This window comes from Saccopteryx leptura, chromosome 12 (assembly GCF_036850995.1).
Source record: "Saccopteryx leptura isolate mSacLep1 chromosome 12, mSacLep1_pri_phased_curated, whole genome shotgun sequence".
Lineage (NCBI taxonomy): Eukaryota > Metazoa > Chordata > Mammalia > Chiroptera > Emballonuridae > Saccopteryx > Saccopteryx leptura.
This window is the reverse complement of record NC_089514.1, coordinates 825,377-896,071: the sequence shown is the minus strand read 5'-3', so window position 1 is coordinate 896,071 and position 70,695 is coordinate 825,377.

Sequence of the window (70,695 nt, the reverse complement as noted above, 5' to 3'; positions counted from 1 at the left end):
CCTCGGCCTCTGAGCCTTCAAGCACCAGCGTCCAGGCTGAGGCGCCCCTGGTGCAGCTGAGCGGACAAGCCCACTGAGCCCGAGGCCGGTCCAGGTGCCTACTGGCTGCTGCCATGGAAACGTCCCACGCCCCCAGCACTGGGCTCCTTCTCCGCCAGCAGCGGCGGGAACACTCCGCTCACTGCACGGGGTCCAGTTCTGTCCCTGAAACACAGACAGACGTCAGGAACCCTTCCGGCTCCGAGAACCTAGGGAACTCACCTACCTCGGTGCTGCTGAGAACCTCCGGTGGCCCGCCCGGCGTCTGCCCGAGATTTAGGGAGAAACAGGCACGGGTCCCTTCTCAGGCCACTGGTCACCCTCCCGTGAGGGGCCGTGCCCCGGGCGTCCTCTGTTCTCACGTGGAGGGGAGACACCCTGGGAAGGGGTCAGCTGAGGTGTCCGACGTGGACGGCCAGGCACCGTTCTCCAAGCACCTGCGTGTGGACCTGGTGGCCGTGTCTCGGGGTGGGTGGGGGGGACACTCGGGCTCCCTCCCTCTAGGGCCCTGTCGCAAGCCCTCCCTACAGTTCTTATCAGCGACTTTCACGAGGGCACGGCGGCTAGATGCTGAAGGAACAGCAGATACAGAAAGAGATGGTGTGCAGTGTGTCAGTCCGTCGGGGCTGCCGTCACGAGGGCCACAGACCGGCCGCGTGACCAGCAGAAGTTCATCGTCTGTGGTCCTGGAGGCTGCAAGTCCCAAGATCCAGGTGCTGACACAGTGGTTCCTCCTAGGCCTCTCTCCTGGGCGCGTCGGCGGCTGTCTGCTCCCTGCGTCCTCACGAGGTCGTCCCTCTGCGGGCGTCTCTGTCCTTATCTCCTCTTTTTAGGAAGACCCCGGTCCTATTAGGACCTTGTTTAACTTGATTACCACCTGAACGACCCTATATCCAAATAAGGTCACATTCTGCGGTGCTGAAGGTTAAGACTCGGATGTATGACTTTCGGGGGGGGGGGCACCACTCAACCCATGACGCCCGGTGTGACAAGAAATGAAGTCCAGCCCTGCCGGTTGGCTCAGTGGTAGAGCGTCAGCCTGGCGTGCAGGAGTCCCGGGTTTGATTTCAGGCCAGGGCACACAGGAGAAGCGCCCATCTGCTTCTCCACCCCTCCCCCCCTACTTCCTCTCTGTCTCTCTCTTCCCCTCCTGCAGGCAGGGTCCATTGGAGCAAAGTTGGCCCAGGCACTGAGGATGGCTCTGTGGCCTCTGTCTCAGGCGCTAGAATGGCTCTGGTTGTAACAGAGCATCGCCCCCTGGTGGGCGTGCCAGGTGGATCCCGGTTGGGCACATGTGGGAGTCTGTCTGACTGCCTCCCTGTTTCCAGCTTCGGAAAAATGCAAAAAAAAAAAAAAGAAATGCAGTCCCACCTGTTCATAGCGAATGCAGTCACGACCCTGTGAGCAGCGAGGTTGAGTAAGTAATCCCACCTGGATGCAGACTCCCCCCCCCCCCAGCTCCCCACACATCCGCCGTGTGCCCCGTGACCCTGCCGGGATTAGGGACCGTCGGTTCACTCATCTGTAAAGCGTGAGTGAGCGTCTCAGACTAGGCGGCTGTGGACTCTGAATTCAACCTCTGAGATAGCACCGGGCATAAAATACTCACGTCGATTATAACACAAACTCTGCCATCGGAAAGCGCTAAGCAACCCTCGTCTGTCACGAAGCGGAGAATGACTCAAGTCAGACAGGACAAAGTCACTGAGGAAGAAACGGGGACAATAGGAACGTTTTTTTCTTGCTGTAATGATTAATTGAGACCTCATAAGAACTTAATTTTCCTAGATCTTTTGTGGACATTTCATGCAAAAAGTATTTACCACCCGCAATGACTCAACACATACCGACGGAGGTGGGAGGGGGACACATGAAATTCTTTAGAATTCTCACAGCATTGTGTGTGTGTGGCTGGTTCTTAAGGAAACAAACAGGATTTGATTTGGAAAAAAAAAAAAAAACACCCAGAGATTGTGAAAACATGCATGCGTTTATTTTATTTCTCTTTGCGTTGTTTCCATGAGCAATCATTAGGTGCTTTAGACCATTATTAACTTTGGCCATTGTTTTTTGTTTGTTTGGTTGGTTGGTTGGTTTTATTTTTTGAAAACTGCGGTTTTCATGGAGACATTAAGATTCTGTTGTTCAAGTGCTTCGTGGCAAATTTTTCTATTAATATCACTCTGAATTAGCCTTTTCTCTAGCATAGAGGCTAAACTCTGTACACTGAAAAGCAGCATCTCATCTCATTTGAATACATTCTGAAACAAACTATTATAAATGTTGCAATGCACAAGGAGAGTAGGCATCGGTCTTCATTCACAATCCTGGCCTCTGTTCATGGGTTCCCTCCCCCACTGTGCACCAGGCAAGGCTGAGGGGCAGGTGTGGTGTCCATCAAGGAAGGGAACCAGAAGTCCAGCCGGTCAGGTCGCCTGCACCAGTCCCCCAGCCGAGAAGGTGGTGACGACGAGGTGAGGACCCAGTTTGCTAACCGTGCAGCCGAGCATCAAGCCTGAGACCCACTTTCTGTTCTGACGACACCGTGGCGGGGGGGGCTCTAAGCACCTCTAGAAGGAAGACGCCATCTCCGTCCCCGTCCCCGTGAGCTCCACGCTGCAGCAGAGGGGTGGGGCTGACCGAGCCCGAGACCACCAGAGGAGACCCTAGACCAGCTGTAAGACACTCACATCCGGGTTCTGTGACGCACAGGGTGGCCGCAACATGAAGGGACCGGTGGAACTATTTAACTGAAATATCTGTACTGTGTTCAGAGCTAGCAGCACGCCTAGAGGACACCTTTCTCTCAGGAGGAGTTTCCGGGAGGGCGAGGGGTCCCTTTGTCACCGTTCATCACGGCACCAGCCCCTCGGCAGTGACCCGAGCCTGGTCTAGCAATGACTGTCCTGTTCCTCTTGGCCGGAGTCTTGATGTTGCAGCTTTCCTGACACTGGGCACTAGCGGTGTCCACAGGATTTCCAGTTCTTCCCATTCTGGGCCCGGGGTCAGCTGCCAGTCCGTCTCCTCACTGGATGTGGACGTGGGTGGGATTTGCTTCAGCCAATGACAGGGAGCAGAAATGAGGGGTGCTGTCGTGCTGTTGCTGGGGGGGCGCTGAGGGCGGGAGTGGGGTCCCTGGTCCTCGGCCCGTTCGCTGGGGCGGCTGTGTGATCCTCGGTAATGCTAGGTTTTGTAGATTGTGGGAACGTTCTGGAAAGCCAGCTGGCATTACCTCCCAGGCAGGGCCAGCACATGTGATGCTGGAGAGAAAACCCGTCCTGGGTGTGAGAGCGTCCACAGCGGCCTGGTGGGAGCAGGGAAAGGCGGCCAGTCGTCGGAGGGGCCGTTTATTTGAGGACGGATGGGTACACTGTACGCTCGCACGTGGGGTTCTGCGTGCGAGCTAGCGAGTGAGCCAAACTGTACACAGCGTGAACGCACCACTTCCGTTCAAAGAGCTCCAGGGAGGACAGAACTCTGCAGAGTTTTCATGAGTTTTCATGAGTTTTCATGAGTGAAGAAGGACAGTGTATGTACCTCTGTGACAGCCGGGATGGGCCAGGAGAGCGCCCTGCTCAGTGACACTAGCCAGTCACAGAGGGACAGGGACCCTATGGATCTCCCTTATAGACGGAATCTCGTGAACGAAATGAACTAACGAGCAAAGTAGAGGCAGACTCGTCCACGCAGAGCAGCTGACTGCTGGGGGCTGGGGGGGGGAGGCCGGCGCTTGGCTCCGTCCATCCGGGGCGGCTGCTTTCTGTGGCCACCCCCTAGCTGGACAGACGGACCTTCAGATGGCCGTCGGTCCTCTGTCCTCGTGCACGTCCAGCCGTTCCTGAGGCTCCTCACTGAGGCGGGCGCGGCCCCAGTGCTGGACCCCTGGACGGAAACCTGGCCCGGGGTTTGTTGACTGCACGCCTGAGTTTAAAAGAGTTCAGAATAATTATTCAGATTTAACTCTCGTACAAGCATTAATAATCAAAGGATTCTTTTTTTTTTTTTTTTTTAATGTCACTGAATTCATCGTTGAAAACGAGGCTTAGAGCCGGTTCATCTCTGTGACCTTCTCACAGATGAAATGGAAAACAGAAAACAAGAAACCCACATCCAGCCAGAATAAAACTGTAACACAACTATATTGCTGGGCGGGGGGAGACAGAATTAAAACGGCAATCGCAGTAGAATAAGGACTAAAGGGAAACCTTCCCGTGTGCCTGTTGACCCCTGAGTCATGGCTTTGTCATTTCTGGAACGGAGAGTGTGCGTAAATCCTGCCGTTTCTGGCAAATAACAACAACAAGACCAGCACAACATCAGTGGCAATGGCTTCTCCCTGCTTGTGGGAAGCGTGGACACAACATTACCAACTGCAGGTTTCCAGGGAGGGGGGGGTTCCTTGTATCAGACGAGCCCGGGTCAGGGAGCTCGCCCACGGAGCAGCCCAGATGGTTCTGTTGACAGAATGGAGGACAGAGTCCCCGTGAAATAAAGGTGGTGCCGGACGCCACCATGGGGCACCTGGCAGAGGCCTGCTGGGCACGATCGTGTGGACTTGGAAAGAAGTCATGAAGCAGAAGTGACCTCTTGGACTGGAATTTCTTGTTCGGTCACTGTCCAGATGAGAACATTTCAGTTCCAAAGGTGAGCCCTGCCCACGGGGGAGTCACTCACCAGAAGGCAGGCTGCCATGGCGACGTAAACGTTATTTACGAGGATGGCAACTGAACAAAAACCGCTTGCTTCCAAACGAACCGATACGTGTCTCTGGCCTGTCCCCGGTCGATCCACTCACGCCTATTCCAGCCGCGGGCGGGGGACGGGGGGGGGGGGATCACAGAAAGGCTTGCTGTGGGACGTGTGATTTCGCTTCAAATCTGTGCGTTCATCCGTGTAAGCTCTGAGGTCCGGCCAAGCCCGTTTGGACCGGGCTGCTGCTCCCCGTCAAGACTCACCCCTGCACGAGGCTCGCGCTGGACGTGCTGGACGCCGTCCACATCCCGTCTGAGCCAGTGCAGGGTCCTTGCAGGGGCTGGGCAGGGCAGCGGGCTGCAGTGCTCTGACCAGGACCTCTGGTTTCTTCCACGCCTGACGCCCTCACACACGGGACAGTCGCCATGGGCAAGGCAGTGGTTTTATTTTTATTATTGATTTTATTTTCGTTTACAATTACAGTTTGCACTCGCTATTGTTTTGTGTTGGTTTCAGGTGTACAGTGTTGTGGTCAGACAGGCATGGGCCTCACCGTGTGACACCCCCCCCCCGACATTTCCAGGGCCCACCTGGCACCGTAGACCGTCCTTACGCTGTTGCTGACCACATTCCCTGAGCCGGGCTTTGCGTCCTGGGACTGCTCTGTGGCCCCCGGTCTGGCCTCCGTCCCCCACCCCCGGCCCCCACCCCCGGCCCCTCTGTTCTCTGGGCCTGTGAGTCTCTCTCTGCTTTGTCTGTTTATTTGTTCTTTCACTTCCGCACGCACAGGCGAGGCCGCACGGGAGGAGGAGACGCCGTGGGCTCATCGGACGCCCTCCGCGTCCCTGGGGGCTGGAGTCTCGGGGTCAGGCTCTTTCTTCCTCCCGTCGTGAGTAATCAGCTGCACAGGAGACAAGGGCCAGGCGTGGGCCGAGCCGGTCAGCACAGGTGATGCGTCCACACAGGGCAGGACCGGCCAGCCCGGGAAAGACGCCCTCGCCCCCCACTCTGCACCGCCCGCCCCTCCCGCCCACAGCTCTGTCCTGCCGGGGTGTCGGTGGGACGGTCGGCCCCACCCCGGTGCCCGACAAGGAGCCTGTCCCGGACGGCGGCGCGGAGGAGACGGTGCTGAGTGAGCCAGGGAGGCCCGGCTCGCGGTACTGAGAGCTGGCGGCTGGTCCGGAACCGCACCTGCTTCTGCGGGGTCCCCTTCCGGCCGTGTGTTCGAGGACAGGGTTGTAGACACCTCTAGCCTAATCCCTCTGTCACCATCGACGATCTGAGAGGGGTGGAGAGGGGAGGGGAGGGACAGATCATTGACTTTCTCCACAAAAGGGAGCTGAGCCACCCTGGCACACGGGCCTCCCCCGTTGCTGTCACCGGGCAGCTGGCTGGCAGGCCCCCCTGGCTGGAGAACACAGAGGTGAGCGGTCAGAGGCCCAGGGAGGCGCTGACCGTCTGCCCAGCCAGCCCGGGAGGTCAGCGCGGCTCCTTCCTCCATGAACCTGCCGGCAGGAGTTTGGAAGATGGAGGAGTTGGCCCCAAACCCAGTTTTCTGGCCCTAAACGTGGGCCTGTGCACGGACGGAGCTGGACCTGCTGGGGTCCAGTCGCCGGGCAGGGAGTTCTCTCTCCCCCTGCGGGTGCCCAGGCCTGACCCCCAGGGGCCGCCGGCCCTTCCCCCGTGCCTGTCCAGCCGCCCTTTCCAGCAGCTCCTGCTCAGCTTTTGGGAAAGGAAGTCGTCAGATGAGGTTGATAAGTGGTTGAATGAGTTTGGGACAAAGGAGCAAGATTAGAGGCCAGAGTCTGAATGCAGGGAGCACAGAGCAAAGCCACCAGCGGGTCCTTTGTCCTCAGAGTCCTGGCCTCTCGGGAGCCTTCAGCTGCCCGGCCTCTGGCTGGAGCTGAAGCCGGTGTGATGGGCGCTGCCTGCGGCCAGGAACTGGGTGAGAACAGGGCCCACGGTGCAGGGACCTGTGTGGAAACTCGGCTGGTGACAAACTCAAGTGTCCTCAGCACAGTGAGCCGTGGCGGATGGACGAGCTCTTTCCTCAAGGTCACGACGGTGCCCTTGTCAGCGTGACCGGTGCGGTGACCTGGGTCCTTCCCACAGCCTCTCAGCAGCCCGAGAGCCGACGCCCGGTGCTCTAGGCCGGGGATCACCACTCCTCCTGCGGGCGCCGGGCGCCAGGTCAGCCCCGGAGAGCAGCCCCCACCTCCCTACCCTGGTCACACGTCTCCGTCACGGGTCACACGTCTCCGTCACGGATCACACGACTCCGTCACGGGTCACACGTCTCCGTCACGGGTCACACGTCTCCGTCACGGATCACACGACTCCGTCACGGGTCACACGTCTCCGTCACGGGTCACACGTCTCCGTCACGGATCACACGACTCCATCACGGGTCACACGTCTCCGTCACGAGTCACACGTCTCGGTCACGGGTCACACGTCTCCGTCACGGGTCACACGTCTCCGTCACGAGTCACACGTCTCCATCACGGGTCACACGTCTCCGTCACGGGTCACACGTCTCAGTCACGGAGGCTTCCGTGGGCTCCTCACGTGGCCAGCGCTGGGCCCCACTCACCGCCGTCTTTCCGGGGGCGGCCCCCACCCCGTGGTTCCCTTGTGCCCGATGACACATCGTGTCCCTGGAGGGACCTCACCCTGCCGTTACGTTGTCAGTCTCACAACGGCTGGGGCCCAGGACGCTGTGTCTGATTCTTGAGGTGCGTGCGGGCCGTGCGTGCGTGTGTCTGACAGGAGGGCGGGGAGGTCCGGGGGGGGGGAGGAAGTCCGTGCTCGCAGCTGGGGCGCTGCGGCCTCCTTGCGGACCCTGAGCCCGGCCGTGGGGGGGGGGGCGGGCAGGAGCTGGGGAGGGGGGCAGGAGCTGGGCGGGGGCCCCAGCCTTCACCAGCACAGGGTGAGTGGCCAGGTGCCAGGAGCTCCCAAGGGCTCCCTTTCCTGCCGACAGAGGAGCAAAGACATTTCACGGTTTACGTTCTCCTTAAACGCAAAGAGGAAAAGCAGCAAATTTGCTGGCAATTTGCACTTTAATTGGCTTGTAGGGTTCACAGTGTGTATAAATGCTGGTGGTTCTGTCCCTTCGGATTTTGGGTTAGAAATGCAATTTATTTCTTTTATGGACTTTTAGGGGTTTTCCAAGGCCAAAGCCACATAGGAGCCAACAATACAGCAACCTGCTCTTCTTATTATTTCATTTATTATTTATTTATTTATTTTGAGAGAGAGAGAGAGGAAGGAAGGAGTTAGAAAAAGGGAGAAGCATCAACTCATTGTTCCACTAAGCTGTGCACCCACTGATGGCTTCTCCCCTGACTGGGGCTTGAACTGGCGACCTCAGGGTTAAGCCAGTGCCCTCAGGTAGAACCACCAGGCCCGGGGGGGTGTCTCCAGGGGGATGTGATTGGCACAGCCCCCCCCCCCAGGCAAACGAGGCAACCTCCCAAATACATACGTCTTTACCTTTGACCTGGCAGTCCCACTTCTGGAAACTCACCCTAAAAATGCACCTCTGATGATACAGACACACACACACAGACACACAGATACACACACACGCACAGACACACACACAGATGCGCACACACACGCACACACAGACACACACACACGCACAGACACACACACAGACGCGCACACACACGCACACACAGACACACACATGCACAGACACACACACAGACGCGCACACACACGCACAGACACACAGACACACACACAGATGCACACACACGCACACACAGACACACACACGCACAGACACACACACAGACGCGCACACACACGCACAGACACACAGACACACACACAGACACACACACGCACAGACACACACAGACGCGCACACAGACACACACACACGCACAGACACACACACACAGATGCACACACAGACAGACACACAGACACACAGACGCACACACAGACACACAGACACACAGACAGACACACACACACAGACGCACACACAGACACACACGCACAGACACACACACACAGATGCACACACAGACACACACACAGACGCACACACACGCACAGACACACACGCACAGACACACACACGCACAGACACACACACACGCACACACAGACACACACACATGCACAGACACACGCACAGACACACACACAGATGCATACACACAGACGCACGCACAGACACACACACGCACACACGCATAAGATTATTCAGTGCAGCATTGTTTGCGATTGCAAAATGTTGGAAATTACCGAAATGTCCAAGCATCGGGAGAGCGGGTTTTTAACCCTGTGGTCCTGACACAGAAGGAGAAGTCGGCAGCCGCATAAAAAACAAGGGGGACACTCGGTCTGAGTGCTTTCGGGGTGCGTTCTGAGAGGGGACGCTCGGTCTGAGTGCTTTCGGGGTGCGTTCTGAGAGGCACCGCTAACGGGGGGGGGGGTTGGGGGGACGTGTCAGGACCATGTAACATGTTCCACTTCCCGTGAAGGAGAAAGGGGAGTGCTGACGTGCGCGCCTGCCTCACACACACGTCTGTTGTTCTGTTTGTTTGTTTTTTAAACGAGGAGCTTGATTCTGAGACGTGGGTTTGTGTGGGTGGCAGGGCCCCGAGACGACAGAATGACGGTGACGAGGAACAGACAGACACAGGCAGGGGACCCCTCCCGCCTGCTCCCCGGCCCGTCGCTGACGCCATTGGTCCTCACGACCACGCACGGGCAAGAAGCCATGCCAGAGCCAGAGACGCCGAGGGGCAGAGGGTGCTGAGACCCGGCAAGGTCGCCTTACGCCCCTTAAAGCCAACGGGGCAAACTCGGGCTCCATTTTATTCTGCACAACTTGAGACGCTGGCACTAAACAGCACGTTCATCTTTACCGCACCTTCCCTCCTCGGCAGGGGACACAGAGCTGGCGCCTGAGCCGCCAGGAACTTGGCTGCTTCTGGCTCTCTCTCACCCTGACCCCTGACCCCTGGCCCCTGACCCCGGCCCCTGGCCCCTGGCCCCTGACCCCTGACCCCTGGCCCCTGGCCCCTGGCCCCTCCACCACATTTGGACTGCACTCCCTGCTCTCTGCTTCAGCCATGTCCGTGCCCTCACCGCAGCCTGGGTCGTGGGCGCGCGGCGGGTTAGGGTGAGGGCCGCTTACGTTCCTCTGAAATCTAAGTGGAAATGTCAGTGTCCGTCCTCCCAGACCCGCTACGTCTGCGGGATTGGGGGCTGGGGGACGGGGGGTCACGCTGGGACGGACAGGACTGAGCAGAAAAGAAGACCGTCCCAGGCCAGGTGGCCCCACTGTCTGCAGCCTGGCCAGTGACCTAGGGCGAGTTACTCCCACATGCCGCGCCCCCCACGGTGACTTCCTGTCTGTACAGAGTGGGGGTCACTGTCAGGGGAGCTCAGGGCACCAGGCAGCTGGGCGCACCTAGCTCGGGTCTGGCGGGATGTGCACGTGCAATTTAAAAAGTCACCCCAGAGCCGTGCAGCCTTCAGACGCCCCTGGCCATCAGTCTGTGTGGCCGTGAGCTCTTCTCCGGGGAGGACCCCCTCCCTCGCTGACCCACGGACCCCCCCCCCCGGGCCCGCCTGAGGGTGAGATGCAGCAACGCACGTGGCCTGCCCTGGGCGCCGTGCCCACCGCCGGTGCCGGACCGCGTGCGAGCCGTCTTCTTCTCCGCGAGTCCCACCGAGCCTCAGAGCACAAGTGGGGCGCTGTGCCCCCAGCCCCCCCCCCCGGGAGGACAGCCGCGGCCGGACGTGGCTCCAAGCTGGGCCGTGCGTGAGCCGGCCCGTCCCGGCTGAAGAGTCCCCGGGAGCCGTCCAGCCTGTCCGCAGACCAAACAGATTAGGGGGAACGTAAGCAGAGCTAAGGCCGGGCCACCAAGTTCAGGCGAGGTCAGGCCGCTGGACAGATTCGGCTCCGGCCGTGTTTATTTAGTTTGACAACATTGGCGGCAGTCGCGGGGGGGCGGGGGGGGGGCGAGCGAGGGGCGGGGACTGTTCCCGTCCTCTCCTCCGTCCTCCGTCCTCGTCACGACACCCACTCTTCCCAGCTCACTGTAAGGGGAAGCGACATTTTCTAACAACAACAAAATCTCCTTCAACACATCACAACTAAGAGTAGACACATTCTTAGACAGGGGTCCCCAAACTACGGCCTGTGGGCCACATGCGGCCCCCTGAGGCCATTTATCCGGCCCCCACCGCACTTCTGGAAGGGGCACCTGTTTCATTGGTGGTCAGTGAGAGGAGCATAGTTCCCATTGAAATACTGGTCAGTTTGTTGATTTAAATTTACTTGTTCTTTATTTTAAATATTGTATTTGTTCCCGTTTCATTTTTTTACTTAAAAATAAGATCTGTGCAGTGTGCATAGGGATTTGTTCATAGTTTTTTTTATACTCCGGCCCTCCAATGGTCTGAGGGACAGAGAACTGACCCCCTGTGTAAAAAGTTTGGGGACCCCTGTTCTTAGGAGCTCTTATTTAGTTCGGTAACGTAAACTCGTATAATGTCACGTACCTTCAGGACTTTGATTTCGAAAGCCCTCTCGTCGGACTTGTTGGCCAGTCGGTCAGCAGACCGTCCCTGTGTGACCCCCTCGTTCCAGACGCCGGGCCACCTGCAGGGGAGACAGACACAGCCCGCGATGTTGTGTGTGTTTCAGAGAGAGGGGTGCGTTTAGGAGCCGACCGACCATATCCCAGGTTTGGGCAGGATGCGTCTCGGAGAACAGCAGGGATGAGAAAAGCGGAAAAGAGGAGGAGGTGAGCATAGTGGAGGCGAGAGCGTGTGCAAAGGCCCGGGGGTTCGAGACAAAGGGCAAAGCCCGTTCCTGGGCATCCCCCACGCCTGCAGCACCAGACGCAGTCGCAGGAGGTCTCCAGACGGGGCCTCAGCCGTGGAGATCGTGGAACTTCACGCCGGCCAAAGCGTCTTCGGGGGTGTGTGTTCTAGGAAGGAGGCCCGTTCTGGTGGCGTGGAAATGAGGAAATGAGGCGTGTCTGAGCTCGGGCGGAGGCAGAAGACAATGGGAGGTGACAAACGTGAGGGACCCCTCCAGGGTCCAGTGGGTGCCACTCAACAGAAGGCTGATTGGGGGTGCAGGGGTCCTGGCCGGGTCTGGTTGAGGGCCTGCCGGACAACGAACCCTTGGTGACCAAGGACGGCTCTTTCTACCCTGGGACCTTGTCCCATCGCCTCGCTCAGCTCACCTGGAGCTCAGGACTTGGATGGATCCAGGGTGCCTCAGAATCAGGGAGCGAGGGAAGGTCAAGGGGGCGGGGAAGGAGAATGGCATTTAGACGTGTGAGGGTTGACGGTCCACCTGGCAGGGGTGACAATGACCTCGGCTCTGGAAGTCCGGCACGGGACTGTTAGCCAGGGGATGGGGACGGGGGGGGGGGGGGAGGTGGGGACAAAGGGCCTCAAACCGAGAAGGGGGGTTAAGGTGACGGAGTGAGCAGAGAAGCAGGGGGCTGGGAGCAGAGGGAAACCGAGGCAGAGCCTCTCACGGCTGAGGGCACCCTGGATCCCTGGGTCTTCCTGGGTCCACGGGCACCGGGAGGTCCCCCGGTTGTGGGCTTCGATGGCATGTGACGCAAGTCTCCGGGGAGCTCCGAGGCGGAAGAGGGTGGAGCCAGATCCAGAGAGGCAGCAGCCACGTCCCCTGAGCGAGGACAGTGTCATCGTGTCGTGGAGGGACAGGGGGAGGGCGCCTGGTGGCGGCATGGTGGGGACAAGCTCACGCAGAGCGTTTTCAGAAGGAAGAGGCGCCGGAGGACGAGAGCGGGGAATGGAGATTTCAGTTTCTCCTTTTGTGTTTTTAAGGTAGCCATTTTGAATATATGCCTGTTTTGAGAGGAAACACCCAAAACAAGAAAGTCACTCTGGACCAAGGGGCACTGGGGACATGTGGCCGGGTGCGGTGGGGGTCCCGGAGGACGGCACCTGGCCAGCAGGAAGACGTCCGGAGTCCGAGCCAGGACCGGCCAGCGCAGACGAGCATCATGAAGGGGACAGCTGTGGTGGAGGGAGGTTCTGCTAGGTCCTCTCCATTCTTTTTTTCATTATCTGATATTCCCTTGACACATAGTTACTCATCTTCATTCTGGAATAAGTTAAGTATGGATATCCCCAAGTTCCTACTGCTGGTAATGAATAGAAATCGGAGATTCAAACGTTTCAAGTCCTTTGACTTTAAAACCAATGAACTTTCAGAAGCTAAACAACATATTAGGCTCGTGCGTGTGAGTGTGTTGAGTGTGAGTGTGTGCACGCTCATATGCGCGCACTAGACGTACTGCCAATAATTCATGAAAATCCATTTTCAACGGGCTGATGTAGTTCAAGTTTTCTCTGTATCCATCTTCCCCATTAATGCCCAGACAAGTTTCTGCACCAGAACTTAGGTGAGGCCCCTCCTGACCTAAGAGCCACAGGTTTGTCCATAGTCTGAATCAAGTCTTAATGATTCAATGCGGCCCCCCAGGGGGCTCACCCACCAGCTACCTTCTCAACCTCACGGTCTCGGATTCGTCGACCGTTTCTGAGGATTAGAAAGCACACCCTTTTCTTTTGCGAGACACCTGACCACCTTCTGGCAGAAAATGGCCATACTACACCAATTTTTAACCAGGAGTAACTTTTAGATGTGACTTACAGACCGAAAATATCACCCATTGTAAATACACCACGCGCCGACGACTTCAGTCAGTTTAGGACGTTGTGCGACTTCATCGACCAACCTCAACACAGATGTTTCTAGAACGCCTTCCGAGGCTGGAAAATAGCCCCTCTTCCTGCTGGCGGCCCCTCCCTCTCCCCCCGGCCCTTCTGCTTCAAGTGCATGACCTCTGACCTCACGGTGTCTCACACGGCGGGACACGAGCCCCACGCAGCGACTCTGAGCTGCATCCCCGGCGGGACCCCTGTCGGTCGCCCGGCCCTGTTTTATTGGCTGAGTCGCGGGTTCCGTCCCTTGTGTTCCATTGTGGAATCGGATGAAGCCGTTACTCGCCCACAGGTTAACGGACATGACACTGTATGTACACGCTTTCTCTGTGGGCACACGTGTGTTCGTTTCTCAGGGGGATGGGACAGAAAAGCTAGTTCCGGTGGCCAATGTATGTTAACGTTTAAAAACAACAACAACACTCCGAGCGGTCTTCCAAAGTGGCCGGACCGTTGACCATCCCCTCTCCCGGCTCACAGAGGAATCCCGGCCCCCACACGGCGAGCCCCGAGCAGGGTGCAGAGAACGGGTGGGAGGAGGTAACGTGGGGCGTTCCTGCCACATGCTGGATCCGAGAGAGAGAGAGAGAGAGAGAGAGAGAGAGATTGCATTTTTCTGAAGCTGGAAACGGGGCCCACCAGGGGGCGATGCTCTGCCCATCTGGGGCGTCGCTCTGTTGCGACCAGAGCCACTCTAGCGCCTGGGGCAGAGGCCAAGGAGCCATCCCCAGCATCCGGGCCATCTTTGCTCCAATGGAGCCTTAGCTGCGGGAGGGGAAGAGAGAGACAGAGAGGAAGGAGAGGGGGAGGGGTGGAGAGGCAGATGGGCGCTTCTCCTGTGTGCCCTGGCCGGGAATCGAACCCGGGACTCCCGCATGCCAGGCCGACGCTCTACCACTGAGCCAACCAGCCAGGGCCTGGATCCTCGATATTTTAAGTGACTAAATCCTATCATTCTAAGCGTGCCATGAGGCTGAATGCTTATAAACATTCTCTTTTTTTTAAACCCCCCCCAATCCGTTCACACAAACCAGCCAAAAACCCTCTGAACACACAGTCATGAGGGGTAGAGAAGGAAAGAATTCTCAGGATTCTCTCAAAGGGCCTGCAAAATACTGTCCTTAGGAAGGACCCGTCCCACCCACGCCTTCCCCACGCCTGCCCCCAGCCCAGGTTCCAGAAAGGGGCACCTTGAAAATGTGAGCTGGAAACCCCTCCACCTGCATGCGTGAACCTCGCCCTTTGCAGACCCCATCTCGGCCCAAGTCCCCGTGTGACGGTCAGCGGTCATGAACTCAAGAACGGAGGGACAGTGGCCCTGAGCCAGGAGATAAGGGAGTTGCCTAAGGCAGACCAGGCCTTCGCATTGGTCTTTCCAGAGGTCCTTTTTGTAGTCAAAATATTTGTTTTTCCTTCTGATGCTGTCCGAGAGAGGTTATCTCAAGCCGGGGGCTCCCTCGGATTTCCAGCTGAGCTAAGATGAGGGTCCTTTCTGCAGGCGGGGTGTCAGGGTCATCGCGAGAGGTCTGACCACAGAGGGAGGAAGGACTCTGTGGGTGGGGGTAGGACGCGGCCCTCCGAGCCCCTGGCCCGCGGTGGGCCTGGGTTCCCCCTGGAGAGCGTCACAGCCGGGAGGAGAAGGGACCGCTGCTGAGAGAAGTGAGGTCCAGGGACACCCCTCGGGCGCGTCCCAGCGGGGACCCACTCTCCTCACACAGCTTTCTGACTGAATTCTCAGAACAGCCTTGGGAAGAAGGTCCCGGGAGCCTGCTGCTGGTTTGATGGGTGAGGAGAGAGGACTGTGGAGGGCGCTGGGCGGGTCCACACCAGCCCGGTCCACGCGGGTTTGGAAGCCCTCGCCCGATGGCGAAACCGCGAAGGAAGATCACCCCACCCTCCCCGATTCAGTTTTTTTTTTTTTTTTAATTTTTTTTTCTTATTTTTTTTTTTTTCTGTATTTTTCTGAAGCTGGAAACGGGGAGAGACAGTCAGACAGACTCCCGCATGCGCCCGACCGGGATCCACCCGGCACGCCCACCAGGGGCGACGCTCTGCCCACCAGAGGGCGATGCTCTGCCCCTCCGGGGCATCACTCTGCCGCGACCAGAGCCACTCTAGCGCCTGGGGCAGAGGCCAAGGAGCCATCCCCAGTGCCCGGGCCATCTTTGCTCCAATGGAGCCTTGGCTGCAGGAGGGGAAGAGAGAGACAGAGAGGAAGGAGAGGGGGAGGGGTGGAGAAGCAGATGGGCGCCTCTCCTGTGTGCCCTGGCCGGGAATCGAACCCCGGGTCCTCCGCACGCCAGGCCAACGCTCTACCGCTGAGCCAATCAGCCAGGGCCCAATTCAGTTTTTAATTAATGTGAAGTGACCACGAAACTCACGAGCTCCTCTGGCCGGCGTCTCCGTCTAGGAGGCTGAGGGTGATGTCACCGAGGACGTCGCTGGGTCCCCCACGGTGGAGCCCGAGCATGAACCCTGCCTTTGAACCTCCCGACGGCGCGGCCCGCTGTTACCCTGCCCGGATAGGGAGCCTTACCCGGTGCCATGAAAATGCATTTAGACAGACTGTTTATTTCTTTAAAAAAATTTTTTTTTCTAATAAAGAGCTGGCTTCAAAACTCCCTTTTTCTCTTTTCTAGAAGGATTGAAGCCGCTGCCTTGGGGGTAGGGGACCCCGCCCAGCGGCACCCGCCCAGCAGAGCCCAGCCCCTCTCCTCCCCTCCTTTGTAAGTGCCTCCTGGACTGTCAGGGGCCTGGTCCCACCCAGAACCATGGCTCCCTGGTCCTGCCCACGCTGGAGGCCATTTCTCCAACCCACCCTCTTGCCCTGCCCTGAGTGGCAATGCTCCGGGGACAGGAGGGACACCCTCGCTCACCCACCGCCAGCCCAGGGCGGCCGTTTCTCCCAGGGGGGACGGGGGGGGGGGGTTAGTTGTCTTATAACCCGGGGCGAGGGGTGGGGGAGCCTCTGGTCCATGGTGGTCATAGAACCAGAAAGACTAGTGTCAGTTTGTCAATGAAAGGGCAGAACACGGGGGCATCCTTCGCCCGTGTCTAAAGATGAGTTTCTGAAGCTTGTGGTGAAACAGATGTGGTAGATTGTTGTTGTTTGGTTGTGTTTTGTTTTGTTTTTTTTAATCTTTTTACATATGCTAGAAAAGTTTTCACGTCTTTTAAAAATATGAGCGAGTTAAATACACTGAGCTCTTTGTGGCTGTTGTTATTTTGGAAGCCAGACATTTCGTGTGTGTGTGTGTGTGTGTGTGTAGGGGGGCCCTCAGCATGGGTGGTTGTGTCTCCTAATAGTCTGGGGGTGGGGAGGTCACCTCATTGCAGGTTAGAAAAAAGTGTTAGAAGTAATGAGGACGGGACGCACCGCCAGCGTTATTGTCACAGGCAGGGCACGTCAGCCTTCGGGTGGCGGAGGGGACACAGGTCGGCCCCCGGGGCAGCGAGCGGAGCAGAGGCTGCAGCTGGAGTCCCTGCAAACCCTGGGTTCCCGCTGGGCCGGCCTCGAGCCGGCAGGCGGACTGTGTTTCCATTCCTTACTCTTTCTTCCCAGCGGCGAGAGGAAACGGCTCACAGAACAGCACATTCCTGCCCACGGCCAGGTTTCCTCGTGGCTGTCCCGGCCCACCGGCTGCGCAGCCTCCCGAGGCCACGCCCGGGGGTTCCCGTGTGAACCTCTGCTTCGGCCCGAGCTGGGCCGGCCTCAGTCTCCTGAGCGCGTGTTGTGTCTGCGGCTTCAGAACCGGGCGGCCCGTTTCCCTGACGGGCTCCTGGTGTTTTCCTCAAGGCCGGGAGTTCTGTCTGCGGCCTTTTTCTGGACATTGCTCTGTTTTCTTTTACATTATTGTAGTTTTTGCTCTGTCATAGAGACCCCTGTGGTCAGACAGCATCACAGCCCTCTCCCCGTGGCGGACGGGCCTCAAGGGGGTCCCGTGTGAGTGAGAGAGTGAGGGGACTCCACCGTGGGCGGAGCTGGTGTACGTGCTGACCAGGGGCCCCGCGGGGTCCCCATCAGGGGTCACCTCTCCACCCAGCTGACCAGGGGCCCCGTGGGGTCACCATCAGGGGTCACCTCTCCACCCGGCTGACCAGGGGCCCCGTGGGGTCACCATCAGGGGTCACCTCTCCACCCAGCTGACCAGGGGCCCCGCGGGGTCCCCATCAGGGGTCACCCCTTCACCCGGCCCCTGTGCTGCCCCCCCCGGCATGTCGGGGACCCCGCACGCTGAAACAGGGCCGTTTCTCGGGGACACCAACCTTTCACATCTTCTCCGGAAACCTGTCCAAGTGTCACAGGAAGTGAATTCTCACCCGTTTTCACTTAGGAAACAGCGCTGCTACTTACCTTTCTTTGTTTCTCAGCCTCACTGAGGCACGCTGAATACACGAAAAGCGGCACTTTTTCACGTGACCTGGGAGGGCCGGGGGCTTTGGAGCAGCCGCTCACGCACAAGGTGCCAGGGGCGGCACCTGGCAGGCCCGCGGGGTACTGAGAAGCCCGTGTCCCGTCTCCCGGGGAGCTGGTGCGAGTCACGAGTCACCAGACACGGCCTAGAGCAACCTGGGTGTGAGGACGTCTGGGGAAGAGGGACGAGCAGACAGGACGCTCTGGGTGCTGCCCCTCAGGCCTCCCTCTGCCTCCTCCTCAGACTCACACGAGCACCAGAGTGACCCTCAAACCCGAGAACCCGTGGAGGCCCCGTCTGTGCGGCCCTCCTCACTGGAAAAGTCTCTAATGATCACGAGTTACTGGGAGGACCCCTGGCCTCGTGGGGCGCAGCCGTGCGGAACCCTCGGGGGACCGTGGCCCCCTTGCCGAGGGGTCGCAGCTGCCACATGCCCGTGTCCCCGCCTCGTGCCTGCGGCGCTCGCACACGCCTGCGTCCCCCACCTCGTGCCCGCGGCGCTCACACACGCCTGCGTCCCCACTCCATGCCCGCGGGGCTCGCACACGCCTGCGTCCCCACCTCGTGCCCGCGGCGCTCACACACGCCTGCGTCCCCACTCCGTGCCCGCGGGGCTCGCACACGCCTGTGTCCCCACCTCGTGCCCGCGGCGCTCACACACGCCTGCGTCCCCACTCCATGCCCGCGGGGCTCGCACACGCCTGCGTCCCCACTCCGTGCCCGCGGGGCTCGCACACGCCTGCGTCCCCACCTCGTGCCTGCGGTGCTCGCACACGGCCACTCAGCGACAAGCCCCTGCCACTCGACGCACTTCACATGCCCTCCCACGCGCCTGCACTGACGTTTCCGACCTGGAAAGACTCTCACGGGGAAGCCTGTGATGGTGGCACTCAGCTGACTCCGGGGAGACAGGTGGGAGACATTAACGGAACAGCCTCGGAAGCGACGGAGCCGCGCTGGTTCCGATGAGTCTGCTGTCCCCACAAAGACGTCCTCGGGGAGAAATAGTCCGTGAGCTTTGTGCAGAAAATGCTATTCCTGCAATCTTCATAGAAACACGGGAAGCAGCTGCAGTCCCATTCCCGGCGAGGGATTCCCCACCGATGGCGCAGTCCTTCTGTCGGAGTCACTGCAGATACTAAAGCGATGAGCCCTTTTCTCCCCGGGTTCCCAGCCGCTCACACCACTCACACCACTCAGAGCGCGTGTGAGCTTGCACACACGTCGTGTCTTCAGTGGACGTGCATGTCTTCAGTGACACACAGGAGCAAGCCCCACCTACACACACGTGTGTCTAATGGACACACATTCACACCGTGTGTGCACACGTCTAACTGATCTGCTTATCTCCGTATCCGTCCATACGGCTGGGTTTTAAAAAGGCAGCAAAAAAAAGTTATAAGTGGTTGGGTTAGAAAAAGGTGTGGGGACGATTGTTTTTCTCTTTTATAGTTTTTTTTTTTTTTTTAATCTTTCTCCAAAGCCTGGTTTGTGAACACGTATTGCTTATTTAAATAGACACAGTGTGGTTCTGGCAGATGGGCTTTACCCGCGAGCTCACATTTGTGACCGGCAAGCCTTCCCAACGTCCGGACTGCAACTTAAATAAAAGCAGCCCCCCCCAAGACAACGGCACCCCCCCCCCCAGCGCACAGTGTGAGCGCACTTGACCCGCAGCCCGGAACATTCCGCGTGAAGTCACGGCCGGAAGCACACTGGGGTTGAGGTTATTTTCACTCAGACGACAGTTTGTTCTGAGTTTCAAAGAGCTGAACCCCGCAGGCAGGACTTGGCCGCCAGGACAGAGCATGAAAAAGACCATTCCGACCCCGCTCTTCCCCCGCGAAGTAAAGTCCCGCCATCGTGTGAATGGGGCTCGAATGTCTGCGCTGTGAGCCTGGTGTCACAGAACGGCCATCCCGGCCGAGTCCCCGGCAGCTCTCTGAGCAAGGTCCCACCCAGCCCGGCACCCCGCTGGGGGCTTCGTACCCGGGTCTCACGATGACACCCCTAAACACGGGTGCCGGTTTTTAGCCTTCTTCCAGAGAAGAAGCTGAGGCAGAGAGACGTCCAGTTCCTTCCCAGGTGACAGGCGGAGACGTCATCACGCGACTCGATGCTGGTGCAGAGTGAGCACGTCACCTCGGTCAGTGGTCCCCAACCCCCGGGCCGTGGACCAGTACCGGGCCGTGGGCCATTTGGTACCGGTCCACAGAGAAAGAATAAATAACTTACATTATTTCTGTTTTATTTATATTTAAGTCTAAACGATGTTTTATTTTTTTAAAAATGGCCAGATTCCCTCTGTTATATCCGTCTAAAGCAGGGGTTCCCAAACTACGGCCCGCGGGGCGCATGCGGCCCCCTGAGGCCATTTATCCGGCCCCGGCCACACCTCCGGAGGGGGCACCTCTTTCATTGGTGGTCAGTAAGAGGAGCACATTGACCATCTCATTAGCCAAAAGCAGGCCCATGGTTTCAATTGAAATACTGGTCAGCTTGTTGATTTAAATTTACTTGTTCTTTATTTTTAAATATTATATTTGTTCCTGTTTTGTTTTTTTACTTTAAAATAGGATATGTGCCGTGTGCATAGGGATTTGTTCATAGTTTTTTTTATAGTCCGGCCCTCCAACAGTCTGAGGGACAGTGAACTGGCCCCCTGAGTAAAAAGTTTGGGGACCCCTGGTCTAAGGCTCACTCTTGACGCTTGTCTCGGTCACGTGATACATTTATCCGTCCCACCCTAAAGGCCAGTCCGTGAAAATGTTTTCTAGCATTAAACCGGTTTGTGGCCCAGAAAAGGTTGGGGACCACTGCCCTAGGTGACAGTGTCAGCAGTGTCGGGTCATGTGGAGAGGAGCCGTCCAGGGCAGAGGGTGAGGCCTGCCATCAGCCTCTGGTCCACGCTCTGCAGACGGACGTCACTCCCCTGAGACCAGAAGCCACGGCGTGGGGTCCCCAGGGGCCTGTGAGCGTGTTACCAAAGTGTCGTAACAGGGTGAGGTGTGGACACGACAGGACAGGGCTGTGCCAAGTAGGAGCCGGTGTGAGTGTGGATGACAATGGAGATGGTGACGATGGCGATGGGGAGGGGACGAGGGTGTGGTGATGACCATGAAGTCGGTGACCGCAGCAGCTGGTCCCTCTGAGCACATGACAGGGGCCAAGGGGCAGGCTGTGCGACAGCACGGCGTCCGGCTGCCCCTCGGCCCCTTCCGAGCGTGGTGTCCCCTGTGTGCGTCGTCCCAGGGACGGTGCAGCCACCTCCATCATTAGCAGATGGCCAAGTTCACCAGGCGCCGGGTGGAGAGGGCCCCCGGGTGGACACTGGGCTCTCAGCTGCTCACTTAGGAGGGTCCTTTACCCCCGAGGGTCCGAGAGCTCCCAGACGTCAGCCTCACCACAGCCTGCTGGGAGGTGTGTGACCGCTCCTAGTTCACAGAGGAGAACAGGGACGCTGACATGGCTGAGTCCGGTGCCCAGGCTCCTCCTCCTGCTGCTGATGAGGAGAGTCTGAGCCCAACGCTAACACCCACGCTGCCCCGCCCAGACGGGGGCGTGCCCGCCTGCATCGGTACGTTCGGGCCCTGGTCTGCGGGGCCTCCTCCCTTCAGGCCCGGCAGGGCACAGGGGACGGCGAGGCGGGGGGAGGGGGGAGTGGACTGCACGTGGGCAGCCTGCCGAGAGCCGCGTGCTCCGCCCCAGACACACACTCCGGCCGCCTGCCCGCATGGGGCGGCCCTGAGACTGGCCTCGTGCCCTGCGTTGTTCCCGGGCACAGGGGAGGGGAGGTCACCATGGGTCTCGCTGTCCAAGCTGGAGACTCTGAGCTTTCCCAGTGTCAGGAGGACGTCACACGGGAATTGTGAAGCGGGGATATGTCCCATCCATCCACCATCGTGCTGTAGTCTGAGCCCCGTGGCCGCCGCAGACAACAGGCGAAGGGCAGCAGCTTGTAAGAAAAGCAAACCTTCGTCCGGAATAGTATGGAGGTCGAAGTCACTGCTTGAAAGCCAGCTCCCTGTTACGGGTGGAAGCTCAGCCCTCGTCACCCTGGGGTCTCGTGGCTCCTCGATCGGGGGAAGGTTTGTATTCTCACCTGGCAGGTATGGCCAGTGCCGCACCCTGAGCCGGGACCCGTGTCCCGTGTCCGTCCACGTGGGGCGCAGGTGGTCCCACGTGTCGTCCTGGATCTCACGGGGCGGGGGACGCGCACCACCTCGGAGAGCCCCGAACAGCGCGCATCAGTGTGCAGCCAGACCGAAGGGATCTCATGGTCACAGATCTCGTGACCTGCACCTTCCTGGGTGTTGGTGGTTAATATTTCATGGCTCTGATGTCACGAGTGACTTCAGAAGTGCTTTGCAGACGGTCCCTGCATGTCTCCTCCTGGAAGGCGCTGCCCCTCGCCGTGTGAGTCCCACAGCTGCGGGCTGGGCGTGTTCCTCCACGACGCCCCACTCTGAACGGCTTCCAGGGAGCTCCCACCGGGCTGCAGCCACGACGGCGACGCTTCTCGCTCCAAACCGAGCACCCCCGTGCAGAAGTCAGAGAGGCAGCTGCCGTGGCCCAGGGCTCCCAGCCCCGGCGCCACCTTCGTTGGTTTTACATACATTTCACCGTTCCACTTGGGGGACACGTTCAAAAACCTCCCGGCTGTGAGAAACCTCGTCTCAATATTCGGCGTTTGGAGGGTTCCCAAGTGACGGGAGTCGGTCACGTGGACGCCGCCCCGTCTTCCCATCTGCGAAGTCTTTCTGGAGACGGGGAAGTGGGCCCTCTGCGTCCGCGTCCAAGGGCCCTCCTTCCTCCGTAACCGGCATATCCCAAACCAGCCCTTCCATGGCCGGCGTCCCCTGCTCTGTTGACCGTACACACCCCGAGCCTCTCATGAACACACGGGGTTTGAAAACACTCTCCACAGGCCCGCGATGCGCAGTGGTGTCCGCCTGGCTTTGCTGTCGTCGGATGTCCCTGAGCTTTGGGGCTCCCTCGCACCCCTCAGTCTCCTCCTCTGTGGTCGCCCCTCTCCCTCCCGGGAATTTGGGCTCTCTGTGGCTCTTGCCCCCAGAGCCCTGTCCCCTGTGACAGTAAGATCACAGGTGTCGCGTGTTGAGCTGGGCTGTGTCTATCTTTTCCGTGCTGACCGGCGGCAGAGCCATGCCTATCGTGGGCGTGACCCCGGGAGCCAGCAGATGTCCCTGGGATGCGAGAACGGGTGGGGACATCACGCAGCCACTTCTCCCCACCGTGGAGGCACCTGGACCGGAGAGCAAAGGGCGGACGAAGAACGGGGCTTTGCGGTTAAGTTACTGTGGAGTCAGCCCGCCCCGAGCACAATCCATTTTCCTAGGTCTCTGCTCCCACTGGAATGCATCCTGGTGTTTCCATTCCTACCACGAGCCTCAAGCAAACAGAGAGGACGCTGGGGTGGTTCCTCGTCCCCCCGCCCCCCATGCCAGCTAACAGCTGTCACCGTGTGTTCACCTGGGATTAGCAGCGTGTGTGCTGGGTACAGATACAGCTTCTACAGCCTGGAATGAAATAAGTGTCCGTTTCCGTTCTCCAACCCCCTTTCAACAGAGCAGAGCAGCGTTCCGATCCCCTGCGTGCCTCTGCGGGCAGAAGCATGGGCCGTCACAGCGAGGAGGTCCGCTCGGGCCCGAGGCCCACGTCTCATGGCGCCCTGGAGAGGTCCGGTGGCTTCTCACACTAACGAGAAACGGGGCTGCGTGTAGAGGCACCGCCTCCGGGTCAATACTTTGCAGCCAATAGGTCAGTGAGTTATTTTTGCCGATAAAAGATGCCAAACGTTTAGTTAGTGGCTGAGGGACCCGCAGCGGCTTGGGGACGTGTGGGGCACATTGCGAGTGGCGACAAGGGCGTCGGCCGGCGCAGAATTCAGATGGCTTCCTGTAATCTCGTTACTGTAGGGCTCCCACCCCTCCCCCGTCCCTCCTCAGAACCCAGAAATGACATGGGGACCAATGGTGTCCCACACACCTGCCAAATACCCATTATTATTATTATTATTTATTATTATTATTATTTGAAAACTGAGCCAGGGCGACACCGATTCGGCGAATGGCGTTGGTCAAGGTTGGTTCTCATTAGGCGTCGCCAGACTAAGTGGACGGAATGGGGACGATGGTTCTTGTCCCGGGGCGGCCGCGTCCCACGGACTATTTGGGACGTACCCAAAAACCTTGCCCTGGGTTATGGGGCTACTCAGGAGCCCAGGGTTCACGGGAATTCAAGTTTAACCACCTGCCGTGCGTCTTGCTGGGCAGGCCGTCCATCCGGGAGCCAGGCGGGCCCGGTCCAACCTGCACATTCTCACCTGGCGGCCGCTCTGAACTAGGTTACACGGCGAGGCACACGCGTGTCCCAGGGGCGCCCGCAGCCGGAGGGGCGCGCCTGGCATCTCGGGCCCCTGCCTGCAGAGGTCCCGGGGTCCCTGTGTCCTCTCTCTCTGCACACGTGGGCCTCGGGGTCTCCCCAGCACGAGGAAGGGGTCTGGCAGCCGTGGGGCCGCGGGAGCGGGCCGCTCTGCAGACCTTATTTTCTGGACAGCTTCCTTCCACCTCGTGAAGCGAGTGAACAGTGTAAATCAGAACCAGGCGCTGACCTCTCGCGGGTCACCGGGCACCGGTTCACGAACAGAAGATCCAAGGAGGTTTGGCGATGTGCACACACGTCCAGTGGGAATGCATTTTTTATTAAATCCTAGTTTGGTCTCAATACTGCTCGGTCTCAAGAGCAAAAAAAAAAAAAAAAAAGACAATAAAGGATTTAAACTTAAGTGATTTTCTGCAATTAAAGTCTTCTGGAATTTTAAAAAGCACAATTATATCGGCATCTGCCAAATAGAAATGCATTTTCCACTGGCTCGGCCAAGAGGAGCTGGACGGGCCGTCCGGTCCTCAAGGAGCCGGCGGGGACTGGTGCGGGAGGCGGGCTGACTGGGCCCTGCGTCCGCCGGTGGAGGCACCGTGCCCCCGGGCACGGCCCTTCTGCGGGACTGGGGTGGCACAGCATGGCCTGTGGGTGCCCAGGTCCCCCTGAGCCACCCTGGGTGTCACGCATGTTAGAAACCAAGCCACTCAAGAGGAGAGACAGGGACGAGGGAACACGCAGCCCTTTGCAGAGAAGAGCTGCCCAGGTGGCCCCCTCGTGCGTGGGTCCGGTCTCGTGACAGCCACCGTGGAGCCTGTCTGGCGACCTCAGGCCACAAGCAGAGCCTCAGGCTGCAGGGACGGTTTGTGCGCAGAAGACAAACTCAAGACCTGGGGCCCCTTCTTGGCCTAGCCTGGACGTCACGTACTCCCAGGTGTAGAACTTGGCAGCCCACCGATGATTTATTTTTTTTAATGCCAATAATAACATTGATGATCACAGTGAGAACAGTCATCGCCGCTGTCCCGTGAGGAAAGAAAACGATCGGCCTTCCTGCGCGATGTGCTTGCCGGAGACCTCGCGGTCAGCGATGGCGGGGACGGGACGCAGGGACGTTTGGGCCCCACCCCGATGCACCAGCCTCCTGAGGCTGATGGTCAAGATGATGGGCTCTCTCGTGTCCACAGTCCACACACACCTCCCGGACAACCCGCAGAACACACCGTCTTGTGGGGCGAGCTCTGCTCTGTACGTGTAAAATTGGGGTGTCCTACAGGAGACGGGGCTTGTCCTGGTTCCAGGTGTTCCCACTCAGAGGGACCCACACTCGCGGGCTGGGGGGCGCCCACGCCGCCAGGGTGACAGCTGCCCTCTCCCCTGAGGGCCCCTGCTCCCCACCCTCCATCCAGGCTCCAGGCTGCCCCTCATTCTGGAGGACATGCAGGAGCCCTTTTGTGCGACGTCGTCACAACACACAAACGAAACAACCGCCCGAGACTGAAACCGGGACCCTCGGCCGACCCGGGGCGGCCGACTTCCCCATGCCATGCCCCTGCACCAGCTCTGTGGCTCCTCCGTGCCTCAGTTCCCACGTGTGCCCACGGGCATAACAAGGCTGCCGTCTGGGGCGGTGTGAGGATCGGGGGCCGACGCACAGGAGGCAGGGGGCGTGATCCGGCACGTTCCTCCCCGTGGAAGTACCGGTGAGGTCCGGACTCCGTGACAGAATGCAGGCTGAGGTCTGAGGACGGTGCCCAGAGCTTACGAAGGCGGCACGCCCCGTCCGTGCGCAGAGATGCTGCGTCGTCTGACCGTCTTGGGGAAAGAGGGGGATGCTCCGGAGCCAGTGACTTGCCCGGCGCTCTGCCCTCGTGCCGTCAGGTTGACCGGCCACGCCCAAACATGGCGCCGGCTGCCGCATAAACCCGCGTTTGTTATCTGGAAGGGGCCTCCCTCGTCTTCGCCCGGCACGGCCGTTGTCTTCGGGAGCGGAAGGAGATGGAACTGCTCTCCTGGGGGTCTCGCACGAGGAGCACCTGCTCTCACACGCGTCTGGCGTTGAATTTTCCTGGTTCTACGTATTCTGACCTGAAGTTAAGAGATACAATTCCAGACACAACGTAGCAGGCTCGTGGTGAGGAGCTGTCTGGGACTGGACATCGGCGAGCCGGCAAGGGGGTCCTTGTTCAAAGGCCCAATTCTCTTCAAAACACCCTTTTCCCAGACCACCTGCCGGGCACCCGGCCACCACCGCCCAGCACCGTGGGCAGTGTCAGAAAGGGCGCGTTTGCAGCAAGGGACGAGAGGAGCAAACCTAAGTGTCGTCGGTCTGCCTTGTCCTCTTCCTGGCGACTGTGCGTGCGGGACACTGTCCTCTTCCTGGCGACTGTGCGTGCAGGACCTTGTCCTCTTCCGGGCGACTATGCGTGCAGGACACTGTCCTCTTCCTGGCGACTGTGCGTGCAGGACGTTGTCCTCTTCCTGGCGACTGTGCGTGCGGGACCTTGTCCCCTTCCTGGCGACTGTGCGTGCGGGACCTTGTCCCCTTCCTGGCGACTGTGCATGCAGGACACTGTCCCCTTCCTGGCGACTGTACGTGCAGGACCTTGTCCCCTTCTTGGCGACTGTGCGTGCAGGACACTGTCCTCTTCCTGGCAACTGTGCGTGCAGGACACTGTCCTCCTCCTGGCGACTGTGCGTGCGGGACCTTGTCCTCTTCCTGGCGACTGTGCGTGCAGGACGCTGTCCCCTTCCTGGCGACTGTGCGTGCAGGACGCTGTCCCCTTCCTGGCGACTGTGCGTGCAGGACGCTGTCCTCTTCCTGGCGACTGTGCGTGCAGGACACTGTCCTCCTCCTGGCGACTGTGCGTGCAGGACACTGTCCTCCTCCTGGCGACTGTGCGTGCAGGACGCTGTCCCCTTCCTGGCGACTGTGCGTGCAGGACGCTGTCCTCCTCCTGGCGACTGTGAGTGCAGGACACTGTCCTCCTCCTGGCGACTGTGCGTGCAGGACACTGTCCTCCTGGCGACTGTGCGTGCAGGACACTGTCCTCCTCCTGGCGACTGTGCGTGCAGGACACTGTCCTCCTGGCGACTGTGCGTGCAGGACACTGTCCTCCTGGCGACTGTGCGTGCAGGACAGGCCTGCACCGTCGCCCTCCTGCGGGCGCTGCATGTGCACACGTGAACACTGTGCCCGGACCAGCCCCTGCCCGTAACAATGAACAGGCACGTGGTGGACACGGCACAGAGGAGGCAGGTTAGAGGAGGAAGGTGAGCACTGTGTGGGAGCCGTGCAGAGCCGCCCGGCTACTGTCCTGCACTGCCCAGCACCACGGTGCCCTGTGGCCAGTGCACGGCCGGCAGGAGAAGCCCATCATCCCCAGACGGAGGGTACGGATGTTCTCTCGGGTCAAAGCTATTTAAGACAATGTAACCTGGTGCAGTCGCTAATAGGTTACATAGTAAAATAATAACAAAGTGTCTTCTGTCTGGGATCCCGGAGAGACTGGACCCAGGTCTGCTGGTGTGACGTCAGCGTGGCTTTTTCTGGTCTCACGAGGGTTTCCACAGCGTGAGCACCAGCCGAGCGCAGGCAGAAAGCAGGGTTACACGGGCCCCCCTCCACCACACACACACACACACAGGGAGCTGATCCACCTTCCCTCCCTGTGAATTCCTCCGGAGGATAATCTCAAATTAAGCCCCTTGGGCTCTAAAGTTGATATCTTCTCATTATCTTCATCAGCCTCATCAGAGTCAGCACCTTGAACGGTCACCGTCATTAAAGTTGGATTTCTATTGAACACGCACATGCTAACAGACCCCAGCCCCCCACATCCTGGGTACGGTTTACGGAAGGTGGGACTGTGGTCTGGGGACTCATGGTGCCCTTGTTTGGTTTCTGTATCGGGGGACAGTGGGGATTAGAACTGATTAGTCACATAGTCTGATTATTATATTAGCAGAGTTTCGGGCTGCAGCCGGCTGCCCATGCTTGTGATACAACGTCTGTGGACAGAGTCCTTGGCTCCCTGGCCTTGGTCCAATTTGCGTATCGACTCGAGTTCTTAGCTCCACGTGTGGTGGGGGTTTCTGGTGGCGTCTGCTCACAAAGTTAGAGAGAAATGACCAGGAAAATGCTTTCACACTGATTGCGGTGACGTGTTGTCTGTCATCAAACACACACGGTCCTTCCTCTCCACGTTTGGCCGCAGCTCCAGCACCCGGGCAGGTCGGACACCCTCTCCGGCACCCGGGCGGGTCAGACATCCTCTCCAGCACCCCACACGGGTCGGACACCCTCTCCAGCACCCCGCGTGGGTCGGACACCCTCTCCAGCACCCCGCGTGGGTCGGACACCCTCTCCGGCACCCGGGCAGGTCGGACATCCTCTCCAGCACCCCACACGGGTCGGACACCCTCTCCAGCACCCGGGCGGGTCGGACACCCTCTCCGGCACCCCACACGGGTCGGACACCCTCTCCGGCACCCCATGCGGGTCGGACATCCAATCCAGCTGTGGACCCGAATGAAGACGGTGCCTGGCCATTGGCACTCAGACCGCGAGATGCTCACAGGACTATCCGACCCGTACGCCCAGGTGTGGGGGGGGAGCCAGCATCCGTGGGGGAGCGGGAATTAGAGCACCTCGCAGGACATAGCGGCTGGCCCTCCCCTTCCATACCTGAGAAAACACCACACATGGCGGTGCCCATTGGAACTGAAGCCGATTGGCACAACTCCAGAGGTGCTTGTCTGTGGGTCGACTTGATGTCACGTCCGTCTCTACCCTGTCCTGCCGCCTTCCCTGGGTCTGTCCACGCTGACCCACGTCGGAAGTCCCCCACCCCACCCCACCCCGTCCTTTCGGGGACGTTGAATCTAAGCGTCCCAGGGAGATGGGCTGCTCCATGGCGGTCCACCCTTTGGCTCTCGTGGGGAACGCAGGCTTATTTTTCCAGAATAATTATTAGTATTATTTTTTACTTATGTGTATACAGTCTTATTTTAGCTATCTTCGTCTCAGGTGTGCAACGCAGCGATTCCACACGTGGATAACTTACCACGCGGTCACCCCGCGCACTCCGGTCATCCCTGCCACCCCGCAAACCGATGACCTCCCTTCCCCTTCTCACCGCCCCCTCCCCCTGCCCTTCCCTGGGCAGCCGGCTCTTTGGTCTGTGTGGTGGTGATTTGTCTTGTTGGCTTTGTTGGTTTTATTCTGTTTTTAAGTTCAGGTCACTGAAAGCATTGGAACTGTTCCTATAAATGTATTCAACCAAACCGATCAGAAAAAGATCAGAAAATTTTTTTTTAAATGCCCTGATTCTCAAATAGTTAACTATCCTGAAATTTTCCAAAACAAAGAAACCACCTTCGGGCAAGAGCTAAAGATGGAAAATTTCAACCGAAGGGGATTTATTCATAAAATTCAAGTGTCCTCAAATTAAAGCTTATAGTGGAAACTGTTTCACAATTTTAATTATCCTGGTCCCTCTCCCCAGTGGTCAGAATGGGTTACAGTACCTCCAACTCAGAGAGAAGTTCCAAGTACAAAATGTCAGGGCTGAGACCACATGAAGGCCCTGAGAATTTTTATTTTATTTTATTTTTTTTGCTGATTTCCAGCCCCCTCGGGCCCGTGTTGTGAAATGTAGAACTTCTGCAAGCAGCTGGCATGTCCGTGTCCCTGGTCCCCTGGGGGGTGGTAGAGAAGTTTCAAGAGTTAAAAAACTTATTTCTTTCTTTAATAACGAACAGAATGAAAACCACCATTTTTCTTCATGCACAATTGGACGCAGTCACTGCCCTTGAACTTGGGGGGCTGCCTTTGTGTCCCTGGATGGAGCTGTCTCCATGTTCACATTCACAGCGGCGTCTGTTCATCCTGTGTGTGACGAGGCTCCGGGCTCATTCGGGCCATGTGGCCGGGCACCCAGGACGGTCCACTGAGCCTGCCATCGGTGAAGACCACCTGGCACCCCAGCCTGCCGTCGGTGAAGACCACCTGGCACCCCAGCCTGCCGTCGGTGAAGACCACCTGGCACCCCAGTACTTGTGAGGCGATGGTCACTGTTCAGAGCTTAACGTGTACTGAAGTGAAAACTCGCAGACCCTAGCAATGCCCCGTGCAGTGTGGCACGAGGACGTGAGCGGCGTGCGGACCACACGGCACTGCCCGGTGCACTCACAGGTCCCAGCATGTTGCCGTGACTCACAGCAAATGTATGTAGTGGTGTTTATCCCTTCAGCTTGCCAAGAAAGGCAAGTTCCGAGCTGTTGGCTTCCCAGTGCTTATCAGAGACCCAGTTGAAAAGACAGATAGATATTTGAGAAGATAACGGGCCAGCCCTCCGGGGCCACGGGGCAGATTTCCTGTCCTTCGGATTTCATGAGCCTTAACCTCCCCGTCCTCCTCACGTAAACAACACACATCCGTCATTTTTCGCTAGTGTTCTGTGATGCTGGCAACCTCATTTGGGGGGGGTGGGGCATAATCCAAGAAGAGGTCACTTGTGCCTGACTGCTCTCAGAGGCACTGGCCACAGGCTGGCCGAGGTGCTGGCCTGAGACCCCAGCATTAAAACCGACTTGAACGTTTATGATAAGGAAGGTGGAATGTGGTTAATTTTAAGATCACGAGTCTCTGTTTGAGTCCTTGTCCTGGCATCGGGCAGGAATGTCATTTTGAGCAACTGTCTTCCGCTTCCCTGGGTCTCGGTGGCCCATCCTCTAAGACGGCGGCACTGGGGCGGCCACAAGGGCGCGTGTCTAGCAGGGGAGAGTTGTGTTGCTTTTATCACAACACGGCTCCTACTCGCGGCCCAGGAGCAAAGCCTCTCGCATGGATCATTGCCGGGAAGTTCCCCTGCTACATTGTATCAGACAGTGAAGTCCCGCCGTTTCTTTTGCTTCTAGAATGGATCCCCTGCGCACTGGGAGTTGGTCACATTGTTAGAACGTTGGTGGGTGTTACCTCTTCCACATTTTCTTTTAAATTCCTGTCTCTCCTGGCTGTGGTCCATCTCTGATCCTTCTAAATGTGGTGAGAACAGACGTTGTGAGTGACAGGTCATTTCTGTTCAGACACGGGGCGGGGAGGGGGTGTTGTGAATGTTACGTATCTGGGAAAGAAAACACGGTGAGTCTCCGTTGGCACATCCCCCCCCACACACACACACACACACACACGCGCGCGCGCGTCCAGTCCTGGAAATGGAGGCTCCAAGGCGAATGCAGAAGCCTGTCCCGGTTCTAAATGACAAGACGATCGGCGTGGATTGGTTCACAAGTAGAACGAGAGGGAAACGTCTGAGTCTCTGAGTCGTTGCGCGGACACAAAAGTTTTCAGAGAGGGAAACGGAGGCCAGTCAAGGGAGACGATGCGCCGTCAGACCCAGCATGCCCCCCAGGACCCCGCCTCCTCCGTCCCGGGGCCTCGATGGCGCCCCAGCGGCTTCTGTGCACACCGGGTCCCCCTCGGGTCTGCGGTCAGGGCTCGGGGTCCTCTGTCGCAGCAGAGTGGACCGCCCCAGATCTCAGTGCTGCCAACAACCCCCTCCGTTGGGCGCACAGAGCCCGTGGGCAGGAATATGGGTACAGCGCAGGGAGGCCCGCCCCACGCGCAACATCTGAGGCCTCAGCCGGGAAACGCCGTGAGCAGCTCCTCGTGCCTGCACTGCAACCATCCGGAGGGTTCTCCTCTCTCGGCCGGGGTCCCTCTTGGCCTGGACTGGCTGGCGTGCCTACAGGTAGCGTCTCCATGTGGCTTCGGCTTCAGGTATGGCCGTCCTGGGTCATCAGCCCCTTTACCTGGTGGTTCCGAGCTTCAAGGGCAAAGTTTACACTGAATGCGGCCAGAGCTGCGTGGCCTTCAGGGACCAGCCTCACGCATCCCACTGTGTCCCATCTGTACCCTAGAGGTCAAATCGCCACACACACACACTCTCCCGGGTTCAAGGAGAGAGGACAGAGACTCAACCGCTTGGTGGAAGGAACATCACATATTAGAATTGCCAGAAAAAAAATGTTTTATTTGTCAGACCATGAGCTCTTCTTGAGGAGATATTGACCAAAGGGGCACATCCTTCCTTTCTCTAAAGAACAAAGAAACAAAGAAATCTATAAAGAAACAAAGGTAGCAATTATCCAAATTCACCTAATTACGATACTACAGCAACTGATACTTGTATTTTGCAGCAGGGATAGTAAGCGAATGAATAAAGCAGAGTGTGGAGACTGTAGAGAGAGACCGAAGGCAGCAGGGAATTTTGATCCGTGATGATTGTGTCGAGGGAGGTCGTTGTTCGAAGAAGGAACCGTACGATATACGGAGCTAAGGAAATGTATTTTTAAGTGGGATTCATCAAATAGATGTCTACCCCCTCCCCCCACCATGAAAAAATTAAGTCCAGATGGACTGAGGACTTCAATGCAAAAAGCAAAGCTTTCGGACTGGTAGACGCAACGTCAGTGAAAGTCATCCTGACCTTGGGGTTGTGACCTTGGGGTTGAGAGGGATTCCTTAAGCAAGACACACAGCACAGCGCCGATAAAAGAAATGATGGATGGGCCCTGGCCGGTTGGCTCAGTGGTAGAGCGTCAGCCTGGCGTGCAGAAGTCCCGGGTTTGATTCCCAGCCAGGGCACACAGGAGAAGCGCCCATCTGCTTCTCCACCCCTCCCCCTCTCCTTCCTCTCTGTCTCTCTCTTCCCCTCCTGCAGCTGAGGTTCCATTGGAGCAAAGTTGGCCCGAGTGCTGAGGATGGCTCTGTGGCCTCCGCCCCAGGCGCTAGAATGGCTCTGGTCGCAACAGAGCGATGCCCCAGATAGGTGGAGCATCGCCCCCTGGTGGGCGTGCCTGGTGGATCCCGGTCGTGCGCATGCGGGAGTCTGTCTGACTGCCTCCCTGTTTCCAACTTCAGAAAAATACAAAAAAAAAAAAAAAAAAAAAAAAAAGAAATGATGGATGAATCCAGTCCTTTGAAATTAGGAACACTTGCTTATCACGAGCTAGATTATAAAAATTGGGGAGCAGATAGATATTGGTAATACACAGAGTTGACAGGCGACCTCCACCCATCACGTATCATCTGTCCATTCATCCACCTAGCCATATGTCCGTCCATCCCTCATGTACACATAAATGAGAGAAAAAGACAAATCACCCAAGAGAAAAATGAATAAAAGATCCAACTGACAATCCATCAAAGAGAGACCCGTGAAGATTTCCTCCGCTCACTCGTGATCACGGGCACGTAGGGTCAGACTACTCTGAGGCGCCGTGTGATCCGGATGTGCTCGGCAGCCACTAAGGTGTAAGGCCACGCCAGCATGGGTCACAGGAGCTTCCAGTGAGATGACCACTGATGCGACCACGTGCAAACTCACAGGACGTCTCATCAAAGGTCCGGGAACCTGGTCCCGGAGGGAGCCCTGCTCTCAGCCTTCACCGGCTTGCACCTGTGTGGCCCCGAGAACGTGAGAGAGCCCGGCAAGGGTGCGGAGAGGGAGCTCGTTTACGATCCAAGGCTACACCAGAGAGAGTTAGGAATCGATCGTGAAAATCAGGCCCCTTGTCCCCGTCAAAATGAAAATTCTTCTCTCTGTCTGTTTCTTAAAAGCAAGCAAGTGAAACAGCGGTCACAGCGCCTGTCTCGCTTCCCCGACGTCCTAGGACAGGACCCGTGTTACCGGGTTAAAGTGACACAGGAGGGGAAAGTGAAACAGTGGTCACAGCGCCTGTCTCGCTTCCCCGACGTCCTAGGACAGGACCCGTGTTACCGGGTTAAAGTGACACAGGAGGGGAAAGAGGCCAGTGTTTCGTCCCCCCCACCCTTCCTGGGAAGGGCATCTGGTCCTGCTGAGGGAGGCACTGAGGGTTTGGGGACAACTGCTCTCATTAGCTTGGAGGAAATAAACTCATCTGAGCAAAAGCACAGAATCCAAATGTTGCCCCGGTTAACCCGGGGCGCTGGGCCAGGGTCACCCGGAACAAAGCCAATGTGCCTGTCCTAGGTCCCCGGTTCACTCGCCACACTCGGCGCCCGCGGGCTCTGCTGCGGCAGCTGCATACCGTGCGTGGCGCTCAGATAAAATTCCTCCGCCCCATGCTCATCTCGTCTGAGCTCTGTCTGGGCCTGGACAGAACCAGTCTTCTGGATGCCGGCCCTCCCCGGTTCAAAAGGGCAAAGGGCAGTGTGTGCGTGGATGCTGACCTTACACTCAGAAGCATGAACTCTCGGGGTCAAACCCGGTCAGCCCTGCGGCTCATCGGGACGTCTGTGTGACTCAGCGCGGAGCCTGAGGTCAGCGGCCCGCGGGGCCAGCAGCCCCTCGCTTACAAACCAACGTCCCCCGTGGGCCCGTTCGGAACCAGGGACTCCTCGGTGCCACACACACCAGGCAGCAGCAGGGTGGCTCGGAGTCCAAGGATGTCCCTCGTTTTCATAACCCTTGATGCCTCACAAACGTCAGGACGGGTTTGGGGCTCAGGGCCGGCGGGTGTTCACCTGAGCGTTCTTCCTGGTGGAGGAGACGGATCATCAACCCAGTCTTCTCCCTCCCTCTGTCTCTGTGTCCCTGCCTCTCTGTCAGTCTCTCTCTCCCTGTCTCTGTCTCTGTCTCTCTGTGTGTCTCTCTCTATCTCTGTCTCTCTGTGTGTCTCTATCTCTGTCTCTCTGTATCTCTGTGTGTCTCTCTCTATCTCTGTCTCTCCCTGCCTCTCTGTCTCTGTCTCCCTGTGTGTCTCCCTGTCTCTGTCTCTCCCTATCTCTGTCTCTCTGTGTCTCTCTATCTCTGTCTCTCTGTGTGTCTCTCTCTATCTCTGTCTCTGCCTATCTCCCTGTCTCTGTCTCTCTGTCTCCCTGTATGTCTCTCTCTATCTCTGTCTCTCCCTGCCTCTCCATCTCTGTCTCTCTGTGTGTCTATCTCTGTCTCTCCCTATCTCTCTGTCTCTGTCTCTGTGTGTGTCTCTCTGTCTCTCCCTGCCTCTCTGTCTCTGTCTCTCTGTGTGTCTCTCTCTATCTCTGTCTCTCCCTGCCTCTCCATCTCTGTCTCTCTGTGTGTCTATCTCTGTCTCTGTCTCTCTGTGTGTGTGTCTCTCTGTCTCTCCCTGCCTCTCTGTCTGTCTCTCTGTGTCTCTCTCTATCTCTGTCTCTCCCTGCCTCTCTGTCTCTGTCTCTCTGTGTGTCTCTCTCTATCTCTGTCTCTCCCTGCCTCTCCATCTCTGTCTCTCTGTGTGTCTCTATCTCTGTCTCTGCCTGTCTCCCTGTCTCTGTCTCTCTGCCTCACACAGGTCTCCCTGTAGCCAGACCTGTAGCTTGTGGCTCCAGCCACCGAGCCCGACGACTCATCTCTTAAATTTTTTTGTACGGTTTCAATCTTTGATATCGTCACTGCCAGTGACATTATTTCACTCAGCTTTACCATTTATTCAGCGGCTGGTTTTAATTATGCGTGGCACTTCATTCCCTAAATCGAGCTTATACCCGCCTCATGCGGCTTCGACCGGCCCCATCTGTTCGAGATTGTTTTTTTTTTAATTTCACCCAGAATGTTGTACTTACACACACTGACACCTTTCTCATGGACTCTTATCTATAGGAGAGAGGTGACACCTTCTTAAATCTTCGGGTTGGGTTTTTGTGAACCTGTTATTTCCGGTTTCACAAAGCTTTTTGTGCTTGTTTGGGTTTATTTTCCTCATTGAAAGTTCTCCTTGTTTCTTGGTGATTACTTTCCTCTTTTTATTCGGACACAGGAAACGCCAGGGAGGGGGTTTGAGTGGACTTCGCCGACTGCTGAGCAGCTGTGCACAGCCGCGGTCTGACGACAGGGTGCCGCTCTGGCTGGGCGGGGAGGTCGGCTCTCGGGGGGCCGGTGCAGCACGGAGCCACGCCCGCTCCCTTCAGATTTCTCGGGTGGCTTGTCCTGTGTCTGTTGAACCTGCAGTGTCCTCCAGGACAGAGGTTTCTCAGCCGGCGTAGCTGCAGGATTCTAGTAGTTAGTGTATGTGTGCCGTGAGATGAGCAGGGTTGAAAATCACTGTTCTAGACATGATCTCTGATATCAAAAGCAGACGGTCCCACCCCCCAGACCCACGGCCCTAAGAGCGGACTGGGAACATGGCCACCCCCGGACACGACACCCGTTTCTCCGTCCACTTCTCCGCCATATCTCAGCTCCCGCTTCCCACCGACCCAGGGTCAGCCCTGAGTGCGTGGAGACTGCCCGTCCACAACTCGCAGAAGGCACGCGAGCACCGGGGAATCTCTCCTCTGGTGGAGACGGTTCTGTGTGGACAGGGACATGTCTTCCTCTTTCCTTTCTGGACCCGGGCATCTGGTGGACACTCACCAAACCAATGCCAAGCCGATGACTGGACAGCTATGTAAAGTGGTTCTTGAACTTGGGACATCATAACGTCACTAGAACCCTTGGTCAGCAGTGACGAGACCCACCTCATGACAAGACAATTGCTGACCTTTGACTGGCGGACTCTTTCTCATTTTAATTCACAGAAAGTTATAAATGTTCTCTGGCAGAATCGTAGAGTTATGTTCGAAGTCCCTTCTCGGCAGGATGACTTAGATCTGCCCTGGGTTTTGGAGTCGACGGGGGCTCCTTCTGAGCTTGCCGGTCAGGGTTCGCTGCTCTGGTTCCAGGTGTGTGTGTCCTCTGTGCGTGTGACACTCTGTGTGGCCTCGTGACCCCTTCTGTCTGTGTGACGCTCCGTGTGGCCTCGTGACCCCTTCTGTCTGGGTGACGCTCTGTGTGGCCTCGTGACCCCTTCTGTCTGTGTGACGCTCTGTGTGGCCTCGAGACCCCTTCTGTCTGGGTGACGCTCTGTGTGGCCTCGTGACCCCTTCTGTCTGTGTGACGCTCTGTGTGGCCTCGTGACCCCTTCTGTCTGGGTGACGCTCTGTGTGGCCTCGAGACCCCTTCTGTCTGTGTGACGCTCTGTGTGGCCTCGAGACCCCTTCTGTCTGGGTGACGCTCTGTGTGGCCTCGTGACCCCTTCTGTCTGTGTGACGCTCTGTGTGGCCTCGTGACCCCTTCTGTCTGTGTGACGCTCCGTGTGGCCTCATGACCCCTTCTGTCTGTGTGACGCTCTGTGTGGCCTCGTGACCCCTTCTGTCTGGGTGACGCTCTGTGTGGCCTCGTGACCCCTTCTGTGTGACGCTCTGTGTGGCCTCGAGACCCCTTCTGTCTGTGTGACGCTCTGTGTGGCCTCGAGACCCCTTCTGTCTGTTTAGAGTGAGCGAGTCTGTACTGCTCTGGATCGGACCGTGGTTTTCTTTTCATACAGTCTGCAGGACAGCAGGTACCAGTTACTCAGAACCAAGAATCCCCCCCCCCCATCGGTTCTCATTTGGTCTGCCGGTGCGCGCGGACTCGTCGTCACAAAGGAGGAACAGCGTGTGGTGGCCCCCAGTCCCGCAGTCCTGTAGGGACCGAGCAGCACCACCCACCCACACTGTCTCTTGCCCGCCCTGCAAGAGGGTCGGTCACACATTCAAGCATGCTACTTTCTTTCTCATTTGATCCATTGCAGGTGGGCTGTCCTGAGGGTGAGTGAGGACTGCCCAGAGCCACGGGGTGGAGTGTGGGGGTCTAAAAGGGAGTCCACGTGCCTGACCGGGCGGTGGTGCAGTGGATAGAGAGTCAGACTGGGATGTGGAGGACCCAAGTTCAAGACCCCGAGGTCGCCAGCTTGAGCACGGGCTCATCTGGTTTGAGCAAAAGCTCACCACCTTGGACCCAAGGTCGCTGGCTTGAGCAAGGGGTCATTCGGTCTGCTGTAGCCCCGCGGTCAAGGCTCATATGAGAAATCAATCAATGGACAACTAAGGAACAGCCACAAAGAATTGATGTTTCTCATCTCTCTCTCCCTTCCTGTCTGCCTGTTCCTATCTGTCCCTCTCTCTGACTCTGTCTCTGCCACACACAAAAAAAAAGGAGTCCATCTGAGAGCCTCATGGGTTCACCCTTGCTAGGAAAATGCCGAGAGGGAGGGAGCCCCCGGGAGGAGGGAGCAGGTGGGGCAGCAGCGAGAAGCCCTGTGGGTGACACGGCGGCATCTGGGCCCTGAGAGATAGCGAGACACAGTCACCTGGGACAGGGGACGCTGCATGTCCTGAGCGAGAAACAGATTCTGAACAGGTCCTGGGAGCGTTGGTGGTTCAACAGCTTCCCCCCCTCCCCGGGAAATAAGGGGGAAACGTCCCAGAAGTGACCCCCTTCTCTGCCGCGGCCCCAGAATGAGGGAACAAGCGGGTTGTCCGTGAGTGTCTTTCTGAGCCGCCCTCTCTCACCTGGTGCGGCTCAGTCAAGTCCTTCAACTGTATCTAGCTCTTGTTACTATTGCAGGACGATAGTAACATTCTTGTGTTACTGCTACTCGGACCTCCTGGTGCGGCTCAGTCAAGTCCTTCAACTGTATCTAGCTCTTGTTACTGTTGCAGGACAATAGTAACATTCTTGTGTTACTGCTACTCGGACCTCCTGGTGCGGCTCAGTCAGGTCCTTCATCTGCATGCAGGACTCTTGTTACTGTTGCAGGACGATAGTAACATTCTTGTATTACTGCTACTCGGACCTCCTGGTGCGGCTCAGTCAGGTCCTTCATCTGCATGCAGGACTCTTGTTACTGTTGCAGGACGATAGTAACATTCTTGTATTACTGCTACTCGGACCTCCTGGTGCGGCTCAGTCAGGTCCTTCATCTGCATGCAGGACTCTTGTTACTGTTGCAGGACAATAGTAACATTCTTGTATTACTGCTACTCGGACCTCCTGGTGCGGCTCAGTCAGGTCCTTCATCTGTATCTAGCTCTTGTTACTGTTGCAGGACAATAGTAACATTCTTGTATTACTGCTACTCGGACCTCCTGGTGCGGCTCAGTCAGGTCCTTCATCTGTATGCAGGACTCTTGTTACTGTTGCAGGACGATAGTAACATTCTTGTATTACTGCTACTCGGACCTCCTGGTGCGGCTCAGTCAGGTCCTTCATCTGCATGCAGGACTCTTGTTACTGTTGCAGGACGATAGTAACATTCTTGTATTACTGCTACTCGGACCTCCTGGTGCGGCTCAGTCAGGTCCTTCATCTGCATGCAGGACTCTTGTTACTGTTGCAGGACGATAGTAACATTCTTGTATTACTGCTACTCGGACCTCCTGGTGCGGCTCAGTCAGGTCCTTCATCTGCATGCAGGACTCTTGTTACTGTTGCAGGACAATAGTAACATTCTTGTGTTACTGCTACTCGGACCTCCTGGTGCGGCTCAGTCAGGTCCTTCATCTGTATGCAGGACTCTTGTTACTGTTGCAAGACAATAGTAACATTCTTTTTTTTTTTTTTTTTTTTTTTGTATTTTTCTGAAGCTGGAAACGGGGAGAGATAGTCAGACAGACTCCTGCATGCGCCCGACCGGGATCCACCCGGCACGCCCACCAGGGGCGACGCTCTGCCCACCAGGGGGCGATGCTCTGCCCCTCCGGGGCGTCACTCTGCCGCGACCAGAGCCACTCTAGCGCCTGGGGCAGAGGCCAAGGAGCCATCCCCAGCGCCCGGGCCATCTTTGCTCCAATGGAGCCTCGGCTGTGGGAGGGGAAGAGAGAGACAGAGAGGAAGGAGGGGGGGTGGAGAAGCAAATGGGCGCTTCTCCTGTGTGCCCTGGCCGGGAATCGAACCCGGGTCCCCCGCACGCCAGGCCGATGCTCTACCGCTGAGCCAACCGGCCAGGGCAATAGTAACATTCTTGTATTACTGCTACTCGGACCTCGTGATACTCTTCGACTTCTTTCCATGCTGTCCCGGGTCTTGCCTGGAAGTCAACGCTCAGTCCACCAGCCTATAATTCAGAAACAGATGAACCCTTCAACCATGAAAACCGTGTTCGAAGCCCATGAAATTATCCCGCTTTAGAGATGGGTCAAGCCGGGCTACGTTTATAGGATTGTAACGAAAAACAATTAGTTCACTTCTCTTTCCCCTGATTGGTCAGCGGCTGCCTACAGTGGAGGCAGGCGGGGAGTTTTTATTCTTACTCTCTATTGTAAAGTGAGAATTGTGCTCCGGAGCACAAGGAAGGGGGCGGCCAGGGCGTTCCGTGTGTCCTGTGTCCTTCCAGGTCACTTACCTCTGGACCGGTCATCTCTTCAGCGCCGTGGCTCTTCGTGTTGTCAGAAAACGCTTTCTGAAACCAGAAATACCTCTCTGTGATACATTTCCAAAAACTGTCCCTCCACCTCCTGCCTGCCTTCCAGTTTGGCTCTAGCCATGGGTGGGTTTAAGGGGGGACAGTGAAGAACGGACTCTTTAAGGATGAGGCTTACATGCTGAACCCTAAAGATCTGACCATCAGAGTGATGTGACAAATTTGGTAACACTTTCTGTTATGACTATTTAGGAATGTGGGAATGGGGGTCAGTCCAGCTCGGTGGAGTTTTCTGTCGGGGGTAATAATAATAATATAATAATAATAACCGTCCGTGTGAGAGAACGGCAGTAGCTTCGTGCTCAGAGCCTACGGCACGGTTTCCACATGTCACCTGCCGGTGGTCAGGGAGCCGGCCGTGCTCCTTGCCCAGGGGACGACCTGGCGACGTGCTCTGTGTTTCAGAGCCTCTGGGAAGGGACTAGTGGCTGGACCCAGGCTCTCCCACCGCCCGCCCCCCCCCCACAACGGGGGGAGGGTGCTTTCCAGCCTCGAAACAAAGTGAACAGCAAACAAATAAGTAAAATCCTCTCTTCTAGCTCTGGGTTCGGAGGACAGTGATGTTTGCCCAGGGATATGGAGCAATCTCAAAATGGCTTTCCTGCCCGCGCCCCCTCCGCACCGGAGATGAACCGCAAGCGATTACAACAAAACTGGCCGCCGCCCGCGCCAAAGGGTTTCATCAGCCCCTGGCGTCCGCCTCTGTCCTGATGGGCTCACCCTGCATGACTGATGGCTTGGTTCTTAATCAGTAGCCTAGTTAAGCGGAGACGTTAACGACGGGAGGCTTTTCTTTGGCTGCGGGCCTTGGCGTGCGCCGACAGGACCCAGCACGATTCCCTGGCACGTGACGATGAGAGGCTCCCTGCCTGCCAGCGTCAGGCAACCTCGTTAATTAAAAACATGTGGCGTGTTATCACAAAAGATGGACTTTTTTTTTTTTTTTTCTAGGAAGAAATTACCCTTTGGCATGGTGCATGAACACGGAGAAAAACAGATAATGAGATTATGGACATCGCTTTCCTGAATGCGGGACAGCAAATATTTAAAGCTGGGATGAGGAGGGCGCCTGCGTGGTCATTTGCAAAGGGAAACATTTGGGCGTGTTGTTTTCGTGTGTTTAGGCTGGTCTGAGAGGGGGGCATGCTCACGCCGCCACGCCGGGCACAGCCGTGAGGTGACACGGTGCCGTCCTGGAGTGTAAATCATGGTGGGGTCCTTCACGGTGGGGGTCTGCATCCTTAACTTGATGCAGAAGGAACTGGGCATGGGTTGATCCAAAGTTTACAGGGCGGCCAAAGGCTGGAAAAAAAATCTAGCAGAAGCGCGATCTCTTTGAAAGAGACGACTGACGAAGTTCACCCAGCAGAGCCGTGTCCCGGGCTGCTCGAGTCGGAAAGCAACACGGCCTCCCCATGACCTGCTTCAAACACGGGCGTGGAGTTGGGCGTGGAGAGGCCCTGAGCGTGAGGGTCCAGCCCGACGTGGACGTTTCCAGATCTGCGGACCCCAACCTGTCACTGGACCTGTGTTTAAACCAGTCGAGGCCCTGGCCGGTGGCTAAGCGGTAGAGCGTCAGCCTGGCGTGCGGGGGACCCGGGTTCGATTCCCGGCCAGGGCACACAGGAGAAGTGCCCATTTGCTTCTCCACCCCTCCCCCTCTCCTTCCTCTCTGTCTCTCTTCCCCTCCCGCAGCCGAGGCTCCACTGGAGCAAAGATGGCCCGGGCGCTGGGGATGGCTCCTTGGCCTCTGCCTCAGGCGCTAGAGTGGCTCTGGTCTCGGCAGAGCGACGCCCCGGAGGGGCAGAGCATCGCCCCCTGGTGGGCAGAGCGTCGCCCCATGGTGGGCGTGCCGGGTGGATCCCGGTCGGGCGCATGCGGGAGTCTGTCTGACTGTCTCTCCCTGTTTCCAGCTTCAGAAAAATACAAAAAAAAATAAAAAATAAAAAATAAATAAACCAGTCGAGTTCCAAGGGACGGAACCTCCTCCTTTCACCGAACTGATACCCACCCTCTCTGTGAAGTAGAAGCAGGGCTCACGCCAAGCTCTGATGTTTGTTCTGGGGGGATAAATATTTCTACGTGCTTACTATTTTCTAAGTGCTTGCAAGTCGGTGGAATGTCCATGAAATAAATCCCATGTTTCCATGAACTGAGGAAGCCTCTTCTCCTTCAGTCTGGCCACCTCAAGCCTATTTCCAGGAACAGGAATCCTAGTGGTCATCCATCAGGGAGAAGAGGGGACGTGGTCTGGAGTGGGATGTGGACGCATAAGAACACCACAGCCATGTTTGGAGTCCGTGTGACTCCATAGTTCAGCCCATGGTGTCCCCGTGCCGGTCACCCACTGAACTTCAGACGTCTCGCTGCCCTGAGGACAGAATAGGCCACTTCCCATGATGCTTTCAGAAGAATTAAACTACTGCGGCACATGTCGGGGTCTTATCTTTTACCCAAAATATATTTATCAAGACTTTAATATGCACCAGTCTTCTTCAAAATACGGGGGGGGGGGGGGTCTCAAGGCTAAACGCCACCGACAGTGACCTCCTCCCCCGGCAGGAGTGCCATCCTGGTCGGGGAAAGCGGGTGACAAACCACAGCCGACAAAGCCCCGGTCCGTCACCCGTCAGACGCAGCAGCACCCAGGGCGGGCGGTCTGGGAGGACCTCTCTCAGCAGAGACCAGAACACCCAGAAACAGGAGGGTCTGGTGACGACCTCGGGAGGACGGTTATGGTCAGCACTGGCCAGTGCAGGACCGTGGGCCCCTGGTGGGGGGGCCGGGGGCGCTGCCGGAGCCCAGGAGCCAGAGCGATGCGGGCAGGGGCGGGGACAGGAGCCTCAGCCGCTTCGGCAGACACGTCAGGTTTCATTCCGGGTGTGAAGCAGGAGGTCCACCGAGGGTTCCCACCTTGCAGGCTTAACCCTGACACGTGTTCGCAACGAAACGCAGGCAGGCGGGAAGTGGGGACCCATGGCGAGGACGCCCCGTGGCGTCCAGGTGACAGAGCAGAGGCTGAAGCCCAGGTGCCGCATCCTGGAAAGTGTGTCCCCGGACCCAGGGGCTCGGAGGGCGTCCTGCTGAGTGTGATTCCGGAGTTGCGTCCCGAGCGGCCGGCGCCACGGTGACGGGATAAACAGGGGTCGTCACAAGCAAACAGGAACAGCAAAATGTGGCGTGCTTATCACGGTGGCCTGGGGAATGTTTCAGTGATTCATGCCGGTGAAGGCGCTTCCTCCTGACGAGCTCTGCGCGGGAGGCCGTCCCGTGTTCCCCACTTTCGAGCGCAGAAGCAGAGACGAGCGTCTGGCCTGCGGTCCCTGGTCCAAGGGACACACAGGCTCTGCCCTCCGAGCACCTCGCTTCTTTCGTGTCTTTGCTGGCCTGGACCCCTGCCACGAGGGACCCGCTGGGCTCCCGAGGATGGCCACGTGGAGGCACGCCCCTCGGCCCTGACCTGGCGCCATCCTCCGTGCCGGGGAGCGAGAAGCCCGTCCCGTGAATGCCGCCGTAAGGGGCCCTCAGAAGGAGGCTGCAGACCGCCATCCTCCTCAGACAGCGGCTCGTGGAGTCCTGAGCCCGGCTGTTAACTACCTGGAGCCTTGGAAAGCGGACGTGGGCTCCCTCCCCAGAGAGAGTCTCTCAGTAATTAGTAATCAATTAGCACCCTGCCCCTGCGGCAGAGGGCAGAAGAAACTGTGCTGACAGGTGGTGAGTCACAGCTTTCTCCACACTGAGCGGCCAACAGCTGAACGCTCGCTCAACAAAAGGGGGAAAGAGAGAGAGGGAGAGAGAGAGAGAGAGAGCGCGCGGAGGCCACGCTCTCATGATCATAGATAATTAGATAATTACCCTGAAAGCCTCCCGGGATTTGCATCTGACATGAAGAGATTTGGCTAAAAGAACGCTGATGTCAGGTAGTGGGTGATTCCGTTTCAGGGAAGTTGCTCCGTGGGGGAGACTGAGTCACCAACCTGGCTTCTCACCCGCCTGCCCCCTGCTTCCTCCCTCAGCGCGTCCTCCTGTCGTCCACACTCCGCCCGGAGAGACCGTCTTCAGCACCGCATGCCCGTTTCTTCACAAAGGGGGACCGGAGGAGGCACCGGCTTACTTTCATGGTAAATTCCCCCCAGAAGAAGAAGCCTCTGTACACCGGCCTTCCGCACGGCCAGGCCCTCTCTGGTCCCCTGGGCGTCACACACGTCACATTTCAGCAGCTGAGCTGCCCGTGGGTCCCCAGGTCAGCACCGTCTGATGAATCCACGCTCCCGTCTTTCTAAACTCCACTCGATGCACCCCCCTCGGTGTGGTGCTCAGAGCAACACTCTGGGTACTGTTCCCCACGCCCCCGTCCTGTTCCCCGGCGTCTAATCCATCTGTAGGTGCTGTTGACGCCCCCCCCCCACACCGTGTCTCACTGTGGTCCCTGCTCACAGCCTCACCCACACTCCTCCCACCGGACACAGCAGCAGCCTGGGTCCTGGACACGGCGTCCACTCACTCACGAGTCCCCCACCGTCCGTCCACCGGGTTCCTAACACCAGGAATCAGATCATGTCGTTCTTCTGCCCACGACTTCCCGTCACCCTGATAATGAAACTCTTTTGCTCGTTGCCGTCACCTACACCGGTCACTCTGTGCCTACCGCCCAGCCCACCGGCCTTCTTCCTGTTCCCCCAAAACCTCGCTGTACGTGCCGGCAGGAGCGGCAGCGTCCTGGGGCTTGTTGGAGCCTTGTCACCTGAGACAACCCCCACCCCACCCCCCGGACCACCCCTCGCTTTCCAGCTGAGAAAAGGGACATAAATCAACCTTCACGATTCCCCGGTGGGGCGGGCCTTGAGGTGTGGCTCGCGGGTGTCCCGATTTCAGAGAGTGACGTCCGGCTCCGCTCCATTTTCTCCTTCAGGGACGGGTCCCCACAAGCCACGCACAGGCAGCGTGGGCCTGAGGGTCTCCAACTGTCCCCGCACGGTGAGGGTCCGGAGCTAACAGGACCCGGGCCAGCCTGTGGACCTGCCACAGAGCGGTGGAGGAGTTCTGCATCTATAAACCACCGTTGGTGATCTCTTATGTTTAACTGTATTCTCGGTATTAATAGACAAAGTGTGTGAGGGCCGGCTGATGTCCCCCTGGGGCCAGCGAGTGACATTCTGGGGGAACCTGGGGACAACAACGTGATTCTGGGCTGGGGCGTAGCAGAAGGTCAAAGGCAGAGGGAGAAGGACCTCGGTGGAGAGACGGAGGGACAGATAGGGCAGGCAGAGCGGTGGGAGGGGGAGGAGGAGAGAGGGAAGGAGGAGAGAGGGAAGGAGAAGAGAGGGAAGGAGGAGAGAGGGAAGGAGGAGAGAGGGAAGGAGGAGGGAGGGAAGGAGGAGAGAGGGAAGGAGGAGGGACACGGGGGAAGGAGGAGGAGAGAGGGAAGGAGGAGAGAGGGAAGGAGGAGGGAGGGAAGGAGGAGGGAAGGAGGAGGAGAGAGGGAAGGAGGAGAGAGGGAAGGAGGAGGGAGGGAAGTAGGAGGGAGGGAAGGAGGAGAGAGAGAAGGAGGAGGGAGGGAAGGAGGAGAGAGGGAAGGAGGAGGGACACGGGGGAAGGAGGAGGAGAGAGGGAAGGAGGAGAGAGGGAAGGAGGAGGGAGGGAAGGAGGAGGGAAGGAGGAGGAGAGAGGGAAGGAGGAGAGAGGGAAGGAGGAGGGAGGGAAGGAGGAGGGAAGGAGGAGGAGAGAGGGAAGGAGGAGAGAGGGAAGGAGGAGGGAGGGAAGGAGGAGGGAAGGAGGGGGAGAGAGGGAAGGAGGAGGAGAGAGGGAAGGAGGAGAGAGGGAAGGAGGAGGGACACGGGGAAGGAGGAGGAGAGAGGGAAGGAGGAGAGAGGGAAGGAGGAGGGAGGGAAGGAGGAGGGAGGGAAGGAGGAGAGAGAGAAGGAGGAGAGAGGGAAGGAGGAGAGAGGGAAGGAGGAGGGACACGGGGGAAGGAGGAGGAGAGAGGGAAGGAGGAGAGAGGGAAGGAGGAGGGAGGGAAGGAGGAAGGAGGGAAGGAGGAGAGAGGGAAGGAGGAGGGAGGGAAGGAGGAAGGAGGGAAGGAGGAGAGAGGGAAGGAGGAGGGAGGGAAGGAGGAGGGAGGAAAGGAGGAGAGAGAGAAGGAGGAGAGAGGGAAGGAGGAGGGACACGGGGGGAGGAGGAGGAGAGAGGGAAGGAGGAGAGAGGGAAGGAGGAGGGAGGGAAGGAGGAGGGAGGGAAGGAGGAGGGAGGAAAGGAGGAGGGACACGGGGGGAGGAGGAGGAGAGAGGGAAGGAGGAGAGAGGGAAGGAGGAGGGACACGGGGGAAGGAGGAGGAGAGAGGGAAGGAGGAGGGACACGGGGGAAGGAGGAGGAGAGAGGGAAGGAGGAGGGACACGGGGGAAGGAGGAGGGAGGGAAGGAGGAGAGAGGGAAGGAGGAGGGAGGGAAGGAGGAGAGAGGAAAGGAGGAGAGAGAGAAGGAGGAGAGAGGGAAGGAGGAGGGACACGGGGGGAGGAGGAGGAGAGAGGGAAGGAGGAGAGAGGGAAGGAGGAGGGAGGGAAGGAGGAAGGAGGGAAGGAGGAGAGAGAGAAGGAGGAGAGAGGGAAGGAGGAGGGACACGGGGGAAGGAGGAGGAGAGAGGGAAGGAGGAGAGAGGGAAGGAGGAGGGAGGGAAGGAGGAGGGAGGAAAGGAGGAGAGAGAGAAGGAGGAGAGAGGGAAGGAGGAGGGACACGGGGGGAGGAGGAGGAGAGAGGGAAGGAGGAGAGAGGGAAGGAGGAGGGAGGGAAGGAGGAGGGAGGGAAGGAGGAGGGAAGGAGGAGAGAGGGAAGGAGGAGGGACACGGGGGAAGGAGGAGGAGAGAGGGAAGGAGGAGAGAGGGAAGGAGGAGGGAGGGAAGGAGGAGGGAAGGAGGAGGAGAGAGGGAAGGAGGAGAGAGGGAAGGAGGAGGGACACGGGGGAAGGAGGAGGAGAGAGGGAAGGAGGAGAGAGGGAAGGAGGAGAGAGGGAAGGAGGAGAGAGGGAAGGAGGAGGGACACGGGGGAAGGAGGAGGAGAGAGGGAAGGAGGAGGGAGGGAAGGAGGAGGGAGGGAAGGAGGAGGGAAGGAGGAGGAGAGAGGGAAGGAGGAGAGAGGGAAGGAGGAGGGACACGGGGGAAGGAGGAGGAGAGAGGGAAGGAGGAGGGACACGGGGGAAGGAGGAGGAGAGAGGGAAGGAGGAGGGACACGGGGGAAGGAGGAGGGAGGGAAGGAGGAGAGAGGGAAGGAGGAGGGAGGGAAGGAGGAGGGAGGAAAGGAGGAGAGAGAGAAGGAGGAGAGAGGGAAGGAGGAGGGAGGGAAGGAGGAAGGAGGGAAGGAGGAGAGAGGGAAGGAGGAGGGAGGGAAGGAGGAGGGAGGAAAGGAGGAGAGAGAGAAGGAGGAGAGAGGGAAGGAGGAGGGACACGGGGGGAGGAGGAGGAGAGAGGGAAGGAGGAGAGAGGGAAGGAGGAGGGAGGGAAGGAGGAGGGAGGGAAGGAGGAGGGAGGAAAGGAGGAGGGACACGGGGGGAGGAGGAGGAGAGAGGGAAGGAGGAGAGAGGGAAGGAGGAGGGAGGGAAGGAGGAGAGAGGGAAGGAGGAAGGAGGGAAGGAGGAGAGAGGGAAGGAGGAAGGAGGGAAGGAGGAGAGAGGGAAGGAGGAGGGAGGGAAGGAGGAGGGAGGGAAGGAGGAGGGACACGGGGGGAGGAGGAGGAGAGAGGGAAGGAGGAGAGAGGGAAGGAGGAGGGAGGGAAGGAGGAAGGAGGGAAGGAGGAGAGAGGGAAGGAGGAGGGAGGGAAGGAGGAGGGAGGAAAGGAGGAGAGAGAGAAGGAGGAGAGAGGGAAGGAGGAGAGAGGGAAGGAGGAGGGAGGGAAGGAGGAGGGAGGAAAGGAGGAAGGAGGGAAGGAGGAGAGAGGGAAGGAGGAGGGAGGGAAGGAGGAGGGAGGAAAGGAGGAGAGAGAGAAGGAGGAGAGAGGGAAGGAGGAGGGACACGGGGGGAGGAGGAGGAGAGAGGGAAGGAGGAGAGAGGGAAGGAGGAGGGAGGGAAGGAGGAGGGAGGGAAGGAGGAGGGAAGGAGGAGAGAGGGAAGGAGGAGGGACACGGGGGAAGGAGGAGGAGAGAGGGAAGGAGGAGAGAGGGAAGGAGGAGGGAGGGAAGGAGGAAGGAGGGAAGGAGGAGAGAGGGAAGGAGGAGGGAGGGAAGGAGGAGGGAGGAAAGGAGGAGAGAGAGAAGGAGGAGAGAGGGAAGGAGGAGGGACACGGGGGGAGGAGGAGGAGAGAGGGAAGGAGGAGAGAGGGAAGGAGGAGGGAGGGAAGGAGGAGGGAGGGAAGGAGGAAGGAGGGAAGGAGGAGAGAGGGAAGGAGGAGGGAGGGAAGGAGGAGGGAGGAAAGGAGGAGAGAGAGAAGGAGGAGAGAGGGAAGGAGGAGGGACACGGGGGGAGGAGGAGGAGAGAGGGAAGGAGGAGAGAGGGAAGGAGGAGGGAGGGAAGGAGGAGGGAGGGAAGGAGGAGGGAGGGAAGGAGGAAGGAGGGAAGGAGGAGAGAGGGAAGGAGGAGGGAGGGAAGGAGGAGGGAGGAAAGGAGGAGAGAGAGAAGGAGGAGAGAGGGAAGGAGGAGGGACACGGGGGGAGGAGGAGGAGAGAGGGAAGGAGGAGAGAGGGAAGGAGGAGGGAGGGAAGGAGGAGGGAGGGAAGGAGGAGGGAGGGAAGGAGGAGGGAGGGAAGGAGGAAGGAGGGAAGGAGGAGAGAGGGAAGGAGGAGGGAGGGAAGGAGGAAGGAGGGAAGGAGGAGAGAGGGAAGGAGGAGGGAGGGAAGGAGGAGGGAGGAAAGGAGGAGAGAGAGAAGGAGGAGAGAGGGAAGGAGGAGGGAGGGAAGGAGGAAGGAGGGAAGGAGGAGAGAGGGAAGGAGGAGGGAGGGAAGGAGGAGGGAAGGAGGAGAGAGGGAAGGAGGAGGGAGGGAAGGAGGAGGGAGGAAAGGAGGAGAGAGAGAAGGAGGAGAGAGGGAAGGAGGAGGGAGGGAAGGAGGAAGGAGGGAAGGAGGAGAGAGGGAAGGAGGAGAGAGGGAAGGAGGAGGGAGGGAAGGAGGAAGGAGGGAAGGAGGAGAGAGGGAAGGAGGAGGGAGGGAAGGAGGAGGGAGGAAAGGAGGAGAGAGAGAAGGAGGAGAGAGGGAAGGAGGAGGGACACGGGGGGAGGAGGAGGAGAGAGGGAAGGAGGAGAGAGGGAAGGAGGAGGGAGGGAAGGAGGAGGGAGGGAAGGAGGAGGGAAGGAGGAGAGAGGGAAGGAGGAGGGACACGGGGGAAGGAGGAGGAGAGAGGGAAGGAGGAGAGAGGGAAGGAGGAGGGAGGGAAGGAGGAGGGAAGGAGGAGGAGAGAGGGAAGGAGGAGAGAGGGAAGGAGGAGGGACACGGGGGAAGGAGGAGGAGAGAGGGAAGGAGGAGAGAGGGAAGGAGGAGAGAGGGAAGGAGGAGAGAGGGAAGGAGGAGGGACACGGGGGAAGGAGGAGGAGAGAGGGAAGGAGGAGGGAGGGAAGGAGGAGGGAAGGAGGAGGAGAGAGGGAAGGAGGAGAGAGGGAAGGAGGAGGGACACGGGGGAAGGAGGAGGAGAGAGGGAAGGAGGAGGGACACGGGGGAAGGAGGAGGAGAGAGGGAAGGAGGAGGGACACGGGGGAAGGAGGAGGGAGGGAAGGAAGAGGCACACGGGGGAAGTGGGAAAGCGAGGAAGGGACCCTGCAAAGACGTCCCTGCTGCCAGCACGGTGAGTTCATGTTTTTCGCTTGAACACCGAGGTCGAAGATAGGCGGCCAGGACCTTCCTTTCCTCTGCTCTCTGACCACTTCCTGTGCAGCACAGCGTTACACAGCAGCGACAAGAACACGCGTTCCTAGCTCAGCCCCGCCCTTAGGGGGACACTCAGCATCTTTCGTCATTGAGGAGGACGTTCTCCGTGGGTTTGTTATGATGCCCTTGTCAGGCTGAGGAGCTTCCCTTCCGCCCTGAGTGGTTCCATCATGGTAAACTGTTGGGTGTGGCCCCATGTTCTTTCTGTGTCTATGGAGATGATCTTGTTTTCCTTCTCTCCTCTAGTCTATTAATATGGTGTGATTCACATTGTTTGATTTTTGTGTGTCGAACCTACCTTGCATTCCTGAAATAAACCCCCCTCTGATCACGGTGCCTCGCAACCTTTTAATCTGATCACGGTGCCTCGCATCCTTTTAATCTGATCCTGGATCTGGTTTTCTAGTACTGGTGTGTTAGTTTCATTTTCTAGCATTGAGGGCTATTTAAGTAACCGATTATTTGGAAAAGATGAAATAACAAGGAAAATCTTCTATCGATACATTGACCCTTCAGTCCTCTGTGTACAGAGAGATCCCCAGCTGATCTCTTCGTTCTGTGGCTGTGCCTCCCGGGTTTTATTTGAACATTGCTTGTCGTTTGAGACGGCTAGGGAATAGATCATTCTGTACGCTTCTGCATACACCTGACAAGACTGTATTTCACATTGGGTTTTGAAGGTATTTTTTTGCTGGCTGTAAAATTTTGGTTGACCATTATTTTTCCAGTGCATGAAAAGATGTTCCTGGGCTGGCGTTTTTCTTGTATTTTTTCTGATGGTACATCTACTATTCATTGTTATCTGTGTTCTTCTGAATGGAATGTGTATTGTTTCTTTCTGACTGACTTGAGGAGTGTTCTCTTTATCACGTCCATGAAGTGGTTCTCTGCATACACCTTCTGCTTGGGGTTTTGTTGAGTTTGTGCATGAATGGGTTAATAGTTTGTTTGTTTTTTATCAAATTTAGAAGTATTTACCATTCTTTATTCAAATGTTTTTTCTGACCCTCTTCCTTGAAAATCCCACAGTCTGTAGATTAGGACACTTGACTTTGCCCCACAAGCTCCCTGATACCATGTTCATTTATTTAAATTATTCTTTCCCGTTTCATTTTGGATATGTTTTTGTGCTCTGTCTTAAAGTTCACTAATCTTTTCCCCCTGGCAATGTCTAATATACCCTTAATTTCATAACAAATTTTTTTTAATCTTACACATTTTAATTTTTATCTTTAGATATTTGATTTTTTAAGTCTCTTCCATTCTTTTATTGGTTAAGTAAGTTCCGTAGTTTTACTCCGATAAACTACAGGTACAGCAGTTGTTTCTGTGTCCTTGACTGACCGCTGTTCACAAACGCTGTGGGCAGTCCTGCGTTGGTGTCCATGGGTTGACTTTTCTTCTCAAAATGGGTCAAATTTTCCTGGTATGTTTTTTTGTTTTGTTGTTTTTTTTCCCCTATGTGGTTTCTGGAAATATCTGATTGTGTGCCAGCATTTATCTGTCTGGGCCTGGATATGTGTGTATTTCTCTACACATTCTTGAGCTTTTCTCTGGAGGTCCCCGGGTTACTTGGAAGCGGTGTGAACCGTTCGGGACTTCCTGTTGATAACTGAAGTGCTTGTTCTGGTACCAGGGGTCCCGCAACACTGAGCCTGGACGCTCCCTAATGCCCCTCCCCATCCCCTGGAACCTGTGAAGTTCCTGTTCCAGTGAGTGGACACAGGCCCGGCTATCCGCCCTGCGTGTGTGCCAGGCACCGTGTCCTCTGCCTTTAGTGGCTCCTTGCCTGACCTCGGGTGTTGTCCACACAGGTCTCTGGGCTCTGGCAAGGACTGCTGTCTCATACGGGCCCCCGTGAGCCGAGATCAGACTGTGTGACCTCAACGAGCGCCCCTTCAGCTATCCAGGGCCCCGTCTGTGCAGACCCCCACACCGTTCTCTCCCCTGACATCTCTGGCCACCTGGGTGTTCTTTTCTCTGAGATGCATCTCTTCGGTTCACATATCCACCTGGTTCTGCCAAGTCCACTTCCTGAGTCACGGGACCTGGAAACTTGAGGGGCTCCAGGCTCCAGGCTGGGGACGACTGTAGGGCTTCACCTCTATGTTTCCTGATCTCAGTGATCAGTGTCTGAGAGTTGTGGTTTCAAATGTTTCCTTCTTTTCCTTTTTCCTTTCTTTTGTTTGTTATTTTTTTCTTTCTTTTTCCTTTGGTTGTTTCAGGCAGGAAGGTGAATCCAGCCCTGGTAGGGGTGCAGCCCGTCAGCAACGCCTTTGCTCCGGTGATGGCTCCCCCGGTGTTGACCACGATCTCGCGCCCCTTACTGGAGGTGAATGTTCTGAGGGCCACGGCGGTGCCTGATCGATCCTGTCTTCTCGAGGTCAACCATGAGGACACGCAACATAAACTCAGCACAGGCCCGCGATTGAAATGAGGACATCTGTTTAATTCACGCTTTGCTCTGGTTTTCACTTGACAACAAAGCAGCATGGGTCACCGGCATTTATCCACATATCTATGTCTTCGTTGATCCGGGTGTGTCTGCGTGGCTCTGTGCCGTGTGACAGACCTGGTCTTGGCTTACTGGTTTGTCTGAAGTGGCTGAGATGCTGTGATCAGAATGTCCAAAGTCGTGAATTCCTAGCAGAACCAGTGAAGTTCCTTGTTCATTTCTCTAATTGTGTCTCCTTCGTGGAGGCCGTTTTTGGTACATAATGTTTTTAAGTTCTTGGTGTTTTGTTTGTTTTGAGTTTTTTTCTTCTTCTTCTTCTTCTTCTTCTTCTTTCTTCTTGTAGAGGACAAGTGTTTGGGGTGGTTTGTTGTCTTGCTTTCTCGATAGTCCTCAGGGATATAGACCAGAGCAGAAATATGTGAAAAGAACCACATTTTGGTTAAGAGTTGTGAAATGTAGAAACCCTCAAAATAGCGGATGTTTTAGTTGGAACACTGCATATTCCTGAAATTCAGGTCAAGAAAGCTTTTCCCTCGACTACCATAAACTGACTGAGAAGGTTAAAATGCGCAGCGGGAGGAGGCAGAGAGGTGCCGGTCTGCCCGACGGAACACGGCAGACAGGCGTGGAATGCGTGGTGCTGCCAGTGTGGCCCTTGGGGACGTTCAGCATGCCCGAGCCCAGCACAGTGCAGAAGGGGCACATTAACAAGTCACCAAGAGAATGCCTGCGTCCTCACTGTCCACCGAGGGTGGGCCTGGGGTGGGGGGTGCTTCCCCAGGGATCCTGGGACTCCAGATGGTGAGGTCAGTAACCACACTGCCCTTATTCCAACCAACACCCTCCTCGGCCCCCAAACGGTTATCAGAGCAGAAGAAGAAACATTACTCGGCCTTGTTTGATGCCGTTGGGCTCTCCTCACACGTCTGACTCCTTCAGTGACCCAAAGAAAGTCCCTCTGACATGCGTTGACTTTGAGTCCAGAGCACCTTGTGGGGGGACAGGCTCGAGCTGCTCAGTGGGTGCTGGCCAGGTGCAGCGATGAATCCCCGTTCAGAGCCAGGGCCGACCCTCAGAGCCGTCCTAGGGATGAGTGCGTAGCCCCGGCCACCGGCAGCTGCGACTACTTTTAGAAAGCGTTGTTTGTGCTGTAAATAACAGTGAGCTCCGCTTGACAAACGGATGTTGAAGCTGCTCTCCGGAAAAAGGTTTCACCTCCCAACCCTACCCTGTGCCTCCTGTGGTCCGGGAGGAAGCTGGGTTGTGGGGCCTCCTGGGCATCTGCTAAGGGAAGGAGTGGCCGGACAAGAGCCCTCGGGGGGGCTGCAGGGGACCCAGGGTCCCCAGAGGGCCGGGGCTCCGGGAGCACTCCGTGTGTCCAAGTTTTCTGCCCTCGCTTTGGAGAGTAGCGTGGGAACCATTTTTCTTTTTGACGCATGAGTATTTCCGGCTCTTTGTTCAACTGAAAATAGAACAGCAGCTTTTTGTGGGAAAAAGGTGTTTGCTCTCCACACCGTCCTTCCTTCGTGTGAGTTCGGTTTCTTTCCTCGGTCTCCCTCCCCCCTCCCCCAGGGAAAAGGAAAGTTGAAATCAGCTGCAGCGTTTCAGAACGTGAAGAACGTTTTCCATCCTAAGAACAGTCCCTCACTTACAGACCCGTGAGGTTTCACCAGGAAAAACACACGCGTGTTGTCATTTTGATTACCGGCCTAACAAGACACATACAGGGAGTCCTCGGGGCAGGACCGGCTCCACAGAGGACGTGTCCGCTTTACGACGGTCACTCCCATGAAAACTTAAAATGGAGACGTGTGTTTCCGCTTAGGCCGTGAGCACTGTACTCGCCGACCACGTGGGTGAACCAGTGTGCTTGCGGGTGGCGGAAGGATACGCAGTGATGCGGCCGGAGTGAGAGAAGCGCGTCCCCGGGCTGCTGACCTACCTCGTTCTGGACCGTTCAGAGCACAAGTGTGTTCTGACGCTGTGTTTCGACTTTCCCCCAAATTCAGGTTCTGTCTCTGTCGTAGGAACGGACCTGTGTTGTAACCTGAGGACCCCCCTGTACCTCGTTTAGAACGACCTTTAAAAGTGCCAGACAGTGACAGAGCCTGCTGGGAGGCAGGGTCCCCACCTGGCAGATCAGGGGGCTCCCCGGTGAGCTGGGTCCATGAGGTTCAGCTTAAGTCCAGGACAGCGTCTCTTACTGGGTGGCACAGAGTTTGAAACACAGTACAAACAAGTGTTCCGAGAATATAAACTAAAGTCTGTATCATGGTCTACGTTCTTCGGACTGAGAACCAGCCTGGCCCCTCCTGCCTGAAGGAGCTCTTTTTCCACCAAGGAGGAGGCACAGGTGACAGCCCGCGCCCTCGTCTGGCCGAACGCCTGAGCCCACCGGGTGCCCAGCCTTCCCTCCCAGGGGGAAGCACGTGGGGGTGAGGCTGGGCCACGAGCTTCGGGGTGCAGAGCAGAGACACCACATGCCGTGAGCACGGCTCTGTCGGGGGGACTTGCCGGAGGGCGTGTCCCTCCTCGGTGACTGGTTCTGAAGGGGCTCGGTGGCTGGTTCTGAAGGGGCTCGGTGGCTGGTTCTGAAGGGGCTCAGTGACTGGTTCTGAAGGGGCTCGGTGGCTGGTTCTGAAGGGGTGCAGGAGGCCCATGCGGGAAGGCCACCGGAAACACTAGTGGACGCCCACTCCTGTGCATGCTGCCCTCACCCACGGCAAGTTTCCTGAACACCTGAGTAAACAATCCTGCCGTCACCCACCTCCTCTGACCTGCTCCCTGTCACACGCTCCTCCTCCACACACACACCCCTTCCTCCACCCGAGAGACCCCTCCCCGGGCCTTCTGTTCGCCCCTCGCATCCCCGGGCTGGACCCGTCGCCCTCTGGACGTGACCCCCGGTGACAGAGCTGCTGGAAGCCCAGTGTTCCCGCCTGTGTTTTCGCTTCGGTCAAGAAGAAGTTGGAATGAAAAGGAAGTTTACAATTTCCTCTCAGGGTTATAAACTCCGTAAGATAAACACAGCCCCCAGCCAGGCCGTCTAATTGCAGGACGTTGGAGGTCTCAGGACGCCGGCCGGGACACGCGGCCTACGGGTCACTTGCCTGGGACGTCTCGGGTGGGAAGCCCCACATGGTTGGCAGTCACCACTAGACTGCGATTTGGGGGGCTCAGTAAGGAGTCTTCAAGGAACCCAGTAATTACAAGAAAGGGATGTCACATGCAGAAAGCACATCTGTTTTTAATTAGGTTTAACTTTGCCCGTAACTCAGAGGGCTCCAGATCATCCCAGCAAGCTGCAACCTTCCCGCCACGGTCGCCGTCTGCCCCTGGACCCGCCAGCGTCACGAGCTGGAAAGGGGGCCCAGCCCCAGAAACCCCGCCTTCCAGGTGCGGTTGTCCGACCGAGTGAATAACAGCACGGGACTCCAGTTCGACGTGAATTGCAGGTCAAGGACTCATCATTTTTAGTCTAAGTGAACCTCACGCGATATCGGGGACAGACTTACGTGAGCGTTGTTGTCACTCTTGTCTGAACCCTAAATTTAACTGGGTGTCCCGCGTTTTATCCGGTAACCCTACTTCCCGGGGAAGACAGAGCAGAGACCAGTCCCGGTGTGGGTCAGAGACTGCAGCCGACAACGTGAGCGTCGGGGGGCACAGGCTTGGGGACCGTGTGACCCACAGGGATCCCGGAGGCCACTGTGAGCAGGACGTTCATATGCCAGGCCTGGAGCTGCTATTTCACGTGCGCGCGTGTGTGTGTGTGTATGTGTGTGTGTCCACAGGAGTCTGGGTGTGTAAGGTAGTGGGAGGTGCCGCAAACCCAGGCAAGGACAAAGCTTAAGGCCCTGGCCAGGTAGCCCAGTCGGCGACAGTCTCCTCCTGATGCACCGAGGTTGCAGGTTCTGTCCCTGGTTGGGGCACAAACAAGAATTAAGCAATGAATGCATAAATAAGTGAAACAACAAATTGCCATTTCTTTCTCTCTCTCTCAAATCAGTTAAAAATAAATAAATAAAAGCTTGTAGGGGCTGAGTTCTCTGAGAGACACAGTTCCCGTGGCTGGGTCAGCCCATGTCCCTTATCCTGTGGCCACACCACAGAGCCCAGAGCGGATGGGCCAGGTGACAAGGACAGCTGGACGTTCCCTGTCCAGCTGCAGACCCCGTGTCGCCGGAGGTCTTGCTGACCGCCTGAGCCCTGGGCAGCTTGTGTCCCACACTGTGTCTGAAGACTCCCACAGTTCAGTCTTTGCTCTCACACCTGGTGATCGTTTAAATGTAACTGTTTGGTGCGTCCCAAGTGCACGAGGCAGTCCTTGCTCTGTATGTGCAAGCCGGACACACCTGCCCCTGTGCTGACGGCCCTCGTGAGAAGTGTGACTTCACACTTACTTCTAAGAACAAGAGTTCTTCATGATGCACGAACCCCCCCACCCCCCATGGCCATGGAGCTCTGCTGGTTCCCAGGGCTCCAGACAGCTGGGTTCCATGTCTCAGGTGGGCCCCGGACACGGCATGCTTTAAAAGCATTTGCAGGCGATTTTAACTTTCACCAAGGGTAAGAAACACAGGTCTGGAAGACACTTGGGTTTGGAGGGCAGAACACCCTGGATTCTTGCAAGAAAGAAGGTGACCCTCTCCCACGAGGTCCGCCCGCTGGGACTTGACTCACATGTCACAGACACTCATCTCCCTGGAGGTCAGCGCTTCCCCTGCCCTTGTGAGAGGCCACGTCAGCGCCTGTGGGCAAGATGATTTTAGCTGAAAACTATCTTATCTTGAGTCCATCCCCTGACTGCCCCTCGGACCTCCCCGACGTCGGTCTAGAGAAAACACCGGTCACAGAACCGGTGGCGAGCGCCAGCCTGGTTTCTCGGAGAAGAGGCCCCGTTCATGGATTAGCACCGATGTGGGGAATGTCAGCCTCTAACCGGGGCGGACCCGCCGCGTCTCCCTTGAGCTACCGAGACCACCGCGCTCCGTAAAGCCGCGCGCACCGGGCTGGTTGAAGACACCGTGTGCAGCGGGACCTCGGACAGCGTGGGTGTGACCTGCCTGGGTCCACTTAGACGCAGACTTTTGCTCAGTAGCTATATTAGAAAAATTGAGGGGGAGGAATTTTTTTTTAACTACCGAAAAGCAGCCCTGGGATTATTCTAGGATATCAGAAATCAAACACACTGTTGCTTCTTTGTTTGCAAGGCACAAATCGTGACACCTGCCAAATAAATAAGAATTTCTCCTTCACATCATAGTTTCACTTCTGACGTCTAGTGTCCGTAACACTGTGACATCTACAGGGTTTTGCATCACGTAAGACGGTGTTGAGGTGGATACTGATGGATGATGTAAACTCACGACCTCAATAAACACAGCAGAGGAAGTGTGTTTTCCTCATAACACGTCCTCTTCTCTAGCTCCCTTTACTGTGAGAAGGTAGTGCGTGATACGTGTCACATACAACATACGTGTTAGCAGTCTGTGTCATCAGTAGGCTAATGGGAGTTAAGTTTTGGGGGAGGAGTCAGAAGTTAGAGGCGGAGTTTTGACCGCCAGTGGTCAGCGCCCCTCACTGACACTCAGAGCTCACTTGGACCACTATGGACACCCAATGCAACCCATCTCAGGGAGGTGGCCGGGACTGGGACAGGGAGGGCAGTGCTTGGGATGGACGCCAGGGTGAGGATGGGGAAGCTTTCAACAAGGACTTATCAGCAGAGACAGGGACCGGTCACTTTGTCCCTGCCCGGGCTCAGCTCAGGGAGAAGAACCCTGTCACAGACAGATTGAAGAATCCACCAGAGCCTGGTAACCAGCCCCAGATGTGGCCCCTAGCGGAGAGGCAGGTGGGACCAATCACGGCTCACCATTCTCCAGGGATATTTATAGCCCGTACAAATCATATGTTTTAAATATTTAAGACAGAGCCATCTAAGCAGCTTCAAGAGAAACCATATTAGCCGGGCAAACACAAAACCGGAGTTTATTGTGGTTTACAAGAAGAAACTTTCAAAAACAATTAAACTTGTTCTGCTTGGTTATTTTTAGAACAATCCCACCAATCCGGCATTCACATCACCAATTTGAAACCATGTGTTTACGACTGCACTGTGTGCTCCTGGTCTCGGGGGGCCCTGGAGGGCAGGGGCAGGGGTCCTGAGAGGGGTGGGCGGGAAGCAGGCGGGTGGAAGTGTCCAGCGTTGCCCCAGGACGCTGTGGACCTTGCCCGCGTGGGACTAAAATGCACAAACGCACTTCCCGCGCCCCGGCCCTGCCTTCTCGCGGGGAAACCGGGGTCTTCACCCCTCTTTCCGTTTCCAGGCCGAGAGGCGACGGCGACGGAGTCCCGCTTCTCACTCCGCGTTCACTCGGGCGGGTCTGGGGGCCGTCGGTCCCGTCTCGTCTCAGGGTCAGGGTCATCCCGACCGGTCTAAACCTCAGGGGGAGAACGGAACAATCCAGGAAAAGACCCAGCTTCCCCCCCCCCCCCCGCTCGCCCGCTCGCCCGCCCCCTGCCCGAGACCACACAGCCCCCGCCAGGACACAGACCCGCATCCGACGAACGTAACTCATCAACGCGAGGGACAGCGTGGGCAATGTGGTCCACAATCCAGTGACCGTCCTGATGTGCTTAACTGACCGCCGAGGAGGGCGCGCTGGCTGGTGTGAGCTCTGAGCTGCCCCGGATCCTGAGACTGCGCAGACGCAGACGCCCCCGCACGCTGGCGGGCTTGGCAGGGGTGGCGGGTGAGGGGTGACGAGGAAAAGGGCCTAAGTCAGGGGTCCCCAAACTTTTTACACAGAGGGCCAGTTCACTGTCCCTCAGACCATTGGAGGGCCGCCACATACAGTGCTCCTCTCACTGACCACCAATGAAAGAGGTGCCCCCTCCAGAAGTGCGGCGCGGGGCTGGATAAATGGCCTCAGGGGGCCTCACGCGGCCCGCGGGCTATAGTTTGGGGATGCCTGGTCTAATGGGTAGCTGTGAACAGGGCGTGGTTATGCATCAGGAAAGTGGGGGGAACTGAACCGAGGGGCGTTGTCCAGGAAGCCCCCAGGGAGGAAAAGGTAGGTGGTCCAAGGGGGGAGGAGCCGTCTGGGGAGCGTCAGATGGAAATGAACCGTAGGAGGCCACACAAGAGCCACCGACCGTCCGTTCTGGGGACGTGCTCCGGGACTGACCCTGCTCTGTCTAGCCATGGGCAGAGTGGAAATAACAGTATACTCGTGACGTAAGCCTCTGAGACTTAGTAGAAAGCCACCCAGGTGCATCTCAGGAAGTATCAAACCCAGCTCGTCGCTGTGATCTGATCCTGCCCATCCCGTGATCACAGTTCTGCATTCTGTAACAAATCGGGAGTCTGTATTCAGTCCTGTGCTTCCACCTCTGGCTTGAGTCTTCCTTACAGTTCGACAGCCCGGCCCCCTCCTGGAATGAGGGTCGATAGCGCTGACTGGGAACCAGAGACCTCCGCCGTCCGGCTGACGCACACGGAGAGTTAACATCAGAGAGGGAAGAATGACCCCTCAGGCCTCTCCTGTCTCTCCGACCGGGCTGGGGCTTCCAGTTCCGATTCTCTGATAAGGTCAAGGGGCCGCAGAAGTCCCACCAGCCATGAAGAGAAGAAAGAACTCTCTCTCGGGAGCCCCCCTTCTCCATCCCGAACCCCCTCAACTCCCGATCTCATCTGGCCAACGCGTCCGAGCCGCAGGGACGGGTTTGGGAGGACAGGAACCCCCACCTTCTCAGGCGGCCGGCATGAGAGCAAACCCCTTTCCTCTCCGCCAGAGCCCCGAATGTCGGCTTTTTATGTCACAACGGCAGCAGGACCGCAGGTCGTTTACCCGCTGACAAGACAAACGTGAAAGTAAAACAAAAGAAAACCAAACGAAAACCTGGCCACAGAGGGGGGGACAGCAGCAGAGACCCCAGAGCAGCCCTTGGGACGACCCCAGGGCCCCCTCCACAGGGATGTGAAGTCCAGTTGTCCTGAGGACACCCAGGAAGCGAGAGCGCACAGTCAGCCCCTGGTCAGCAGGGGGCACGGGGTCTGGAGGGGACGTGGATGTGCAGGACCTCCCAGCTGGACAAAGGCTGAATCAGAGCTGACCTGGGTCCACCGAGGAGGACCTTGGCCTGAGCCCCAAGGGGTGTCCCGCAGAACAGGACCGCGGCATCTACCGGAGGCTCCAGGGACGGCAAGCCCAAGAGAGAGCGTGTCCAGGGGCAGGCACACGGGGAAGCCAGGGTCCTGGGCCAGCTGGCACCGCCCTCGAGGCCAGGGCCTGGGGGGGAGGACAGTGCGGCTGTGTGAGCAGAGCCTGCGGGGCCCCCGAGGTTCACGCCGACACCACCTGACCCGGCCCGTGTCCCCATGTCCGTCCGTCACGTGAGGCGGCGCCACGTCCCCGGGGGAACGGCGGTGACGACGGATCGTCTCGTGTTTTGGGCTCTGCGTCCTGCGTGGTGGCCGTGGACGGGGTGAATAGAGCCACCAGGACACACAGGTAGCAGAGTCAGACTGGTCAACTCCACTGGAGCTCAGAGGCACCAAGGAAACATGACGCCTTCTTCTTCACATGACAAGTCCAGGCCCTTCGGGGGGTCCCCACTCCCTGGTTTCCAGACTAGAATTAAATATCCGATCCAGTTTGACTCCATCTGAGCTACAGTTTAAACAAAACATCTAAAAAATATTCAGCCTACTGTTTGGGGGGGGAAGAGCTCAATTTCCTGGAAATATAATAGAATGTACTTTAAATGCATAGAGCGGACGTAACAGGTAAGTGGAAACAAAGCCATCTTCGAACAAAGAAAAAACTCAGTTTCACAGATGGACACAAAGCGAACTAGAAGTTAGAGATGAGAGGGCTGGTTTCAGACTCCTTCCTCTAGACTTCCCATCTTCTCATCTCTCAACTTCCTCAGAAGACACCGAATGACAGCAAGTAAAAATTCTAACGTATGGTTAGATGTATCACATATCTATCTCTAAGTGGACTGTGAGTAACTAACAATGACATCACAAAATGAAAGGGGTTTCTCCTGAGGGAGAAAGAGTTCTTTCTTCTCTTCATGGCTGGTGGGACTTCTGCGGCCCCTTGACCTTATCCGAGAATCGGAACTGGAAGCCCCAGCCCGGTCGGAGAGACAGGAGAGGCCTGAGGGGTCATTCTTCCCGCTCTGATGTTAACTCTCCGTGTGCGTCAGCCGGACGGCGGAGGTCTCTGGTTCCCAGTCAGCGCTATCGACCCTCATTCCAGGAGGGGGCCAGGCTGTCAAACTGTAACGAAGACTCAAGCCAGAGGTGGAAGCACAGGACTGAATACAGACTCCCGATTTGTTACAGAATGCAGAACTGTGATCACGGGATGGGCGGGATCAGATCACAGTGACGAGCTGGGTTTGATACTTCCTGAGATGCACCTGGGTGGCTTTCTATAAACCCCTTTTTATATTATAGGCTTACTTCATTAGTATGTTAGACACTATAGGATAGAGTTTCTCTATTACGTTAGGTTACAGGAGCAGAAATATGACCTGGGTTCGGATAAGTTGATAGCTATATTGTAAACCCTCAAGGAATCGCTAAGAATTTTTTTTTTAACTGTTTAAGTCCATTCCCGTGACCTCAGAGAAAAGGCAAGACTGATATGTGACAACGGAAGGCAGAACAGAGGCCCCCGGGACCCGGGGCTGGGCAGCCACGCCTTCATGAAGGGCAGGAGAAAACTTTGGGGGACAGAGGAGGAGGTCTGTGCCTAGAACAGGGCGCACCTTTGTCGAAACTCGTCCCGCAGTGCGGCGTGAACAAACGTGCTTCCGTGTACGCAAATCACACCTAAGAAAGTTGTCTTTTTTTTTTTTTTTTTTTTTAAGAATTGTCTGGCAGGATTCCTCAAAATGGATAGAATACAGTGGGTCCTGGCCTGGAATTCCTTTCTTCCGTGTCATTGTCACGCTCGTCCATAGTAGGTGTCTTGTCTTTGTCCACTCAGGTTGTCTTCATAGAATACCGTTTACCGGGGGGTGGGGGCTGGTGGGGGGTGCGCAAACAGCGGTTCTGGAGGTTGGAGATTCCGGGTCAGACACCAGCCCGGTCCACTCCCGGGATGAAGATCGGCAAAGTCACTTCCTTGTTTAGGCTGTTCCGATGGTTACAATCGCAGGAGGCATTTAATGTCTCAACACCTCCGTCTCCTGCACGGAAGGTCAGGAGAGGAACAGCAAACCTTTGCGGCTGGCAGCAGTTCAGTCAGCTGATATAACTAGAGAACCGTGACCAGGACGCAGCGCCTAAGCCCTCGGTAAAGGTGAAGGATCACCGTACTGGCCAGGTCCTCTCCTTTGTGTGGAAGTTCTGGCCAGCCTTACGGCGAGAAAAGATACAGGAGAAGAAACTTTCAAGACCTTCTCCTCAAATCGTTGGGGCATTCAAACACAAAATCAGTGGGTTGTGGGTTTTTTTGTTTGTTTTTATATTTTTAAGAGAAACAATTCTTACTACCAACATAAAAAATCATTTTTCAGGTTTCCGTAAAGAGCTGAGGGTGCGCTCTCCATTGGCCGGGCATCGATGGGGCACAGTGTGCCCGCTGGCAGGGGCAGGTGTTCACAGCGCAGGGTTTGTGCTCGTGAGGAGTGTACTTTTCAGGAGGAAGGGACAGGAAATATCTGCAGCAGGATGATACGTACGGTGGCGTCTGGTCTGCCCCTGTGGCAGATAAAGTGACGTTCAGCTACATGGAGAGACAGAGTTAGACTGGTTAGACCAGACGGTCAGGAAAGGCCGCTTTGATGAGAGGATACGACACAGAGGAATGGACACTGTCTCCCCCGACGGCGTGGGGGAGGGGGTCAAGACGGAGGAGGCACGGCGCAGAGGTCTGAGGTGAGCTCCAGCGCGGAGCAGGCTGAGCTCGGGGACACGGAGACGGTTTTAGCAGATGACGTCACAGGTGGTCGAAGGTCAGCCCGCGTCAGGGCCGGTGATGGGGGGTGGGGGGAAGACTAGGTGTCCTCCTCAGCGTAGGAAATACTACAGGAGTTTGATCAAGAGCAGTGACAGGACTTGAGTTTTGTTTTCAGAACATCACACCAGCTACTTTGTGAAGAGTAAGAATAGCTAAGTGAGCCTGACCAGGCGGTGGTGGAGCGGATAGAGCATAGGTCTGGGATGCGGAGGACCCAGGTTCGAAACCCTGAGGTCACCGACTTGACTGCGGGCTCATCTGGTTTGGGTATGGTGTCACTAGCTTGAGCAAGGGGTCACTGGCTTGACTGTGGGATCATAGATGTGACTCTATGGTCACTGGCTTGAGCCCAAGGTCGCTGGCTTGAGCAAGAGGTCACTCAGTCTGCTGTAGCCCCCCTGGTCAAGGCACATATGAGAAATCAATCAATGAACAACTAAGGAGCCTCAAAAAAGAATTGATGCTTCTCATCTCTCTCTCTTTCCTGTTTGTCTGTCCCTATCTGTCCCTCTCTCTGTCTCTCTGTCACACACACACAAAAAAAGGATAAGTGAAAAAATAGCAGGACCATAGCATTGGTTACGGCAGGTAACTTGTCTAGGACGGTGCTGGTGAGTCTGTGTGACAGAATCCAATTCTGGAGGCTCCCACGCTAACATCAAGCGGGCTTGCTAGCAGCTGAATGTGGGCAATGAGGTGGAGAAACCCTAAATATTCTCTAGTTTTTCTGTGCGTGTGTTTTATTTTGGCCTGCACGAGGCCATAACGATTCTTCGTCACTGAGACAAAATGACCAGTAGAACAGAAACTTTAGGTGACAATCAGAACTCCAACTTTGGAGAAATTTATTTGAGGCGGCTACTAAACATTTCAGTGGAACCACAGGATGAGACGGAAGCCCGCAGACCGACTGGGCGGGAGGGCGTCACCTTGCGACGGGGTCTGTAAGGGACGCCTGCCCCGTCCCTGCCGTGGGCTGCGCAGGGCACCTGGCCCTTGGTGGTGACCCCAGCAGGCAGTCCCCTAGTGGCTGTGGTGTCAAGGCGGTGTGTAATGTGCATGCTGTGGCCGTGTTCCCCCCACGCGGAGCGGGCCAGCCCCCGCGAGGACAGGTCCAGGTCACGCCTGTCTGCCCGTGGTGTGGGCAGCGTGTTCTCCCGTAACCCTCGACGGCCCCACTTCTCTGCCTCGGGAGCCAGAGCCGACTGCTGCGTCTTGCCGTTGATAAACTCGCCCGATCCGAACGGTATTTGAATGTTTACAACGAGATAATGTTACAGAGAGAGAGAGAGAGAGAGAGAGAGAGAGAGGAGAGAGGTTGATTGAAGAGGAAAGGCTGAACTTCTCATCAGGAAATGTGTTGCCTGTTAAGCATTCGAGCAGCTCAGCGCCTCCCCTGGGCGAGGACGTGGACGACGTGAGGTCTGGGGTTCCACCTCTGACCATGTCCTTCCCCGGTGCTCTGCAACCCGGTCACCCCGACCTGTCTGGGCCTCCCCGGCGTCTGCCGCCTGCACGCCCCGCTCACACGCTCGTCCCTCCACGTGGCCGGTAAGAGCCGCGGTAGTGGACGTGTCCCGTCTTCCCTGCATCTATAACCACGTGTTCCCTCTTCGCAGACGTCCGCAGAGGGCTGCCTGTGGACCGGGGGTGCCCATGTGGCTTCCCGGGGTCCCCGGGGCGCTGCGTCCCACTGACTCCTGTGACCCTGCACTATCGAACAAAACTGCTGGGCTCAGTGAATGATCCATGAGTGTTGGCTTCACTGAACAGACAGGAGAAAATAATGAAAAAAAAATTGCCTTTCTTGGAGAAAGAAGACTTGTTTTCGTAAAACAAAAAAACAAAAAAAACCCCAAGGCAGTCGGACAACAAAGAAATGATTTGGTGGTGGGAGTGACCACGCTCCCAAGACACATGGCATATATTACGGGCGTTCGTGCCCTCAGAAGGGGGGGTTCGTTTAATAAACATTTATTGGCCAGTTATCGGTGCCAGACCCTGGTGCCGGGAATAGATCGGGCGGGACCCCGCCCTCCTGGACCGTGTCCGGATCACTCCGCGCCTTCGGCAAGCTGGGGGGGGGGGGGGGGGGTGCGGACGCCGCGTGGACATCGGCCCTCTCCGCAGGGGCTTCAGACTCATGGCCCTGACGGTCATTGCAGGCGAGTGCTTCACGCTACAGGCGGGACTTATGCTGAGAGGCTTCGAGGAGTTGTAGGAGGACTTTTTTTTTCTTTTAACTTGATCGCCATTCAGAATGAACCAGGCTGAGGGTGGGGTTTGAGAGCAGCAAGAAACACACTCCACCCCCCCACCCCCGGGGGGACTGGGAGCGGGGAGTCAGGCCAAGGCTGCTGCCAGGAGCGCGGACGATTGTGGACAGCAGGGACGGGCAGCACCAGCTGCACCGTGGGGCCCACGGGCGTCGCAGCGGGCTCCGGGGTCTGCACGCGCCGTGCTCGGGGGACACGTCTTTGTTCTGTGGCCTGGGCCTCACATGGGAGCAGAGTGCTGTGTGTGTGAAGCTGAGATAGAGGCACGGTCGAGAACAACATCGCAGCCCTCGGGAGGCTATTAGGGCCAGCTGCGGAGCACGGTTGTGAAATTGCAGTGGAGTGACCCTGGAGTGGGTCAGGGTCTCAGGGGCGGGACGCTTCCACAGCCGAGTGGGTGCGGCTCTGCCTCAGGTCGTGAGGACAGAGGTCCTGGGCACCTTGCAGAAGGTCACCATGACCAGTCCCCCCCCCGCCCCTGGCTGGCCAGCCGGCCTCATCTCCCAGAGCAGCACGGACCACGTTCCCGGTGTTGACCGTGTCATGATGTTGGTTCCCCAGGGGCGCAGGGCTGTGTTGACCCTGGAACCCCTGGCCACACCTCTCCCAAGACCTCTCCCTCCCCCAGCTCAGAACCGTGGAAAGTCCTGTTGAACGTGTAAACTAAGTTTCGGGGCAACTCTCCAAACCCTGACGTCTTCTCAGACAGACCAGGAGAGAGTCGACAAGGACTACACTCCTGTTCTCATTTGTACCCGGGACTGAATTTCAACATTGACTTTGCAACACCCTATGGAAACCGTTCGCTGACACGCGCTCTTGGCTTGTGATTCTAACACTGAGGACCGATCACATGTGTCTTTATAGCCTCAAGAATCAGCACCATGCCTGCACCGAGAGAAATCTCCCCGTTATATGTTGTTGTTGTTGTTGTGTAAACGAATAAATGAGTCACAGTTTGGATGACCAACATCTTCTGGCTGGATTATATAACAGAATTCCTAGATGAGGTTCAGGGCTCAGTAGAGAGTGCCAGTTCTCTAAGGAAATGAACTGATGATATTTTGGAAAAAAAAAAAGAAAGAAAGAAAGAAAGAATTGGGCACGCACGAAGATTTTCACACTTCAAAATAGAGAATTACTTCATTTTAGACGACAAACAACATTACCAAACGATGTGGCTTGATCACTTTGATTTCTGGGGTCACCCTTGGCTGGACAGCCAGAAACATTGAGACAGAAAGACTATGACTCACAGAGGGCTCACAGGATGCTTAGCATTTTCAGCAATACAGGAGTTTTAATGACGATGTGTACGTTGCTTTTAAGACACGACACTGTTGTGTGCTTGGATGGGCCACAGTCCAGTGTAGACATAATTTTGCATGCAGCGGGAAGCCAAAAACTCGTGTGACTCACCTGACTGCGATACTCCCTTCACGGAGGTGGTCTGGGACCGGACTTGCAGGATCTCGGAGACGTGTCTGTATTCTCTCTCCCATCCTTAACCCTGCCCTTCCTAGCACGTGTTCAACAAGTTTTATTTTGTTTACTGTGATGTAAAACCCACATGAAGAAAAGTAAAAAAACACAACAAACAGGCAGAAAACAACCCTACACGTACAGATCAACAAACCCCCCGGGGAAAACAACCGTGTCACCATCACCACGGTGAGCAAGTCAGAGCTCTGCCCCTGTGGCCCCTGGTGGTGAGTTGTTCCATTCGAGTGTGGCTTTGCTTGTTTTCACACTTAGCGTCCGTTTGAATGGGACAGAGGCAGCCTGCTCCCTTTCAGGATTGAGTACGATCCTGTTTTATTTAAAAAAAAAAAAATGTGCCTGACCAGGCGGTGGCGCAGTGGATAGAGCGTCGGACTGGGATGCGGAGGACCCAGGTTCAAGAACCCGAGGTCGCCAGCTTGAGCGCGGGCTCATCTGGTTTGAGCAAAGCTCACCAGCTTGAACCCAAGGTCACTGGCTCCAGCAAGGGGTCACTCGCTCTGCTGTAGCCCCTGGGTTAAGGCACATATGAGAAATCAATCAATGAACAACTAAGGTGCCGCAATGAAGAATTGATGCTTCTCATCCTTCTCCCTTCCTGTCTGTCTGTCCCTATCTGTCCCTCTCTCTGACTCTCTCTCTCTGTCTCTGTCAAAAAAAAAAATGTCACAGTGCACTTGGCCACCCTATACATAATGCCACCCTATACATAATGCGTTTATCCATTCTACAAATGTCTACAGCCACTTGGGTTGTTCAGGTTTGCGTTCTTATTAATAACCCTTCAAGTGCTCTGGCCAGTTGGCTCAGTGGTAGAGCGTCGGCCTGGCGTGTGGAAGTCCCGGGTTTGATTCCCGGACAGGGCACACAGGAGAGGCGCCCATCTGCTTCTCCACTCCTCCCCCTCTCCTTCCTCTCTGTCTCTCTCTTCCCCTCCTGCAGCCAAGGCTCCATTGGAGCAAAGTTGGCCCGGGCACTGAGGATGGCTCTGTGGCCTCTGCCTTGGGCGCTAGAATGGCTCTGGATGCAACAGAGCGACGCCCCAGATGGGCAGAGCATTGCCCCCTGGTGGGCATGCTGGGTGGATCCTGGTCGAGCGCATGCGGGAGTCTGTCTGACTGCCTCCCTGTTTCCAACTTCAGAAAAATACAAAAAAATAAAAATAATAAAAAAAAATAAACCTTCAAGTACCGATTTTTCACGTCTTGTGATACAACACTTAAGGCGGTGTGCACGCACTAGGAATAAATGTGCGGCCACGGGGAAATGGGTACATTCATATTTAACAGTGAATGTTGTATCTAATTCTAATTTACATTCTACCCAAAACTCCTTTGTCCCCTGACTGAAGACTGTTGTTTTTTGTTTGAGATTTCCTTCCCCACCTGTCGTGGGTCTCTCGGCAGTTTTAATTAGAGAGTCGTGAAGGTGGAAATTATAAAAGAGTCTGCAAACTAAGTAGCTGCAACCTTTTACCCCGCGTGCGTGAAGACTGGTGTTCGAGGAAGGAGAGAGGACACGAGACCCACGTGTGCCTCAGTCTCACGCGTCCGCAGCCACCGGGGTCACGCCCACGGCGCAGCTTGGATGGCCGCGATGCGATTTCACTGGGTTTTCCAGTGGTTGTTTCTTCCTACCTACTCGTTGTCTATTCTCCAATGTGAAAAACCCAAACTGTGGGAAAAGCCACTCTCTGTGCCTGTTTTGTTTTTACGTTGCCATGACAGCTATGGAAAAATAACCAAGTGGTTTGTTTGTTTGTTTGTTTTAAGTGGTTTTAGGATTTATTCAATTAAGTGCAGCTGAGGCATGCTTTCAATGCTGAGAGCACCCATCACTGTCAGGACAATTGGGTTCCGCTCGGAGAGGGACACGGCGGAGACACTCGTGAAGAGAACCGTTCTCATGTCGCAGAGAGAGCTCTCGGCAGGGCTGGGTGCTGGCTGGTGTCTTGCCCTGGCGTGTGTTGTTTACTCAGACTTCTAAACGCCTGGAACGGCGCGTCCCTCGGACGTGAGGGCAGAGCAGTCCCTGGACAAAAAGTGGAGGGGTGACGAGGAAAAGAAAAATGGGACAAGGAAAACCACCCTTGTGAGCCTCAAGTCCTGTCATCACAGGGCCTGTGTCCCTGTCCAGGGAGCCTCCAGCTTGGCCAAGGGTTTTAGATGCACCTGCCTCCCCCCACCCCCCGAGCCAGCCGACTCCCCGACACCCGGGTGGGAGGCAACCTGAGGCTCCCCTTCCTGATGTGTAAAGTTCGGATAACCACCCGGACCCTCGGAGTTGCTCTGAGTTGAAAGTTTCAAACGTGTGTGACCACGCTCTCCGCCCACCAAGAGGGGAAAACTGGCTCTCTCTCCCTCCAAGCGTCAGCGCGGGTGGGTTTGGAAAAAACAATCAGTGATTTCATCCCACTTGCTGACCGGAAGGCCTGACGGGGTAACAGATTTTAGAAAGAGGGGGATGAAAAGATTCAACGTGTCGGAAACATGCATTTCTTCTTCACGGTTATTCAGGGGTCTGTGTCCTTTTTTTTTTTTTTTTTTTTTTTTATGGCTGAGTCAGACCCTAAATCATTGTGTCACTCACTCCTGGGCTCCCCGCAAAGACGGAGGGGCTGGCCTGAGAGCCCACGGCGTGTGCTGGCCTCTGCCCGGCTCTCCCTGACTCCGGGAGGCCGTTGCCACGTGCAGGGTGGTGTACGGGACCAGAACGGGAGGCATCTCTGACCTCCTCCCGGTGCCAGGCCTCTCGTGGGAGAAACTGGAAATTATTAGGAGGGTTAAGCCCTGGCCGGTTGGCTCAGTGGTAGAGCGTCAGCCTGGCGTGCGGGGGACCCGGGTTCAATTCCCGGCCAGGGCACATAGGAGAAGCGCCCATTTGCTTCTCCACCCCCCCCCTCTCCTTCCTCTCTGTCTCTCTCTTCCCCTCCCGCAGCCAAGGCTCCATTGGGCAAAGATGGCCCGGGCGCTGAGGATGGCTCCTTGGCCTCTGCCCCAGGCGCTAGAATGGCTCTGGTTGCCGCAGAGCAACGCCCCGGAGGGGCAGAGCGTCGCCCCCTGGTGGGCAGAGCGTCGCCCCTGGTGGGCGTGCTGGGTGGATCCCGGTCGGGCGCATGCGGG